At 39.3% G+C, this 72,089-nt stretch overlaps 2 protein-coding genes and 1 non-coding gene across 3 annotated transcripts; 1 reads left to right on the top strand and 2 right to left on the bottom strand.

The window, feature by feature from the left end:
• Nucleotides 1-14,762: 14,762 nt before the first annotated feature.
• On the bottom strand, nucleotides 14,763-15,610 carry LOC132352114 (eukaryotic translation initiation factor 4E). Its single transcript, XM_059902435.1, has one exon. The coding sequence runs from the start codon at nucleotides 15,606-15,608 to the stop codon at nucleotides 14,955-14,957; it is 654 nt and encodes a 217-aa protein (XP_059758418.1). The 5' UTR covers nucleotides 15,609-15,610; the 3' UTR covers nucleotides 14,763-14,954.
• Nucleotides 15,611-16,000: 390 nt separating this feature from the next.
• On the bottom strand, nucleotides 16,001-16,107 carry LOC132355146 (U6 spliceosomal RNA). Its single transcript, XR_009499544.1, has one exon. It is a non-coding gene; the product is annotated as a U6 spliceosomal RNA (small nuclear RNA).
• A 6,298-nt stretch (nucleotides 16,108-22,405) lies between these two features.
• On the top strand, nucleotides 22,406-67,892 carry FCRL5 (Fc receptor like 5). The gene is made up of 16 exons (XM_059902445.1): nucleotides 22,406-22,436; nucleotides 29,664-29,684; nucleotides 30,937-31,191; nucleotides 32,341-32,595; nucleotides 32,885-33,169; nucleotides 34,626-34,904; nucleotides 37,579-37,857; nucleotides 42,836-43,114; nucleotides 46,441-46,719; nucleotides 62,568-62,846; nucleotides 63,286-63,402; nucleotides 64,079-64,106; nucleotides 65,228-65,310; nucleotides 65,513-65,581; nucleotides 67,693-67,724; nucleotides 67,803-67,892. The coding sequence occupies exons 1-16, from the start codon at nucleotides 22,406-22,408 to the stop codon at nucleotides 67,890-67,892; spliced, it is 2,661 nt and encodes an 886-aa protein (XP_059758428.1).
• Nucleotides 67,893-72,089: the final 4,197 nt, after the last annotated feature.

Here is a 72,089-nt window from a genome sequence, read left to right as displayed (position 1 = left end):
CACATGACCCACTCACATACACTCTGACTATATCTCCCAAGAGGGCCTGGAGGACACCCCTTTCCACACATAGCAGTGAAAAATACATTAGTGATAAAAGTCCAAGCATCTTTGTGAAGCATAATAGAAATAGGCAAAGGAGAAGATACCACTTCTGAAATAAGCTCCCTGATAATGATGGAGTTCAGTGTAGCAGAGTCCAAGGAAGGCGTGTCTACTATAATAGGAAGCAAGGTCAGAATGGTAATTAGAATACTATGGCTGAAAAGGACTTTGAATCATGGTACCAAAATAGATGAGCAAGCTATATATGTACAACTTAAAACAAACTGGACGCCTGAAAGGGATTTAATATAGGGTATTAAGGGACAGGCTGGAGAATGAGGCTCTAGGCTGAGCCTCCAAGAGCAACTCCCAGAATAAAACTGCCAATTTGGCCTGGCATGAGAGCGGGCACTGCAAGATCCACAGGGTCTCAGCTGCTACTGGCAAAGTTCCAAAACCGAGAAGCTGCTATAACTTCCATTCAACACGAAAGCCTCTCCTTCTGCAGCTCAGAAAAATCAAAACATCCAGCTCTATCATGCAGCTTCCAGAAGAGCTCACAGCTGCAATTTCATTACACCAAAGTCCACTTCTAAGTCTGGCAGGTGATCTGTTTAGTGAAGGAGAGGCTACATGCAGAAACCCTAGCTTCACCCTTCTAGTCTCTATTGAATAAAAGTCACATAGAAAGCATTGGTATTAGGAAAGCCATTCATCATGACCTGCCATGACAGTTCTTTTAGAATGGTGTGTGTGTGTGTGTGTACTTTTAGTGTAACTAGTAAAAGTCACAGGCTGGAGAATGTATCAGAATGAATATGGGCTTTTAAATCCAAAAGATTTCAGTTCAAGCCTTCAATGTGCCACTTATAAATTCTTTGATAAGTTACTTAAATTTTCTGGGTTCAATTTCTTTCTATGCAAAATGAAGATACTATGTACCTTGTACAGCCATTGTGAGCACATTCCTACTCAAGGCTTTTGTCCTTGCTGTTCCCTCTGTAATGATTTCCTCCTGATAACCACAATTTGTTTCCTCTCAACCTTACTCAAATGTTATAATCCCCACAAAGTCTTCCTTATCACCCATTTAAGATAGCCACATCTCCTAACCCCCATTAATTCCTCTTCTTCTTATGCTACTTCATATTTCTCCAAAGCACTTTTACCATCTGACATTCTAAGAGTTTTTCTTATTTGTTTATTATCTGATTACCCAAAGTATAATTTATGCTCTATGCAAACAGGGACTTTGTTTTGTTTACTAATGTATCCCCAGGGCCTCTTTCAGAGCCCAATACACAATACATGGTAAGCACTTAATTAACATTTGTGAATTATTAGAATTATATAAAGCAATGAATATAAGTGCTTGATAATGTGCCTTTTGCATATAAGTATTCAAAACATATTAATTATCAATATTAGTATTTAGTGGGCTTCCCTGGTGGCGCAGTGGTTGAGAATCTGCCTGCCAAGGCAGGAGACACGGGTTTGAGCCCTGGTCTGGGAAGATCCCACATGCCGCAGAGCAACTAAGCCCATGCATCACAACAACTGAGCCTGCACTCTAGAGCCTGTGAGCCACAACTACTGAGCCCATGCACACGACGACTGAAGCCCTCACGCCCTAGAGCCCATGAGCCGCAACTACTGAGCCCACATGCTGCAACTACTGAGACCACATGCCGCAACTACTGAAGCCCACAGGCTGCAACTACTGAAGCCCACAGTCTAGAGCCTGTGCTCCGCAACAAGAGAAGCCACCGCAATGAGAAGCCCATGCACCACAACGAAGAGTAGACCTGCTCACCACAACTAGAGTTGTGGCACGCAGCAACGAAGACCCAACGCAGCCAAAAACAAAAAACAGTTCTAACTGATGATCCCAGAAGTCTTAGGAGCTTTCCAAACAAAGCATCACTTGCCCTCAGGATGAAGGGCAAGGCTGTGCTCCACCCAGCCATTCAGGAACCTAGGCTGCTTACATCTCATGGTACTGTCATCTTCTGGGCTTCCAATTTCTTTGCAAAAAGAGAGAGAGTGTGGAAGGTCACCAGAGAGACTTTAGGGGCCAGCCCTGAGAGTGGCATGCGCTCATTCCTCCCATAGTCCATTGACCAGAACTTAGCCACAGTTTCCTTGCCTAACTTAGGGGTGGGAAAAGCAATCCAGCTGTGGCCTGGGAAACAGAAGACACAGATCTGGTGAACATCACAGCCAGTCACTGCCCGACTCAACCAAGGGAAATTTTTCTGGAAGAGATAGTACACAGTGATTAAGAGAGTATTAATATGTGGGAGCCAACCAGATCTGAGTTCAGATCCAGGTCACAGTTCATAACTATGTAACCTTAGTTAAGTCACTCAAATAACTCCTTAGAGATTAAAAATGGGAATAACTGTAGAATCTAGTTCATAAACTTGCTGTGAGGATTAAATGTGTGGAGTCTTAAGCATAGTGCCTAGACACAGTAAACATTTAATAAATGTTAGCTGTCAGGAGGAGGAAGAAGGAAGAATAGAAAGAAGAAGAGGAAAAGGAAACTGAGTTGGAAAACTAGACACAGAAAGGATGGGCTAGGGAATGAAGAAAAGGACTTAAGCAGACATAGAAAATGTGCACAGGCATAAAACAGAAAAATGTGTTCAGGAACTTACAAGGAGTTTAGTACATTTGCAAAATAAAACTCTGTTTACTGGAAAATTGTGTCAATCTGGAAAGGGAGAGATCCCAGTAGCCTTGGTGCCATAAAGAGCTTTATCTTGTAACTGCAGGGAACCACAGATGTTTTAGTCAAACCATGTGTCTCAGATTTGTCCTCCAGAGAGATGTTTCTAGTGGCTGTGTCAAAGACAACTTCGTGGTGGGAGAACCTGGTGACAGGGAGAGTGGTTAGGTACTGTTACTGTCATCAAGGTTAGATGAGCAGGGTAGAGCCACAGATGTAGTAGAGGGGAGGGGCACACACCTTGTTTTGTAGGAAACTCAGTAAAAGCAGTGATTGATTGGAGGTGAAGGAAGGCATCTAGGACAAGTCCCAGGAATTTGGCTTAGGCATCCAAGGGAATGACGATGCCATAGATGAAGACAGACTGAAGTATCGTTCAAAAACTCCTTGGCAGAAATGCATACCCCGAAGGAGGCCTATTCTCTAGGCCAAGGAGTCAGCTGACTTCCCACATCTGGGTGACCAGCTGCTCTCACTCGAGCTCCATGACATGCACTGAGATTCATAGTCCAGTGAAGCAGCAGCCAACATAGAACTTCCCCTTCTGTTTCACTCCTATTTCTTCCAGCTGGATAAATTCTGGCGTCGGGATATGTCAAAATGGAGTGAGTTATAAGATGCCAATGGAGGTTAGCAAGAACATAGAAAAACATAGAGATGAGGTCAAAATCAGCGTTTCTAGGTTTGGAATCCCCCCATAATTTCTCAGAGATAGCAGTCATCCTGGGAGCATTCTAGGTCCCCAAGACTTAAAATGGTCCCATGAAAATGAATGGATTCTCTCTCAGCTACACAATAAAATCTATAGACTTCAGCTTAGGTTCAGATCTTGTATGACTTGGGCCCATCCTATACTAGCCAACCATTAAATGCCTAACCTTCCCTACTCCCTGTATTTTTTCTTATGTTTTTGCTCTCACATTCCTTCCAGCTGAATTGTCCTCCCTCCAATAAGCTCCTAACATCTATCTCTATTTTTGGTGTTCTAAATCAGGGGATAGCAAACTACACCTTGTGGGCCAAATATAGCCCACTGCCTGTTTTTGTCAATAAAGTTTTATTGGAACATGGGCACACCCAAAAAAAAAAAAAAACTCCTTGGCATAAGTGCAGTCTCACCCAACTCCTCTCAGTGTTGCATTTTACGTGCCAGGATTTTATTTACCAAAAAAACTTGAAGAAAATTTGAGATTCACATTCAGCTTTCTCTCCTCCTGGCCAATCACTTTGTGGCCTAGACTTTTTTTTTTTTTTTAAAGAATTTGAAATTCCTTGCCTTCACTCTTGAGTCATTAAATTGTTTACCTAGATAATCTCTACAATACTTCAATCTTATGTATTTGGTGATTCTGCTGTGCACACCATCAGCCTTCTGTTCTCATTAGCTCCATCCCAGTTTCTTGCTTATTATATTTAATAAAATCTCTAAAGCTAAGCTTGACATTGAGATAAGATGTAAAAACAGCCCCCACACAAACATCAGTTCAAGAGTCTCAGAAAGAGGAACCCCAAGATAAATATATCATTTATGTTTATGCAAAAAATGTGTTGTGTCTTCGGACTTCCCAGAGGCATGGAAAAATAACACCTCAGAAATTTACATAGCTGGAGGGGTAAGGGGAAAGCCTCAAGCCAGTTGGCTTCTATTATTTTCTGGCTAAAAAAATGAGAATTTTCATTACGAAAAGAAGTCAGCTCATTTGCATAGGGCATCCTTCCCTAAGAGCACAAGTAGCCCCAGTTCTCCCCAGGAAGTTATTCAGGACCACCAAGAAGAGAGCAGAGCTAGATGCAAGATGTTACATAACTTTTGTGGCCCAGTGAAAAGTGAAAATGCAAGACCCTTTGTTCAAAAACCAAGAGAAAAAAAGTGATGCTAAAGGTACTAAAATATAAAGCTTTTTTTTTTTTCTTTTTTCCATGGTCTCTGCCTCTTCTTGTCATGATGCTTTTTATTTGCTATTTAAGGTCATTATAAGAAAAGAAAAAACAAAATTTTAAATTATTAGCATGAATTTTATGTTTCACCTTTATATTTTGCAATACCAGCTTTAACTGCAAATGTGAGAGTATTTCACTCATATGTAGAACCACAGAAATTAGACAATTTGTATTTCATAGTCCACTCACGCATATGTATTTTGTTCTTTTGAGAACAGTGGAAATTCTGCAAAAAAAAAACTCTCAACTTTTAAAATTTCATTTCTTAATATGAGCACATTACGCCAACACTTTCTATCTTTAGATTACTGACAAGTAAGGAAAGACTGAAATATAGAGATTGTCTTATCTTTCCTTTTCCTTTTACGTTATTTTCAGCTTACTTGATTAGCTAATATAGGGAAGTACCTTATATTAGGGTTCCTTGGTTGTTGAAGTTTCTTAGAACACGATTGCCTTCTTACTATGGTTAAAGCAAGTTCTGGTTCAAATGGAAAGCATGGCTTCTCGGGGCTGTTAGTCATTGATGTAATATGTTTACTTTGTACTCCCTTTGAGTCTTGCTGACTCACACATATTGTGGATCCAACAGGAATTCTGTGTTCCTGGGGTATTTGAATGCTATTTGCATTTGGGCAGCAAGGAAAGTGGACACACCTATAACAAGTATCTTCTCTGCTCATGTGCTGACTCCATTGTTCCATCAGACTTCATTTACAATACACAATTTAAAGATAAAAATTATTAGAAATTTCAAGACAGCAACAGCAGAGTATTAGGTCAGGCTCAGGGCCTTTATAAATGTAGGGTCCTGTGTGACTGTACAGGTCATATGTTCATGAAAGCAGATGTAGTTGTGATGCTTCCAGCAAGTCATAAGTGGCTAGTCACAGGTCTTCTCCAATGGACCTTCCAGAATCAAACAGGCCCAAAACAATTTCTCTCTTTTTCTAAATGCTTTCTAACTAAATATTTGAACCCGTCATTGGAAATTGTGATTATGCTAGTGCTGGGATTAGAAGGCAATTGGATCTGAAAGCCCCGGGCTGAGGGCAGCCTTGGAGAATGTTACCTAACACAAGTTCATGAGCCCAACACACACTGAGGCCAAACAAACTGAAACGTCAGAGTTTGGAGCACTGAAATGTTTATTGCAGGGCCACGCAAGGAGACGGGTGGCTCATGCCCCACCCCAAAACCCGAACTCCCCAAAGGACTTCAGCAAAGCATTTTTAAAGGCCAAGTTGGGGGATGGGGGTGGTAAAAGCGTATGTGATCAGCTCGTGCACAATTCTCTGATTGGTTGATGTTGAAGTAACAGGGCGGTCTGTGTGCTATGTGTGCATGATCACCAAGTAGTTAATTTCTTCCCTTTGGTGGTGGTTTTTAGCATCTGAAAACTCAGGAAATATGCATGAGATACTATTATCTGGGTACTTCGGAGAGGAGTTAAAGCCGAGGATATGGGGGAGGGGTCTGTCATGGGAAAGCCCCATAGGGTCCTGCTCGGTTACATGAATGGAAAAAAGGGCTGAGTTCAGGGTGGCAGGCTAATAAGCTTCATAACTGCCATTTATGCAGCATCTACTATGTTCTTGTGACATATACTTTGCAAACATTTAATGCTGACAGCAACTAGAAGGCAAGTATAATTAATACCTGCTTTATAAATGAGAAAACTGGGACTCAAAATCTTGAATTGTTTGCCCAAAGTCCCCCAGAGGGTAACTGACAGAGCTAAGATTCAGTTTCATGTCTATCCAATTCGAATACGAATGTTCTTCCCATACAACAAGCTTCCTCCCTGGCCAAAGATCAGAGTCTGAAAACACAAGGCAGTTGGTGTATTGGGATGGCCAAGTTGGAAAAAAACCACAGAAAGGAGAAGGGTCTTTGTGTAGAGATTCACCTTGGCAGGTCCAGCATGTATCTTAAGATGGGGAGAGATTTGCTTGACAAACCCAATGATGGGTGCCTGTTTCGATTACTTTTTCTAAATGTAACCAGGTAGATAAATTAATAAGAAATAAAAATCAATATGAAGTAATGAACAGAGGGTATTCAGAAGTTGAATTAGGTGGAGGAATGGACATAGATTGGAGAACTAGCAAAAAGTTGGAAAGCTGGGGAGCTTTTGTTCTTTGCTACCTGTTCAAGGTAGCAAAGCCACAGCACACAAAAAGAATGTCCAGCATTCAAAGACAGAGGTCAAGAGCAGCCTAATCTGACCTAATATCCCTTCTGGACATGGTCAGGAAAATGGTAGCAAGTATGCAAAGTGACCCACAGGCATGGGTATCTCACCTCAGAACCCTAGAAAGTTTAACGGGGGATATCAGACATTTTCTTTCTTTATTATCTCTGGCTGTTGCTCTTGTTTATCAAACTCAGGTTGATGTAGTGCCCTCAAGGAAACTGTGAAATATTCAAGGAGATTCTTAACAAACCTTGTTATCCTAGCCAAGAAGATTCAAATAACAAAGCATACATTCACAAAGTACTGATGAATGCTAAAACACGGATGAGCCTTGGAAGCATACTAAGTGAAAGAAGCCAGACACAAAAGACCACATATTGTATGAATCAATTTCTATGCTCAGAATAGGCAAATCTATAGAGAAAGAAAGTAAATTAGTAATCTGTTGCCTGGGGCTGTGGGTGGGAATGGAGAGTACAAATGGGTGCCAAGTTTATATTTGGGGCAGTGGAAATTTTAAAAAAATTAGATTGCAGTGATAAAACAAATGAATTTTATGTTTGAAAATTATACTTCAATAGAGTTATTAAATATATATGCATTCACCCAGTGATTATTAATAAGCATTAATTACAAATAAAGGCAATTTGGTAAAAAGGCTGTAGTGTAGAAAGCGAATAAAAGTTTGAAAGAACAGCAGATTTTGGTTTCATGTAGGTCTGGGTTTTGAATAGGCTGGCACCAACATAATAAGATGGGTGGTGTTGTCTCCTTTATAAAGGTGAAGAAACTTGGGATCAAGTTTGATAATTTGCTCGAGGTCATCCCTCTGGTAAGTTGCAGAGCTCTGAGTCTCTCTGGTAACAGAGCCTGTGCTCCTTTACCTCTCTGTCATGACAGAACGTTGCCGGTTAGATTTTCCTTCAGGAAAATGACCTGATGGTAATATTTAAATTCTCCCTTTGTCCAGATTTGTTTATGCTGCCAACACTCCCTCTTCATCTCTGTCAATCCTCTCTCATCACTGTATCTGACACTTTTCCTCCAGCTGCTTATAGCCAGAGCACCTGAGAGGTTCCAACCCTTTTCCATATTGATTGACAGAGCCCTTGAACTGAAAGGTTTATCCAGTGATCATGAGATTACTGTGGTTAATTCCTCACGTCCTACTTTAAATATGTCTCTCCCTTTGTCCTCCAGAAGCCTTTGGTTCTAATCTGTACTGTTATAGATAGTACAGTGCTTACTTATAAACTTCAGAATACCAAGTTTCCATTTCCTGCCATCAGGAACCCAGAATAGGTCCTTAATATTGCCTTTGAGATAACCATTTAACCATGGAAACTGTTACTGCTACAGATGGTTTTAGGACAATGCTTTACCTAGATTCCTATTCAAATGTTAATGACTGTTGAATCTCTTTATTGAATTGGTTATGCTCATTCTCAGACAGAGCTGGGTTCCAGACCTGACTCTACTACTTACTGTCTGTGAGTCTACTTACTGTCTGTGAGTCTTTGGGCTTACAAGGTACTTGAAATTAAGGTACTTAATTTCTTTGAGCTTCAGTTTTCCTCATCTGTAAAATGAGGACAATAATACCCACCTGATAGAACATTGCCCGTGTTATTTCACTGTTTAACTGTTTTAGTGTTGATGCAACGATTAAATAAAGTAATATATACATAGTACCTGATGTGACATTGTATTACAGTAAGCATCCCATATATGGTAAACTATCAGGATAAACATCACTTTCAGTTCAGAATAAAAGCATATCTACCACATTTTACTTTCTGAGACAAACCACAAATGACTAAAAGAGTGAAAAACAAAACTCCATCTTCAATGAAACTTTTTGGGGGAGGGGGAGTTTTAACAAAACATTTTTTCCAAGCATATTTTTCGTTGGTATTTAAACTCATGTGTATTTCAAGGAAAAAAATCCATTTCTTTCTGATTCATTTATACTTAACTCATCAGGATGTTACTAGAGAAGGGTTATTGGGTGTCCAGGTCACTCCCTTCCACCCTCCTTAAACTTCTGTTACTTCTCTTCTTTCTTTTTTTCATCTTGAATTTGTTGATTAATGTGGTAAGATTTAAGGTCATTATGTTATTGTGTTGCTATCCACAAATATAATATAACTCTCCATTTATCAATAAATTTTACAATTTTCTTAAAGTATTACCAAATCAGGTCCAGCTGCTCACCACTCAAAAATCAATACTCAAGAGAGGCAAATGTTGGTAGAAAGGAAAGTTGCTTTTAATCAGAATGCCGGGCGTCTGGGGAGATGGTGGACTCAGTGTTCCCCAAAAACCGCCTCCCAAGATTCTGCTCAGCCATGAAAGTTTTAAAGGGAAAAGGGGAAGTTATCTCAGTTAATCATTGAGATAGAGGGTCAGAGTCGTTGCCATCCCCCACTGCATGCAGGTTTTTGTGCAGGCTTGTCAAATTCTTGTGATCTTTCTTTTGATACTGTCTTGTTCACACAGTTTGTTTACGAGATTACTGAAGGGGAAGCTAAGGAAGAGATCTGGTCATCTGTTAATTACTTATTCTTCATTTCTACTTCTTTGACCCACAGAAAGAACCAACAGCTTAAGCAAGGTATTGTGTGATCAAAAGATTTGAAAGTTGTGCTAGGGCTAGAGATGAGTACAGCGTAGGGGTGCCTGGTTTAAGTTTAGTGACAAGACAAAAGGGACTTCCTGCAAAGAGCTCTTTCCTGCCAAAGGCTGCTTACAAAAAGACCTGTACATTGTTTTCCTTTTTTCTTTTCATTCCCTTATTTCTACCACCCCAAACCCCCTGCCTCTTTCAGATTCCACACCTAAGAGAGGTCACGTGATATTTGTCTTTCCCTGTCTGACTTATATCACTTTGTATAATGCCCTTGAGGTCTACACATGTTGTCACAAATGGCAAGATTTCGTCTTTTTTTGTGGCTGAATAATATTCCACCATGCGTATGTACCACAAGTTCTTTAGCTATTTATCCATCAATGGACACTTAGGTTGTTTTCATATCTTGGCTATTGTAAATAATACTGCAGTGAACATACAGGTGCATATATTTTTGAGGTAGTGTTTCTATTTCCTTCAAATAAATGCCCAGAAGTGGAATTGCTGAATCATATGGTAGTTCTACCCTTTTCTCCACATCCTCACCAACATGTTTTTTCTTGTCTTTTTGATAATACCTATCCTGATAGGTATGAGGTGATATCTCATTGTGGTTTTGATTTACATTTCCCTGATGATCAGTGATGTTCAGCACTTTTTCAGATACCTATTGGCTGTTTGTGTGTCTTCTTTGGAAAAATGTCTATTCTGATCTTCTGCCCATTTTTAAATTGGATTTTTTTTTTTTTTTTTGCTGTTAAGTTGTATGAATTCTTTATATATTTTGGATATTAGCTCCTTATCAGATATATGACTTGAAAATATTGTCTCCCACTCTGTAGATTACCTTCCCATTTTGTTGATGGTTTCCTTTGCTGCACAGAACAGAAACTTTTTATTATGATGAAGTCCCACTTCAAAACCATACTGTTTTAATTACTATAGCTCCACAATATAATTTGAAATCAGGGAGTGTAATGCCTCTAGCTTTGTTCTTCTTTCTCAAGGTTGCTTTGGCTATTCAGGGTTTTTGGTGGTTCCATACAAATTTTGGGAGTATTTGTTCAATTTCTATGAAAATGCCATTGGAATTTTGATGGGGATTGCATTGAATCTATAGATTACTTTGGGTGGTATGAACATTTTAAAAATACTGGCAGAACACTCTTTGACATAAATCACAGCAGGATCTTTTTTGACCCACCTCCTACAGTGATGAAAATAAAAACAAAAATAAACAAATGGGATCTAATTAAACTTAAAAGCTTTTGCACAGCAAAGGAAACCATAAACAAAACAAAAAGTCAACCCTCAGAATGGGAGAAAATATTTGCAAACGAATCAACGGACAAAGGATTAATCTCCAAAATATACAAACAGGTCATACAGCTCAATATCAAAAAAACAAACAACACAATCAAAAAATGGGCAGAAGACCTAAATAGACATTTCTCCAAAGAAGGCATACAGATGGTCAAGAGGCACATGAAAAGCTGCTCAACATCACTAAAAATTAGAGAAATGCAAATCAAAACTATAATGAGGTATCACCTCACACTGGTTAGAATGGGCATCATCAGAAACTCTACAAACAACAAATGCTGGAGAGGGTGTGGAGAAAGGGAACTTTCCTACCTTGTTTGGTGGGAATGTAAATTTGTATAGCCACTATGGGCAACAGTATGGAGGTTCCTTAAAAAACTAAAAATAGAACTAACATATGACCCAGCAATCCCACTCCTAAGCATATACCCAGAGAAAACCATAATTTGAAAAGATGCATGCCCCCCAATGTTCATTGCATCACTATTTACAATAGCCAGGACATAGAAGTAACCTAGATGTCCATCAACAGATGAATGGATAAAGAAGATGTGAGATATATATATATATATATATATATATATATATATATATATATATACACACACATATACACAATGGAATATTACTCAGCCGTGAAAAAGAACAAAATAATATCGTTTGCAGCAACATGGATGGACCTAGAGATTGTCATACTGAATGAAGTATGTCAGACACAGAAAGACAAATATCGTACGTATATATATATATAACTAATTCACTTTGCTGTACATGTGAAACTAACACAACATTGTAAATCAACTATACTCCAATACAAATTTAAAATAAAATAAAAATACTGATTCTGCCAGTACATAAATATGGTATATATTTCCATATGTTTGTTTCATTTTCAATCTCCTTCATTAGTACTTGAACTTTTAAATATACAGGTCTTTCACCTAATTGGTTAAAATTATTCCTGAGTATTTTATTTTTGATGCAGTTGTAAATGGGACTGTTTTCTTTATTTCTCTTTCTGATAGTTTAGTTTATTAGGGTATAGAAATGCAGCAGGTTTTTGTATATTGATTTTGTATCCTGAAACTTTACTGAATTCATTTATTATTTCTAACAGTTTTTTGATTAAGTCTTTAGGATTTTCTATACATAATATCATGTCATCTGTAAAGAGTAAAAGATTTATTTCTTCCTTTCCAATTTGGACGCATTTTTATTTCTTTTTATTGACTATTTGCTCTGGCTAGGACTTCCAATACCATATTGAATAATAGTGGAGAGAGTGGGCATCCTTGTCGAGCTCCTGATCATAGAGGAAGGCTTTCAGCTTTTCAGTGTTGAGTATGATGTTAGCTGTGGGCTTGTCATATATGACCTTGATTATGTTGAGGTACTTTTTCCATGCCAACTTTGTTGACAGTTTTTATCATAAATGAATGTTGAATTATTTCAAAAGCTTTTTCTTCATTTATTGAGCTTATTAACCTTCATTTTGTTAATGTGGTATATCACATGACTGATTTGTGGGTGTAGAACTTGGAACTGCTCTATCTCACAAATTTTGGTACATTTCAATTTTTGTTTGTCTCAGAGTTTTTTATTTCTCTTTTGACTTCCCTCTGATCTACTGATTGCTCAGTAGTATGTTGTGGGTTTTGTTGTTGTTGTTTTTAACATCTTTATTGGAGTATAATTGCTTTACAATGGTGTGTTAGTTTCTGCTTTATAACAAAGTGAATCAGCTATACATATACATATATCCCCATATCTCCTCCCTCTTGCGTCTCCCTCCGATCCTCCCTATCCCACCCCTCTAGGTGATCACAAAGCACTGAGCTGATCTCCCTGTGCTATGCTGCTGCTTCCCACTAGCAATCTATTTTACATTTGGTAGTGTACATATGTCCTTGCCACTCTCTCACTTCGTCTCAGCTTACCCTTCCCCCTCCCCTTGTCCTCAAGTCCACTCTCTACATCTGCGTCTTTATTCCTGTCCTGCCCTTAGGTTCTTCAGAACCATTTTTTTTTCTTTTTTTAGATTCCATATATATATGCGTTAGCATACGGTATTTGTTTTTCTCTTTCTGACTTACTTCATTCTGTATGACAGACTCTAACTCCATCCACCTCACTACAAATAACTCAATTTTGTTTCTTTTTATGGCTGAGTAATATTCCATTGTATATATGTGCCACATCTTCTTTATCCATTCATCTGTCAATGGATACTTAGGTTGCTTCCATGTCCTGGCTACTGTAAATAGAGCTGCAATGAACATTGTGGTACATGACTCTTTTTTTTTTTTTTTTACTATTAATTTCCTGTTTATTTTATACAGGATTTTTGTCAAACTTATCAGCTTTAAAATGATTAATTCATAATCACCATCTGAAGACAAAATTTCCTCTCAATTAATGGTTCTCATTCTACCTACAGTTCAACTTACCCTTTTGTCTACAATATAGCCATATTTCATTTTACGGGGTCCGAAATATACAATTATTATAAACAAACTGTTTTCAAATTTGCTTTCAAATGATGCCTATAAAGAGTAGATCAAGTTTTCAAGTTTACATAAATCTATACTACACCAATTCATCATTATAAATACAAGCGTTCATAACCTGTTTATTGTAATTCTATTTAGACAGCAACACTAACAAAATTCTTAATGCATACACCCCCCACCACCTGTAACTCTTTCCCTATGGTGTCATTTGGACACTTGAAAAATAACATCTCAATTCAGCAACCAAGTTTTACAACTGCTATTCCTACCAATCAAATGGTGATGCACCAAGGTCTCAATTCTCATGAGTTTTAACATATTAAGAGTACATTATTTACCTAAGACTGAAGGACTGTGCCTCTTACCTTACTTAAAAAAAAAAAAAAAAAGATAGCCACATCAATTTAATTCCATATATATATGATGCTACCTATTCAATTTATTAAAAATTAAAATAAACATAATAATCAAACTAATGCTCCAAACTTACGCTATTCATGTGGAAGACACTACAAGAAGACACCATAGAGACTGCCTTGCAATAAGAAGTACAAATTCCTTCTATAGAGATAGAGAAATAAAAGGAAGGACAAATCTAGTTGTCTAAAAGACAATTCACTGTACACATTTTATTTACAGTTTTGTACACTGTCTTAATATGAATGGGATGGCTTTTCTACTTGAGCCATTTTTTAACCAAAGCAAAATAACCTAAGTATAACAAAGTGTTAAAATACAGCATAAAGATACAAAAACAGACATACTAATTCTAATTAGGAATGTAATTATGATGTTACATTTTTTATAATCCACAATTATGTTTAGGAAATCACACAAACATAGATCACTGATTTGAATGAAATGCATAAATTTGTAGCAAAGCTTTGTAGTTACAAAAAACAAAAAAATTACCAAAGAATGCACAAAATTAATGTTTATTCCACCTTTGTGTCATATTCCTGGATCCTTCACCAATGTTACATGAGGAGAAAAACAAAAGCAAAACAAATGAAAAACTGAAATCAGAATCACTAATGTTATCAAGTAGGGAAACAAATAAATTAAAATCTAGCAGCCATCAGCAAGAGTACAGCACAGACAATGCTGTAAAAAGAAACAAAGAAAATTGTTAGAAAACTGTATGCATCATACTCTTTCAAACCAGCAAAATATGCTCCTGCATACAATGGAACATAAACAGAATCGTTCTCTTGTAAGGTATAGAAATGCAAATTCTTTTCTTTAATATTGTAGATGGGTCAAATGTGTGTGTAATCGTTAATTCTTTTAAGCTATTACAGAGTGGGCCAGGAACACATTTATGGATTCTGGGGACGATGTGTACTGTAATTCTTTGATTGGGATAGTGGACACTCTAGCCAAAATTAAAAAAAAAAAAAAAAATGAACACAGAAGTACAAGACAAAGGCGAATGAGACTTCTCTTATATCTTAGCAACATTTAGATGGAAATCAAATTTAAATGCAGTCCACTCTGCTTTTGAAGAGGCTTTGGTTCAGCTCCCAAATCTCGATTGCTTGACGCAGTCTCCTATGAGAATACTCAGAAGGTGTCTTCTTAAACAACAAACCTATTTTTAGTGGTGGAGCCGCTCTTAGTAGCTGTGTCTGCATGGGACTGATAACCAATCACTATCTTTGGAGGAAGTCCTAACCTTTCCTTGTATACCCTCCCTATATGTGTAACAGCTTCTCTGTTTTCACATTCAGTAGTCCATATTGCTATTTTATCACCTTTAGCTCTAACATTAACCACAGCTCCACATACATCATCACTGTAGTCATCAAAAGATTCTCCAATAAGGCACAGCAGTGTCTCTAGCCAAAAGCGATCGAGGTCACTTCGTCTCTGCTGTTTGTTCAATGTAATTAGCCATCGTCCTCCTCGTTTGTTTTTCTCATCTTCCCACATAGGCTCAATACCATCCTTAAAAAGTGAGTAGTCACAGCCAGGCATTAAATTACTAGACAACTGGATATGGTTGTACAGAGCCCAAAAGTCTTCAACAGTATCAAACTTAGAGATCAGCCGAAGGTTTGCTTGCCAAGTTTTGCTTTTATCATTTTTAAAAAACCAGAGTGCCCATCTGTTCTGTAAAGGATGTTTAATATAGTGTTCTGGGTTAGCAACCTCCTGATTAGATTCTGTTTTCTCTTCTTCTGTAGGTGGGGGATTAGGAGTAGGGGTGGTTTCCGGTTCCACAGTCGCCATCTTAGATCACATGACTCTTTTTGAATTCTGGTTCTCTCAGGGTATATGCACAGTAGTGGGAGTGCTGGGTCATATGGTAGTTCTATTTTTAGTTTTCTAAGGAACCACCATACTGTTCTCCATAATGGTGGTATCAATTTACATTCCCACCAACAGTGGAAGAGGGTTACCTTTTCTCCACACCCTCTCCAGCATTTATTGTTTGTAGATGTTTTGATGATGGCCATTCTGACTGGTGTGAGGTGATACCTCATTGTAGTTTTGATTTGCATTTCTCTAATGATTAGTGATTTTGAGCATCCCTTCATGTGTTTGTTGGCAATCTGTATATCTTCTTTGGAGAAATGTCTATTTAGGTCTTCTGCCCATTTTTGGATTGGTTTCTTTGTTTTAAAAATATGGAATGCTTCACAAATTTGCATGTCATCCTTGCACAGGGGCCATGCTAATCTTCTCTGTATCATTCCAATTTTAGTATATGTGCTGCCAAAGCAAGCACAGTAGTATGTTGTTTAATCTCCACATATGTGAATTTTTGTTGTCTTCATGTAATTAATTTCTAGTTTTAATATTGTGTTCAGAAAGACACTTGATATGATTTTAATTATCATAAATTTATTAAAACTTGTTTTGTAGCCTAACATATGATCTATCCTGGAAAATATTCCATGAGCCCTAGAGAAGAATGTGCATTCTGTTATTTTTGGGTGTGACATTCTGTATATATCTGTTAAGTCCATCTGGCTAACACGTCCTTTAAGGCAGATGTTTCCTTATTAATTTTCTTTCTGGTTGATCTATTCATTTATGTAAGTGGGGCATTAAAATCCCCTACAACTATTACTGTCTATTCCTCCCTTTAGGTCTGTTAAAATTTGCTTTATATATTTAGATGCTCCTACGTTGGATGCACAAATATTTATAAATGTTATATTCTCTTGTTGGATTTACCCTTTTATCATTATGTAATGCCCATCTTTGTCTCTTACTACAGTCTTTGTTTTAAAGCCTATTTTTTCTGATATAAGTATAGCTACTCCAGCTTTCTTTTGGTTCCGTTTGCGTAGACTGTCTTATTTCATCCTTTCACTTTGAGTCTGTGTGTGTCCTTACATCTAAAATGACTCTCTTGTAGACAGTATATATATGGGTCTTGCTTTCTTATCAGTCAGTCACTCTGTGTATTTCGGTTGGAGCACTTAGTCCATTTACATTTACAGTAACTATTGATAGGTATGTACATATTGCCACTTTGTTAATTCTTTTCTAGTTGTTTTTGTAGTTCTTCTGTGTTCCTTTTTTTTTCTTCTCTTGCATTCTTCTTTTTTTAATAGACTTTCCAAATTTTATATTATTTTTATTCATTAAGTGAATATTTTAGCTACAAAATATTTAAATATACAAGCAAGTGAAATTATATGTTCAACAAAATTAAATTACAATCATTGATGTGTTTCCAAACATGTTTGTTCTTTTAAGTTTATCACAACAAATTTACAAGGGTTAGTTTTTCATCCTAAACAATCTTCATAATTTTTTAGAAATTTAAATATCTTTCAGATAAATTTTAAAATCACCTTTGGTGTCTCTGTAAGAGTGTACCAGTTTAAATTATAATTATTTTTAATTGAAGCATAGTTGACTTACAATATTATATTGGTTTCTGGTATACAACATACTTATTCAATATTTTTATAGATTATACTCCATTTCCAGTTATTACAAAATAGTGGCTACATTTCCTATGCTGTAGAATATAATTATTTATTTTATACATAGCAGTTTGTATCTCTTAATTCCCTACCCCAATCTTGCCCCCCCCCCCACCTTCCCTCTCCTCACTGGTAATCACTACTTTGTTCTCTATAGGTGTGAGTCTTTTTCTGTTTTGTTATATTTGCTTGTTTTGTTTTTAGATTCCACATATAAGTGATGACATACAGTATTTATCTTTCTCTGTTTGACTTATTTCACTAAGCATAGTACCCTCTAGGTTCATCCATGTTGCTGCAATGGCAGAATTTCATTCTTTTTTTTTGGTTGAGTAATATTCCATTATATATATATATATATATATATATATATATATATATATTCAATATATATACTACATCTTCTTTATTCATTCATAGGTTGCTTCCGTATCTTGCCTATTGTAAATAATGCTGCTGTGAACATTGGGGCACATGTATCTTTTTGAATTAGTGTTTTTGGTTTTTTTAGATGTATACCCAGGAGTGGAATTACTGGATCACACGGTAGTTCAATTTTTAGTTTTCTGAGGAACCTCCATACTGTTTTCCACAGTGGCTACACCAATTTACATTTCTACCAACTGTGTACGAGGGTTCCCTTTTCTCCACATCCTCGCCAACATTTGTTATTTGTCTTCTTTTTGATGATAGCCATTCAGACATGTGTGAGGTGATATCTCATTGTGGTTTTGATTTTCATTTTCCTGATGATTAGTGGTGTGCCTGTTGACCATCTGCATTTCCTCTTTGGAAAAATGTGTATTGAATTCTTCTGCACATTTTTAATTCTGTTTTTTGTTTGTTTGTTTGTTTTTGATGTTGAGTTGTATGAGCTTATTGCAAATATTTTCTCCCATTCAGTAGGTTATCTTTTCATTTTGTTGATGGTTTCCTTTGCTTTGCAAAAACTTTTAAATTTAATTAGGTCCCATTTGTTTATTTTTGCTATTGGTTCTTTTCCCTTAGGAGACTGATCCATAAAACTATTGCTACAATTGATGTCAAAGAGTGTTTTGCCTATGTTCTCTCCTAAGAGCTTTTTCACATATTACATTTAGGTCTTTAATCCATTTTGAGTTTAATTTTGTATATGGTGTGAGAAAATGTACTAATTTCATCCTTTTACATGTAGCTCTCCAGTTTCCCAGCACCACTTATTCAAACAAAGAGAACAAATCTTGTTCTCTTCCTTTGTGATTTGATGACTTTTTAAATTTACTGTTATGCTTATATTACTCTCTCTCTCTCTCTCTCTTTTTTGGTATTTACTAAAGGATTGCTTTATGGTTACCAGGAGGCTTTCGTATAATAACATAACATTCTGTTTTAAATTGATAACAACATAAGTTTGATCCCTATATCTCAACATTTTTACTTTCCACCTCACAGTTTATATCTTTATGTCTTGTGTATCCCTTAACTAATGATTGTAATAGTTGTTTTTACTGCTTTTGTCTTTTAATCTTTATACTAGTTTTATAAGTGATTAAACCACTACATTTACTATATATTTACCTTTCCAGTGAAATGTTTTCTTTCATATGTTTTCTTGTTAGAAATTAACCTTTTTTTTTTTCAGTTTAAATAAGTCCTCCTAACACTTCTTGTTAGGCCAGTTTAGTGGTGAAAACTCCTTTAGCTTTTGCTTGTATGGAAAACTCTTTCTCTCTCTTTAAATTCTACCTGATAACTTTTCTGGGTAGAGTATTATTTGTTGGATTTTTTATTCTTTGTTTCAACACTTTGAATATATCATTCCACTCCCTTCTGGTCTGCAAAGTTTCTGCTGAAAAATCTATTGATAGTCTTATGAGTGTTCCTTTGTACATAACAAAATATTTCACTCTTGCTGCTTTCTAATATTCTCTCTCTGTCTTTAATTTTGACATTTTAATTATAATGTGTTTTGGTGTAGGTTTCTTTGGATTCATCTTATTTAAACTCAGAATTTCCTGGATCTGGATGTCTATTTCTTTACTCAGGTTAGGGAAGTTTTTGTCCATTATTTCTTCAAGATTTCTGTTATTTTCTATCTCTCCTCTCCTTCTGGGACACCTATAAGTTGAGTGTGTGTCCATTGGGTTTTGCCTCATAAGCTCGTTAAGCTATCTTCACTTTTAAAAAAAAATTAATCAATTTATTTTTTGCTGCTCTGATTGGGTGAGTTCTACTGCCTTGTCTTAAAGTTGACTGATCCTCTTTTATGCTTCATCTAGTCTGCTGTTGAATCTGTCTAGTGTATTTTTCAGTTCAGTTATTGTATTCTTCAGCAGTGATTTCTATTTGGTACTTTCTCATATTTTCCCTCTTTTTGTTGAAGTTTTCCTGTGTCCATCCATTCTTCTCCCCAGGTCAGTGAGCATCATTATGACCATTACTTTGAACATTTTATCAGGTAAACTACTTATCTCTATTTCATTAAGGTTTTTTTCTTTCTAGGTTTTATCTTGTTCTTTTATTTGGAATATATTCCTCTGTTTCTTTATTTTGCTTGACTCTGTTATGGTTTGTATACAGTAGATGAAATGAAGACCTCTCCCAATATTGAAGAGTGGCCACATGTAGGAGATAAAACTTATTATTCAACCCTGCTCCAGCTCTTTGTCATCTCTCAAATGTTTGTGCTTCTTCAAACAGCCTATTATATTTTAAAATGCTCCCAGTATTTGAGGATGTGCCAAGACCTCTTAGAGTTCCTAAGAGAAGTATCTCAGTACCTAGCTTCAAGATGTTTGGAAGCTCTGTTCTTCTTTCTCAAAATTGTTTTGGCTCTTCAAGGTCTATTGTGTTTCCATACAAATTTTAAAATTATTTGTTGTGGTCTGGGGGAAAAAATGCCATTGGTATTTTGATAAGAATTGCATTGAATCTGTAGATTGCCTTGGGCTAGTATGGTCATTTTAACAATATTAATTCTTTCAATCCAAGAACTTGGTACAGCTTTCCAACCACTTGTGTCATCTTCAATTTGTTTCATTGGTGTTTTATAATTTTCTGTATACGGGCTTTTTACCTCCTTAGGTAGGTTTATTCCTAGGTATTTTATTCTTTTTGATTTGATGGTAAATGGGATTGTTTCCTTGATTTTTCTTCTGATAGTTTGTTGTTAGTATATAGAAATGCAACAGAGTTCTGTATATTAATTTTGTATCCTGCAACTTTACTGAATTCATTAATGAGCTCTAGTAGTTTTCTGGTGGCATCTTTAGGATTTTCTCCCCGTAGTATCATTTCATCTGCAAAAAACTATATGCTTATAAAATAGACAACCTAGAAGAAATGAACAAATTCTTAGAAAGATAAAATCTCCCAAGACTGAACCAAGAAGAAATAGAAAATATGAACAGACCAATTACCAGTAATAAAATTGAATCAGTAATTTAAAATTTCCCAAAAAACGAAAGTCCAGGACCAGATGGCTTCGCAGGTGAATTCTACCAAACATTTAGAGAAGACTTAACACCTATCCTTCTCAAACTATTCCAAAAAATTGCAGAGGAAAGAACACTTCTGAAGTCATTTTATGAGACCAGTATCACACTGATACCAAAACCAGACAATGATATCACAAAAGAAAAATTGCAAGCCAGATGAAATAAAATTTGTATTTTAAGGCAAGAAAAGAAAAAATGACCAGAGAGATTAAAAGAATATCCAATTCACCAATTAGAACATGAAAAGATGCTCAATTGCATAATTCACCAGGGACATGAAAATTAAAACTGCATTAAGATAATCCTAGCACAGTGGCTAAATTTTACAAGATTATAATACCAATATCAGTAAATATTTTACAGCAACAGGAACTCTCACACACTGGTTGATAAGGTAGGAATTAGCACAACCACTTTCCAAAATAATTTAGCAGTACCTTCTAAACTGAGCATTCTAAAATAATTTTAAGAGCCAGGAATTCTACTCACAGGTATATATTCAACGGATATGCGTGCCCACATGCACCGAGAGACCTATACAAGAATATATGTAGCAGAGCTATTTGTATTAGCTTCAAAAGCAAGTAAAAGCTCTTTGTTCCCTTGAGGTCCTCCTGCTGGACTGAGATGGAATAATCTCTATTTACCCTTATATGCTTTTCTTATCTCAGAATGAAGTAGGTAGGATATAACAATGTATGTAAGGTGATATGCATTTGCAGATATGAGATTAAATGTCCCCTTAAGAAGACCAAGGTATGGACCCAGAAAGAAAGGGTGGGGAAAACTATTTAAAAATAAGGAACTGGCATTTCTCATGGCAGCTAATGTCTTAGGGATCTTTGCTGTCAGTATACCAGGATGGAAACTTGAGTTTTAAAAAGTTATAAAAGCAATTCACAAACATAGTAATTTTTAAAAAGTTAAACAGCATAGAAAGACATAAAATAAAATGTCTCCTTCCTATCCATAGTTCTTCAAATATAACCACTATTTTAGATATACTTTCCAGGAAATGAAAAAGGATACTTTGTCAGTTTATATACACATGTACTCTATTTTTTACATCTACCCCAATGTGATAATACTACAAATATCAATCTACTCCTCACTTTTTTCTCTTCACATTAATCAAGGTTGTCTTGCCTTCTTATATGTGCAAGTTTATCTCATTCTTAATGTCTGCATTTTATGTCATTGTTTAGATGTATCAGAATATTCTTAAGCAGTCCCATTATGTTGTTTCAAGTGTTTTGGCTATTATGAATAATGTCACAATAACATTATTTTAGAGCTATCTTCCATACTTCCCTTAAGGTATTTTCCAAGCAATAGAAATGTGGGGTCAAGGATATGAGCTTTTTAAAAACCCTAACATTTATTTTTTCACTTTGATCACTGGGCAGGAAACTTTGATTAGTAGTTGAGGATGGGTACTTCCACTTCCTTTTTTCTAATTTACTAATGCATCCTGCTCTTTGAAAAAGCTGTTTCTCAGATGTCTTCCTTGGGGCTACTGTGACAGTGTACAACTGTAAGATCAAAGCCAAACTTAGTATTCCTGAGAAAACCTCTCTTTTGGTCTCAGCCCTGGGCAGGCCAAGTCTTCATGCTGCTGTGGGTGTCACTGCTGGTCCTGGGTAAGTAGAACAGCTCAACGTGGGCCCTGGGTGGGGTTGGGACAGCATCTCTCTATCGTGGACCTGACCTTTTCTTGGGGCTCAGCCCCTGCTCAGAGATTCTTTTCTGCCTGGGGAGATTATATTCTCTGGCTTCACTGTATAGCTCAGAGATTTCTCCCTTGAGGCTGAAAGCGTGGTCAGAGCTTCAACTTTACAAAGAAGGAAACCACAGTGACCACAACACTTAAGGGTTTATTCATTTTTTTCTACAACAAATATTACTTGATAAAGTCCAGAAAATGTATTACGTTTGCTTGTTCATATTGTCTCATTCAGAGAAGACCCTAGTTTTCTCTCTGCAGAGGAGGAGTGTTTATCCCTTGTATGACAATGCCAGACCATGATGCTAGACATGGGAGGGAAAGTATTCTAATACAAAAGATGTCTCCTTCTTTTGCACACAAATGCAAACCACAGCTGTGATTGTCAGATAAAGAACACAGGGAGGGGGATACAAAGACCGAGACTCACAGGGGGAAGTGGGCAAGGCAAGGGAAAAACCTAAGATGCATGACATTCTTTCTTTTTCCCTCCAGGTTTATTGAAGTATAATTGACAAATAAAAATTGTATATATTTAAGATGTACGAGATGTTTTGATATACATGTATTATGCAGTAATAACCACAATCAGCTAGTTAACATTTCTCTCACTTTACATAATTACCATGTGTATGTGTGTGTGTGTGTGTGTGTGTGTGTGTGTGGTAAGAACACTCAGGATGAACTCTCAGCAAATTTCAACAATTCATTATTAGTCACCATACTCTATATTAGATCTCCAGTACTGCTTTGTCTTACAACTGAAAGTTCATTTCCTCTGACCAACATCTCCCCAGTTCCCCTATATCCTACTCACTGCCTGGCAAACACCATTTTATTCTCTGCTTTTGTGATTTCAACTTTTTCAGATTCTACATGTAAGTGGGATCATGCAGTATTTGTCTTTCTCTGTCTGGCTTATTTCAGTTAGCATAATGTCCTCTAGGTTTATCTATGTTGTCACAATGGCAGGATTTTTTTCTTTTTTTTTAAAGCTGAATAATATTCCGTTGCATATATATATGCAACGGAATATTATTATACACCACATTTTCTTTATCCATTAATCAGTTGACAGACACTTAGATTGTTTCAATATTTTAGCTACTGTGAATAATGCTGCAATGAATATGGGAGTGCAGGATTCTCATCAAGATACTGATTTTATTTCCTTCAGATACATACCCAGAAGTGGGATTGCTAGATCATATGATAGTTTACTTTTAATTTTTTAAGGAACTTCCATACTGTTTCTGTATAATGACTGTGTGAATTTATATTCTTACCAACAGTGTACAGGGTTTCTTCATCAACACTTGTTATCTTTTGTCTATTTGGTAATAGCTATTCTAACTGGTGTGAGGTGTTATCTCCTGGTTTTGATTTGCACTTCCCTTATAACTAATGTTGAGCATCTTTTTATATACTTTTGGACACTTTTATGTCTTCTATTAAGAATATCTATTCATGTCCTTAACTGTTTTTTAATCAGGTTATTTGTATTTTGTTGTTGATTTGTTAGAGTTCCTAAGACATTTTATATATTAACCCCTTATTGGATATATGGTTTGCATATATTTTCTCCCATTTCGTAGGTTACTCTTTATATTGTTGTTTCCTTTGCTGTGCAAAAGCTTTTACTTTTGATGCAATCCCATTTGTTTTAGTTATTCCTTTTTTTGCCTATGCTTTTGGGGTTATATCCAAAACTCATGTTCCAGATCCATGCCAAGAAGCTTTCTCCCTATGTTCTCTTTTAGTAGTTTTACAGTTTCAGGTCATATATTTAAGTCATTAATCTACTTTGAATTGATTTTTGTACATGGTGAGATATAAGGATCCAATTTTTTTTTTCATGTGGATATTCAGTGTTTGCAGAATGATTTACGGAGAGAACTATTCTTTCCCCCTTGTGTGTTTTTGGCACCCCTTTTGAAGATCAGTTGACTGTAAAAGTGTGGACTTATTTCTGGGCTCTCTGTTCTGATCCATTGATCTATATGTCTATTTTTATGCTAGCTTTGATTCCCATAGCTTTGTAATAAAATTTGAAGTCAGGAAGTATAATGCCTCCAGTTTTCTTCTTCTGGTTCAAGATAGTTTTAGCTTTTGGGGGTCTTTGTATATCTATTTCAGTTTTTTTCTTTGTGATAACTATGGGACCTTGTAAAATATAGCAGACAATTTAAGTTAAGAAATGTATTTCAATTACATATTAAAACTCTACACTTTTAGTTCTCCCCCATTTTGTTATAGATATCACAATTTACACATTTTATATTGTATATACATTAACAAATTGTTTTAGCTATAGTTATTTTTAATACTTTTGTCTTTTTAAACTCTTTTCACTAGAGTTAAAAGTGATTTATATACCACTATATAGGATGCTATGGTCTGAATGTTTGTTTTCCCTCAAACTTCATATGTTAAAATTTTGACACCGAAGGTGATAGTATTAGGAGATGGTGGGGCATTTGGGAGATGATTATGTCATGAGGGCAGAACCATCATGAAAGAGATTAGTGCCCTTATAAAAGAGGCCAAAGAGAGCCCTCTTATGCTTTCTTCCATATGAGATTATAGCGAAAAGATAGCTGTCTATGATGAAGTGCACTGTACTGGAGAAGAGTCTGCCGGTGCTTTGATATCAGACTTTCCAGCCTCCAGAGCTTTGAGAAATAAATTACTGTTGTTTATAAGCTACCCAGTATGGCATTTTTGTCATAGCAGACTGAATAGAATAAGACCCGGTATTCAGAGTAGTCTGAATATAACTATACAGATCTTCCTCAATTCATGATGAGGTTATGTCCTGATAGACTCGTTATAAGTAGAAAATACCATAAGTCCAAAATGTATTTAATACTCCCAGCCTACTGAATATCATCGCCTAACCTAAACTGCTTTAAACATGCTCAGAACACTTACATTAGCCTACAGCTGGGCAAAATCATCTAACACAAATACTATTTTATAGTAAAGTATTGAATAGTTCATGTAATTTATTGAATACTGTACTGAAAGTGAAAAACAGAATGACTGTATAGATACAGAATTGTTGTAAGTTTAGCCCTTTGACTGTGTGGCTGACTGGGAGCTCTGGCACACTGCTGCTGCCCAGCATCACAAGAGAGTATCATACCGCATATTGCTGGCCCAGGAAAAGATCAAAGTTCAAAGTTCAAAGTATGGTTTCTACCAAACGCGTATTGCTTTCGCACCATCACAAAGCTGAAAAATCATAAGTCAAACCATATATATACTCACTTTTAACAGTGAATTTTATAATTTCATGTGTTTTCATGTTGTTAGTTAGTGTCCTTTAATTTCAACTTGACGAACTTCCTTTAGCTTTTCTTTACAACAGGTTTTATGGTAGTTAACTTCCCCAGCTTTTTTTTTTATCTTGGGAAGTCTTTATCTCTCCTTCATTTCAAAGGACAGCTTTGCCATGTATTGTATTTTGGGTTGGCAGGGTTTTTTCTTTCAGTATTTTAATTATCCCACTCTCTCCTGATCTGCAATTTTTCTACTGATAAATCCACTGTAAGTTTATTAGGGTTCCCTTGTGTGTGATGAGTTGCTTTTCTCCTGCTGATTTAAAAATTTTCTCTTTGTCTTTGACTTTTGAGAGTTTGATTATAATATGTCTTGGACCTTTTGATGTCTAGCTTATTTGGGATCCTTTGGGAATCATGGATCTAGATGTTCAATTCCCTCCCCAGATTTGGGAAGTTTTTAATTATTTCTTTAAACAATCTTTCTGCTCTTATTCTCTGCTCCTTCTGGGACTTGAATAATGCATATATTGATTGGTTTAATGTTATCCCATAAACCACCTAAGTCGTCTTCACTCTTTTTTTGGTCTTCTTTCTTTTTGTTCCTCTAACTGGATAATATGAAATGGCTTGTCTTTGAATTTACTGATTCTTTCTCCTGCATGATCACTTCTGCTATTGAAGGTGTCTATTGAATTTTTCAGCTTAGTCATTGTATTCTTTAGCTCCAAGATTTCTGTTTGGTTCTTTTTTATGTTTTCTATTTCTTTGTTAAAGTTCTCATTTTGTTTATGTATTGTTTGCAGATTCATTTACTTGTCTGCTTTTTCTTATAGTTCATTGAGCTTCTTTAAGACTATTATTTTGAAATGTTAGCCAAGCAGTTCACGGATCGTTAGGGTGAGTTACTGGAGCTTTATTAGCTTCCTTTGATGTTTTCATATTTGCCTGACAAATATGATCTGTGTAGCTCTGCACTGGTGTCTGTGAATTTAGAAAAGCAGACACTCTTTCTGGTATTTACTTGTTTGAACAGCTAAATACTCTTGCTTCTTCCATGAACTTATAGGGCTGCCTCCAGGATCATGGTTGAGCTTGGCTGGAGCTGGATCTCATGATTATTGCTGGGTTTACATTTGGGTCTGCAGTTGGCAAGCCTGTTACCAAGGGCATGGATGGGTGTGGTTTCTGCTAGGTCCCTGAGCGTTCTCTCATTGGGTTGCTTGGCTGGTCCCTGGACAGTCAGGACTGCCCTGAACTTCAGTAGAGTGGCACTGGAGTTTGGTCACAGGATAGCTTTAAGGACCACAGTCAAGTTCAAGACATGAAGTTCTGTTACCAGGGGTGCTTACAGGTGTGGCTTTCACTGGGTCCCTGGGTAGAACCCTGGGCAGGCAAGACTGCTTTGGACTACAGTAGAGTGGGACTGGATCTGGGTCACAGAACTGCTTCAGCAATAGAACTCAGGTCTGAGGCTGGTGGGCTTGCTACCAAGGGCATGGCTGAGCATGGATTCCTCAGCAGAAAAGGCTGGTGGCAGGACCATGGACAAGTGGAGCTAGAGTTGACTTTACAGGAGAATAAGGCAGCTTTTAGTCTGTAGCTGGGATCATAGTCAGTGAGTCTTCTACCAGTACATGTGCTTGTCTTCTCAAAGTGGCGCTCCTTGGTCTTGGGCTCCAATGGGGTTTCACAATCTCTAGATCTCAAAGCTCTCAGTTTTTGTTTGTAGATGGCTGCTAAAACTTCGTTTCTGTAGAGGGTGGAGACAAAGACTAGAGACCTCCTCTTCTACCATCTTGCTCATGTCACTCCCAACATGTGACATTCTCTTTGTGCCTGTGGGTGTGTATAAGTCTGTCAATTCACACATATCAACTGGTTGGTTTTTTACCAAAGTTGAAAATATTAGAATAAAACATATTTATTCATTTGTTCAACAAATTATTTAGTAACATTAATACACAGCACTATGCTAGGTGCTAAGAATGATGATGGGAAGACATGGGAAGCATCATTTCTGTGCTTAGGAAGCTCATGATATAGAAGGTCCTTCAACAAGGCCAATGTACAAGAAATATCTATGTAACAAGATCTCAGTTAAACAATTGTCCAAGCAAATTTACCAATGATGGTAAAAGTGGTTAACAAACTATATGCCAAGTAACTGGTAATGACTTCATGAAACAGATAGACAGTAGGAGCTGGAGGGGGCAGGGATGAGGTACAGCACAATGTGAGAAAAAAGGACCCCATAGTTGGAAGCTGCTTGGAATACTCCAGAAATAGGAAGCACATCCTAGTGTGGCACCAAAACAAAGGAGCAGGATAGGGTAATGGCCAGGAGCATGTGCTTTGGGGTCAAACAGGATGGGTTCAAATAAATGGGTTAAAAACTCCATTCTACCCTTAACAGCTACTTAAACAGTTTCTGGTCTGTAAAATGGGGATAATCATAGAACTTTCCTCATAGGAATAGTTAAGAAGATTACATGAAATAATGTATGTGAATATCTACCACATAGAATACACTCAGAAAAATATTAGCTACTTATAAAACAATACAAATCCATGATTCCAAGATATTTAGAAAATGGCGAATAATCCATTGCTCTGATTATAACACTTAGGTTTGGATTACTTCTCATCAGCCCCATGTGGACAGGGATAATATCCCTTTTGCTCACTGCTGGATTTCTATTGCCTTGTCCAGTTCCTAGATACAGTTGGCATTCCACACATTTCTGTTGAATGAATGAATCAAATCTGTCCCTCATCTGGAATGTGTAATCAGTTTACAAACTAGTCAATTTTGCCTCTTCTGCCTCTCCAATACTCCTTTCTCAAACCTGTATCTTCCCAAGTAGAGATACTTACTAACTTAGTACTTTAATTAATTCATTATTCAATAAATGTTTATGAAATGTCTCTTATAAACCAGGCACTGTTATAAATTCTGTGTGATATATGGTGAACATGAGAAGTCCCTGCTTTCACATAGCTTCTGTTCTAGAGAAGGAAAAGTAAGCAAACAAGCAAATAAGATAATTTCAGATAAACATTCTGAAGAAAATTAAATATCATCATCTCTTGCTCTGCCTTCCCTCCAGTCCTTCTGTTTTACATCTGCCAGAGTGCTCCAATAAGTTACAACTTTTAATCTTGTCACTTTCCTACTTGAAACATTTCCATGGCTCCCTGTTACTTTTATGATGAAACCATAGCTACATACCATCCATAACTTAGGCCCTGCCTATCTGTCTAATCTGATTTCCCCTAAACTCTCTACCTTCCAGAACCACTCCCCCGTTCAACTTCTGAACACCAGTGCTATTTCTTCACATCTGTGCCCTTTCTGTCTTAATTACACCCCCCATCAGCTCTTGCCAAACACAATCACCTTTGCCTGGCTGACTCCTATGTTCTCATTCAGTCTTCTCAAGCATCACCTCCTTCAGGTATCTTTTATGGTCCACCCACCCTCTTTGCCACACACTGACTCACACACACAGACCCTACATACTGGGATGGGTGACCCTTCTGCCTTCAAGATGCCCCATGTGTATTTCTATTACTGCACATATACCCTGCATTATAATTATATTATTTTGCTTCAGGTTTCTGTTTATCCCACCAATCAACTTCTTTTATCAGATACCATTTTTTATTCATCTTTTTTATTCACGCTTTAGTCCAAGTACAATGACCAGTATAAATAGACATTTGACAAATGACTATTACATTAAAAAATAAATTTTAATGAAAGAAATAATAAATGAATGAAAAAAAAAAACAAGCATTCCCTTCGAAAAGCCAAAGATTCCTTGCTCTGTGCTCATCTCTGTCTCTTTATATTTTTACAGCTCCTGTCAGTGGACAGTTTGGTGAGTTCTCCTTTCTTATGTACTTCAGTGTCCCTGGATAAGAGTGTCTCCCTAATAAATATGAAATATTTGTGATGATTGCCTGAGGATCTCTAATATCTCCTGTTTCTCTTGCTGAGGTCGGCAAAGATGTGAAAGTGTCACCTGGTCTATTGGCATTGCCCAAGAGCCAGGATAGCCACGTGGTCATCCTCTGGCCCTCCCTGGAAGAAGCAGCAAATGTACAAGCAACTCCTGGCCTTCACTAGGTCCTGCACTTACTCCTATTGCAAATGGACCCCAGATAACAAGGCAGGACATCTTAACTCCATATCAAATGTGCAGGACTTGGGATAAGATGTTCTCCAATCAGCAAGCCTGCAAAACTTCTCTGAAAACATCACACTGTGGAGATACCAGTGGGAATGTTGCATTCTCTAAAGTTTTAGGAGTAAGATCCTCCAGGAAATGTGTGGGGAGCATAAGAACATCCAACAAATGGGCCCTTAAAAGGAAGAAATGCACAAAAAGAGGAGATTGAGGGAGAAGACAAATTGTCTTTATCCCACATTTTTTTTAAGTTCTGACACTTAATTGCCAATCTTTTGGGTCAGAGAGTATTTTGGATATTTGAGGACTCATAAATAGCAAGAACTCACTACCACCTCTCTCCTGTCCAAAATCAGCTGCCCAGTGTTTCATCCTTAATTAGATCACCTCTGGATTCTAGCTAACGACCTGTCCATTCCTTGCTCTACCACAATTAGCTATGATGGGATTTTTCTGGGCATTTCCTGGGCATAATCTATAAGATGAAGGTGTTAGACAAGTTAATCTCTCCAGCTTTTTCCAGTGCCAAAATCTTAATATGATATATTCTTTTTTGGAATGTGCAAAACTGTGATTTTAACAACTCCCTGGGAAGTTCTTATGAGTTTATGAACATGATGAAGTGGCAGGGGCAGGGGATGACATTTCCCAGGATCCAATTCCATAACAGACTAACCTACCATTTATTTCCCATTGACATTTGGCAGTGAACCTTGCCTGATATCACCCTCTTGAAATCATTTTGCTCATTGTCATCCCCTCAGCAATCACTTTCTGCTGGGTGAGTGCTTTGGTTGAAACACAGACTTGAGCAATCAGTGACTTTCCCAGGGGGATTTCTTAGGGATTCCCAAAAGCCAGGACCTCCAGTCTGAGCCTCACAAACCACTGTGATGGGGACTGCAGGCCACTCCACCTCAGATTCTTTCTCTTTCATCCACAGCAACTGAACCAAAGTCTGTAATTTTCCTCCATCCTCCATGGACCACTGTCTTCCAAGGAGAGAATGTGACACTGACTTGCAAAACAATTCACTTCGATGCATCAGAGAAAATAAAATGGTACCATCAGTATCCTCTGGTAGAAATACAAAGTGAAACCTCAGGAAACACCCATGAGGTCCATGAATCTGGAGATTACAGATGCCAGGCCCAGGGCTCACTCCTGAGTAATCGTGTGAGCTTGCTCTTTTCTCCAGGTGGGAAAGAAATGAAAGAAAAAAGTTTAGAAATAATAAAGTTACCCAGAACTCAGCTATATTTACTAATTCAAAAGCTATAGAAATAGGACCCAGGAATTTATATATTTTACAAACTGCTCAGGTAAAAGGAAATTTGAGAAGCAGTTTATCTGAATGGTTTCTGAAACCATGTATAGTTTGAGGCTTATAAAATTTATTTGGAATAATAATCTACATGAGGATTTGTTAATATTTGACAGATAGATAGATAGATAGATAGATAGATAGATAGATAGACAGATAGACAGAAATTTCCATTTCTGTCCTAAAGCCACCTGTTTTGAGGTGAAGCAGTATCTTTCTAGTTATAATGCTCTTTAATTTAGTGAACAAGGAAGCAGTATAGTAACAAAGAGCTAAGAGCTTCTTTGACCTGACAATTCCCCTCTTAAGAATTTACCTACTGAAATAATCATAGATATATACAACCAAAATTGAAGAACATTAAATGGTCAAGAAAAGAAAACTCATTAAATAAATTACCTTACTGCCATTGTAGGAAAACTTTGTGGTCATTGAAAACCAGATTAGGGAATGATATTGATGACATAGGAAAGTGTTCATAGCAAAGTAAGTGAAAAGCAAGTTATCAAGTAGATAAATATTTTAATTTCATAAAAAGAAAAGAAATACACACAGACTCTCATATACATGTACATAGAAAAAAGAACTGGAAAAAATCTGGGTGGTGAGATAATAAGGTTAATTTACATTTCCGTTTACAAAATTTTCTCAAACATATGTGTTCCTTTTAAAATCAGAAAAAAAGAGGGATTTCCCAGGTGGTTCAGTGGTTAGGACTCTGCACTTCCATTTCAGGGGCACGGGTTTGATCCCTGGCTGGGGAACTAAGATCCCACAAGCCGCACATCATGGCCAAAAAATAAAATATAAAATAGATAGATAGATAGATAGGTAGATAGATGATAGATAGATAGATAGATTATGATAGATAGATAGATAGATAGATAGAACCAGAAAAAAAGAAATGATAATTATTTTAAGAATCCTTTTTCCTAGTCCCTTTCTTATAAAATCTATTGGAATAATAATGAAAAGAAGGGAGAAACAACCAGATGAAACAAACTGCCCTTGTGTTTCCTACAGCCAACCTGATCCTGCAGGCTCCACTTGATGTGTTTGAAAAAGAATCTGTGATTCTGAGATGCCGAGCAAAGGCAAACACAGTACTGAATACTATAAAGCTGTACAAGAATAGAAAAGTCCTGGAAGTCTTTGAAAAATCCTCTGACTTCCATATTCATCAGGCAAGTCTGAAGGACAATGGCAAATATCACTGTGTTGGAGTTAAGGAAGATGATCGGTTGGTTTTTTCAAACTCGGTCAAAATCGAAGTCCAAGGTAAAGCCTTCATTATTTTGTGAAATAGGATAGTCAAAAGGAGGACCCCTGAGATTGTAGAGGATAAAGAGGGTGGACTGTAATACCATTGAACCTCAGGGCACAATCCTACAAGGAACAGAGAAAGTACTACTGTGCTTTGGGCTGAAGGATATTAGGAATCAAAGGTGGCATCTCTTCTGCCTGCTTTTGTATGTTCTGCTTGCTGGTGCTGAGGATGAACTGTGTTTTTCTCCAGAGCAGTTCCAAGCCTCACTGCTCCAGGGCCTGTTGTGATTCTTCTCTCTAGAGCTGTTTCCAAGTCCTGTGCTGAGAGCCAGCTCCACCCAGCCCACCGAAGGAGGAGCAGTGACTCTGACCTGTGAGACCCAGCTCTCTCCACAGAGGCCAGATGTCCAGCTCCAGTTTCACTTCTTCAGAGACAGACAGTCCCTGGGATCAGGCTGGATAAGCTCCCCAGAATTCCGGATCCCCACCATATGGAGAGAAGACTCAGGGTCTTACTGGTGCCAGGCACAGAGCATGACTCCCTCTGTCCAGAAACAGAGCCAGAGATTACACATACAGGTGAAAAGTGAGTGTTAGTGAGGTGAGACTTGCTAAGACTGGGGCTGGGAAGAGCCGGGCAGAGTGGCACAGCAGTTGTTTACTTTTTTCTTTCAATCCCATGAGAAACAACTCTTTCTTTTTCTTCTGAAGTTTCTCTTCCTTGACACCACTTTTTTTCCCTGGTAGGCCTATAGGCGTAAGCCATGGGCTATGGCAGAGCCCTCCGACTGGGCTGGATGGACTCTGCTTAGCCAGATGAACAGATTCCTAGAATGCTAGATCCCTGGAGCAGAGCACTTAAGAATAAAAAAACAAAGGACAAGAGCTTGGGGACTAAATGGTTTCAACTTGCTGTCTTTAGGGATGGTGTTTTACCCACGATTACTTTTCCCTAAGTCTCTGAAACTGTGTAGGTCCTCAAGCATGACTGCTAACCAATTGTCAAATGCCTCTTCTGATTAAATTTGACCTGTCTCATAGGAGACGTGTTTGAGCATTAGGAAAGATGCAGATCTGGGATGCATGCTTTCCTGAGTGAGGAAGGGGTGAAAGTGGTAGCATTCTCCATAAATTCACTCCCATTCCTAAGCAAAAAAGAAGGTTCTATGTTTCTTCTAAACTGTCCAGATTTTATTAATCTTTGTTCTCCAGTCACAGGCAACAGATTTTTCTTAGGTCCCTAGTTTGGACTGGAAAATTGAGAGGAAGTGGAGAGGGTGTTACCCAACAGTTACAACATAGTAATTTCTAGTATAGGATCTCCCCCAGCATAATTGATGGAACCCCAATCTCAAACCCTACTCCCTCTCTGTTCCCAGGTATCTTCCCTTGTTCTTCAAACCCCCAGGATGACTCAAAAAGGCACTGCCCTAAGCCAACATCCTAGTGTAAAACCACAGCCACCTGGAGTATAGAACACTTTCATCACAGATTTTCCCAGTTTTAGGAGGACTGTTATGGGTCCACCTCCTCTGACCATCTAACTGACTGGCAGAGGTGTTAAGAAGTGCTTATTCCAGGGCAAGCTTGCTGTATATGCCAATGATTGATTTCCACCTAGCCATTGCAGTTGTTACAGCTTCAGAACAAGCACCTCTGATGGCAGGTCTTCCCCTCCCCTTCACCATCCACCACTTCCCCCCAAGCAACACCACTGTTGGGCACCGGGTGTAATTTCCAGAATGATTAGTCCATGTTCTAACAGGTAGGGCATGAGGGGAGGGTGGGCAGGGTTGCCTCTTTTTCTTGTGCCAGATGCTCCACCAGTTCATTAGGGAGTTGAAGTTCTCCCAAACCATGGATGGACCACAGTCTCTCCACCACTTTCTCCCTCGTCCCAAGGAACAAGCTCAATTCTATTCCAGGCCAACTTCCCATCGGGTCAGCAGACTTAGCCCTTCCCATTCTGAGACTCTTCTTCTATGGCTTATTCTGTGACACCCCAATACCAAGAATCCCACATGTCATTTTTATTCATTTAGATGTTGTTCCTGACGTCCGTATATACCCTCGCCCAAAGTTGGTGTTTGAAGGGCAGGAGCTGGTGCTCATCTGCTCAGTAAATGGAGTTCCAGGGCCCATCACAATTTCTTGGTACAGAAAATTCAAAAAGCCGAGGACAGAAGGAAAGCTTCACACTTACTCAAAATCAGAATTCAAGATCCCTGTGGTGAAAAACAGTCATGATGGAGAGTATTACTGTGTTGCCAGCAATAGTCGCTCCTCCTTCCGCAGTGACCCAGTGACCATCAATGTGAAAGGTGTGTCTGCCAGATATTATCTGAGGGATGGCTTTTCAAACTTCTTGAAGACCACAAGGTGGTTGGGTGGGAGTGAATGTTGATAGTTGCCAATAATTTACTACTCTGAATAATCTACCAGAAGTTAGAGACTAACAGGAGTGGGATTTAAGGATAGAAGGAGTTGTGGGAGCTTTTGGAAACTCCTAGAAATGGAGGTCAGAGAAAGTACTCAGTGGCTGGCACATGTCTGGATTCTTCATATTTACAAATTACTTTTTAGCTTAAATGCAGTGGCTCCTGGGATAAAGCCAGAACAAACAGAATTTTAGAACTGGAACAATCTGGGGCCATGTCTCTTCATAAGCCTCCTTGATTTAAGGATGTGCAGGGATTCCCTCCCTCCCACTACCTCGTTGTCTCTTTCAGTTCCAAATGACACATCCTTTCACCACCCTCAGGGCTCCTAGGGCACAGGATGTTGGGAAGAATGAGATAGAGTTCCAGATCTTCCCTGTGAAACCAAGGGAGCCTCTCTTTCAATTCTGTATCAGTTTTATCATGAAACTGAAATCCTGAGGACCCCAGACCCCTATAGTAGAGGAACATCCCTCAATCTCTCTGCCCACAGAACATTCTGGGAGTGACTCCCATGCTCAGACAATGGCCTGGGGACCCAGGCAGTGAGGAGAGGCCACTCTCCATCAGAAGTAAGTCTGACCACCAGAAGTCACAGGGTCAGGTTGTTTGTTACCCCACAGTCTAAAGACTGCAGCTACAGAAATTCACAGGCTTTTGGTTCACATGGCATCATGGCAGGTTCATTGCCTCTGCTTGGCAGATCTGGGCTCCTTCCTGTGACTACACTCTCAGGAATTCCTTACAGTGAATCATCAACAGTAAAATACACAGTCTGACCAAAACTCTCCTAACATAGCTGTGAAAACTTTTCAGGGTCCAGATTCTGTCAGAGTTCACCATTATTTGGTTTAGATGATACTCAGTCTTTGATTTTTCTGTCAATCAAAAAAAGAAAATAGTCCAGCGATTCCTGGGTCTAATCTTCCTCTTACTGAATCCCAACAAATCTCTACTCCCTTACCTACTTCCTGCTTCTTCCCCAATTCATCTATATTAGTCTGCTCAGTCTGCCATAACATAATACCACAGACTGGGTGGTTTAACAACAGAAATTTATTTTCTCAGTTCTGGAGGTTAAAAGTCCAAGATCAGGTGCCAGTAAGATTGGTATTTAATCAGGGTTCTCTTTCTGGCTTGTAGTAGGCCACCTTCTCCGTGTCCTCACATGACCTTTCCTCTGTGCCCTGGGAGAGAGAGAGGCCTCTCTCTTCCTCTTCTATAAGGACACCAGTCCCATCTGATTAGGGCCCCACCCTTATGACCTCATTTGACATTTATTTCCTAAAAGGCCTTATCTCCAAATACAGTCATATTGGAGATTAGGGCTTCAACATATGTATTTAGGAGGGACACAGTTCAGTCAATAACACCATTCTAATATCCCCATTGGCTCCCAGGTCTTTGAACAACTGTCTCTATCTTGTGGGCCTCATTCTTCGACAAGTTCAGATACCATCACACCCCTTAATATGTCTTCAGCATCTCCCTCTCTCCCCTCCTTTGGTCCCTGGCATCTACAGAATTCACTGTTTTTCTCTTTTCTTTCTTTATCCTTCAAATCCCCAGATGCTTGAGTTTCCAATCAATCTTAATAGTTCTAAAATCATTTCTCTATCCCAGAGTTGTGGAGATATCTGTTGTTCCAATCAGCAATTAATTATTGGCAATAACCAATGTGCAAATCCATGTAGGATACAGACAGGTAGCAACATCACAGTTACTCCAATCATGTAACTATGGTTACTACACCATACTAGACCACCCCAAACTACACCACCTACTTTACCAGTATCTGATGCCATCTTACCCTGAAAGCTATTAAGGTAGTTGTGGTAGTGAGAGGAAAATAGCTTCTGTAGAGCCCTGTGCTGTTCCCTTCATTGGTGGCAAACTCCAGTTCCACTTTCAAGGAGATGATATGATTCAGCATTAGACCATGACTAAGGAGACAGACTCAGGTCCTATCTGGCCCTGAAAACAGCCTGCTGAGGGACCACAGGTGGATCTCCTAACCTTTTCCTGACTCAGTTTTCTCACCTGTAAATAGAGAGGGTCAGGTTGGATGCAGGGAGAGTGTAGGAACAGAGGAGAGGGTCCTGGAAGAGTATGTGAATCTGGAACAGAAATGGGCTAAGGGCAGAGGCCTGAGGCCAATCCCAGCAAAGGGAGAAGTGTAGAGCAGGGACAGATAACAAGACTCAGAGAGGCTTGGCAGGTGAGGGAACAGATCTTCCACGGTCATATGGCAAAGGAATGGGACAAGGTAAATCTGTCAGTCTGGTGGAAGCAAGATAAGGGACTTCTTCCCCAAGAACATCATTTCCTCTGGAAAACAGGAATGAGGTCACCTAACAAAGGGAGACAGGAGAGGAGAAGGGCCAGGTCTGATGGGAAAGGAGAAGACCAGCATAGAGAACAGGAGAGAGCTGGGGAGAAAAGCCTAGGAGGCACTGGGCTGCCCTGAGGGCCAGTGGACTTAAGACTCACTAGCCACTGATTGAAAGCACCAGGAAGTGGCAGATGCACCTGTTGACTAAGTGTTTCTTTCCCTCAGTCCCCGTGTCTCAACCTGTCCTCACCCTCAACCCTCCTGGGACCCGGACTCTTGTGGGAGATGAGGTGAGCTTTGACTGTGAAGCTCAGAGAGGTTCTCTGCCCATCTGGTATCAGTTTTTTCGTGAAGGTGTGCTGCTCATGAAGATAGAAACTACTTTATGGAGAACAACGTCCTATAGATTCTCTCTGACTGCAGAGCATTCTGGGAACTACTACTGCACAGCTGACAATGGCCTTGGCCCCCAGAGCAGTGAGACCCTGAGACTCTCTGTCACCGGTAAGCCCTGGATTCCTGCCAGTGACCCATCCCTGACCCAGATCCTCTCGCACCAACCCCTTCAGAGGTCTCCCTGGATCTTCCAGTTTCCTACCCCAATCAACCTCATGCCCGTCTTGGCTCCCTTCTCATAGAACCAGCTATCTGTGGGCCTTAATCCTCATCTACCCTGGCTCAGCCAGACCCCTATGATAGCTCAGCACCTTTCCCAGCTTTTAGCAAATGAATTTGTTTTCTCAAATTATCTTCTCAGGCCCTGTATGTTCAGTCTCCAAGCCAATTTCTCTTAACTCCATGCACAGAAGCATCTCATATTTCCTCAATAACACCTACATATTAATTTAGCTACAAGCACAGTCATATGGGCATATAGTGGGCAAGACCTTACTTTCTCCAAAGGGTTCTCAAGAAGTTCAAGCTCTTCCAGTAGGTTTAAAGAGGGCTGAAGGTGAAAGGAAGGGAGGAAATGTCTTCCTGGAAACCAGCTCATTTGTTTACTGGGGTTTCCGTGATCCTTTGACTTAACCCAGTAAAATAAATGTCATTTCATTGTATTATGTTTTTAAAATTTTTGTTGCAGTATGACATACATTTATAAAGGTATACAAACCATAGGTGTACAGCTCATGGTTGCCCATGGAACCATGAAAAAGTGTCATTTTAGGAGCAAAATTGCTTCTGTTTACACTTGGAATCTTTGTTTAGTAGAGAGTAAAAGTTCAGTTTTCTTTTCAGAGAAGAGAAATATAAATAGAAAACTCCTGAATCTGGTGTATCAGATCATTTTAGATCAGAAGAAAAAAAACCCCATGTCTCCAGTGGGTGAGGGTTTGTTAAGGATATCCAGGGAGTAAAAAAACAAAAAAAACAAAAAACAAAAAACAGGAAAGACATTATATTCAGACTCATGGAATAAGAACTGAGAGGTCTCTCAGAATTCAACTTATTTCTCAAAAACAGATTATGCTGATGTTTGATGAGCTAGAAGCTTTCATTATTCTCTACTCCTAGGCCCATCAGCTATTTCCTTTCTATGTCCTTCTGCCCCATTGTTCTTACTGCTCCTAAGTGCTTTCCACCCTCATTCTTATGACTCTATCTTATAACTTATCTTTACTCAAAACTTCTGTTAATTTCAGCATTGACTGCCTTGGACCTCTGGGTATGACGTCCTGCTCTGTATTTCAGCGTCTGTCCCAATTGCCAAAGCGGTGCTTCCAACTAGTCAAGCAGCCTAGCTCTAAGACACCTCATAGGCCACTGGCAAGTCTATACATAGAATGTTCTTAAACCAACTGCTCACCTCTAATTCAACAAATGATGGTCAAGAGAGCAGGGTCACTTGGGACAACATGACATGTAATGAACTACGTTTAAGAAAATACTTTTTCTAGGAATGATATGCACAGAAAGACCTCTGAGGTTTCCTAGAAAGAGCCAGTGTACATGAAAAACATCTTGCTCGGGTTGTCTGATGTCAGCGTGGGTCAGAAAATCTGAATTCTAGCCCTGGGTATGAAAATAGCTAGCTCATAATTTGGGCAAAACTTTTAAATTTTCTTTGTCTTGCTTTTCACCTTCTATTGAAAGTTAGATAAGACAGTAATTCGTGTCCCTTAAAGCCCCAGAAATCTGTGATTTGAGTTGGAATAGGAACCCAGAGGCCATGAATCCATGAAGCTCTGGAAGAAACAAAGTGAGGGAGAGGCTGAGCGACACTCGTCAAAGCCCCAGACAAGACAACCAGGGAAACCTGTGGGTGCCCCAGAGCTGGGCTCGTTTAGCTGGCAAAGCAAGGGAGAGCATCAGTTTGACAGAGTCTCATCATCTCTCACAGCGGGAAGTTAGGGGAGGCACTTTTAGGGCTTTGGGAGCAGGAACTGGTCAGAGTGTGATTGTAACTGCAAGTGTGGTCTGGTCAGAATTTGTAAATTAGGCAAGTTTCTGTTATAGTCTGTGGTCTTAGGAACCCATGAGTCCATTTGGAGTTCTTATTACTATGGTCCTATCTTGGAACATATGGATCTGAAAGACCTCTTGCTCCTCGATAGCTCTTGTTTCAGATCATAGAACTGAAACATGGCCAGAGGAAGACATTACCCCAATATAAATTGTTGAGTAAAGAGATTATTTTAAAAATGTAAATGATCTGAGACCCAGACTCCAAAGCCTGAAGCCAATCTACCTGGGAAAGCCCCAAGCCCTGAGACATTCTCTTTCTCATTATGATGCTGTATTTTCTTCTCAAATTTAGCAATATCTGAAACCCCTTTATTTCCCGTCTCGTGTCTGTCTTCCTCAATGCCAGAGTATAAGCTTCATGAGAATGGAACCTTATCAGTTTTGGTCTGCACCTCATCCCTGTGCCTACTTGGTGTCTGGCATAGAGTAGGTCCTCAGTCAGCATTTGTAATTTCATGAACAAAAAGGTCTTTGAGATGAGATGAGGAAAAAAAGAGCAGGGAGAGAACATTGATCTTTGCAACTGTTTATATCAACTGAACAGAAGTAAATTAGCCTTAAATTAGCAAACAAGTTGAGAAGCTTCACTGTGAGCCATGCAGACTTTCTGGCAGAATAATCTGGGGTTTTTTTTTTTCTCTCAAGGGAATATACTGCAAAGAGGAGACACAGAAATTTCGTGGGAATGTGAGCTAATAAGATATACCAATTTTGAATCTATCAACAGCCCTGGGTCATTAAAACACTACCCGCCCCTCATACACACACACAGCTTTCTCAAGCAAATACAAAACTCGGAATATAACTTTATTCATTGAAGTAAAAGCCATAAAGAAAACAAGTCCAATATGAGAATCTTATATGTATAGCTGATTCACTTTGTTATAAAGCAGAAACTAACACACAATTGTAAAGCAATTATACTCCAATAAAGATGTTAAAAAAAAAGAGATGATAAGATAACAGAAAAGAAAAAATATATATACATATATATAACAGAGCTCAGGAGAAAAACCAAACCTATGTTAGAAACAAAATCCAAATTTGAAGCAGTAAGAAGAGAATGCATACTTCCGAAATCTGTTAATGGAATGGAGAGTTGGTTTGAGAAAAATAATACAGAACGCAAAGTAGAAAGACACAGAAAAGGCAAAAAGAAAAAGAAAGTAAAGTATGGCGATCAGACAACGAAGACCACAAGTGTGGATAATTAAGTGTCTAAAGAGAGAAACAAAACTCAAAGACATAATAAAAAGTTTCCTGAAGTAAAGAAAACTTGAATATGTAGATCAAAAGACATATCCTGATGAGGTTATTGACTTTCAAGGCTAAAAATATACGTGTGTGTGTGTGTGTGTGTGTGTGCACGTGCCCACCTGTGTGTGTGTGTGATCATGGCAAAAAAAAAGCAGTCATCTCAGAAAGAAAAAATATGCAGTTGGTCTTAGTCTTTACACAGAAGTCAATACTAAAAGAGAGAGGAATGGTATTCAGACTTGGACTTTCAGAGGAGAAATGAGAACTGAGAATTTTATATCAAATCAGAAAAACATTTTCAAACATGCAAGAATTCAGGGAACTTAGTACCCATTAACGCTTCTTGAAAAATTACTTGATGACAAACTCTAGCCAGCCAAGGTATGAATCAATATAAAAGACTCAAAATGAGGAAACTATGATATGAAAAGTGAATACTGAATCTATTCAGATCGGTAGTTCTCAGCCTTGGCTGCATATTAGAATCACCTAGGAATTTTGAAAAGAGACTTTTTACTAAGCTCTCTCCAGACCAATTAAATTCAGAATCTCTCAGATGGGGTCTCAGAATCCACATTTTTTAACACAACCTCAGTTGAAAATATTGTACAGATATGGTTGAAAACCACTGATTCAGACATAATAACAAAGGCTAAGCAATATGAGAGTTATGGTTACAGAATAGAAAGCAACTATTCTAAATGCTGAAAAAGTAAAAAATATATGTAACAAAGGAAAATCATTCAGAGGGAGAAGAGGAAATTAAAAAACCAACTTTCTTATGATTATTATTATTTCATAATGGAGGATAAAAATTGACTTAATAATTTAGAAAAATTAATGACAGATTTCAAAGTTTTCATTTTGTAAATAATTTCTGGATACTTTATAGAGAACAACTCGTCATTAATGAATTACAGCTCACTAACAGTCCATAAAAAATCAAATAATAAACTGTAAGGTCCCATAGGATAGAATAAGTCAATTCTTCAGATGGAACAACTGTAGAGTTTAAAACTAGGAAAAGAGAAATGATAAGAAAAATAAGCCTGTGCATTTATATGACTATAATTGATCAGAGGGTGGGGAAAGGAAACTCTTACATACCATTAGTGCAAGTGTAAATTGGTTGAAACTTTTTGAAGAAAAATTTAACATTATATATCATTATTTGAAATGCCCATATCCCAATCCCAGAAATCCCACTTCGAAGAATTTATCCTAAGAAATGCATTGACAAAATACAATGATATATATACAGAATTGTGTAATGCAGCCTTATTCAAAATTAGAAAACAATAACAACCTAAAGTTCCATAATGGGGAATTGCTTAAGTATATTACAGTAAATTCATACCATGGAATGCTTTGCTGTTGTTAAAAATAATCAAGCAATATTTACCCTAAATTATCAAATTTTAAATTTAGAGGAGTTGCATTTTATGCATGTAAATTATACCTCAATAAAGCTGATTTTTTAAGTGACTGAGATAGATCTCTAGGTAATAACATAGAATGATGCTCATGATATTTTGCTAAGGGGAAAAATCAGGTTGTAGACCAGTATGTATATTGTGATCCCATGCATGTATGTGGGGTTTTTATGCATTTGTTTATGTGTTGATAAGAATAAGAGTTCTTACACGTAGAAAAGATCTCGAAAGTGTCACCAAATAATCAACAGAGGTAACCTCTGAAAAATAAAAATAGAGGAAATGGGAAAAGATCCTGGTATCAACTAACTCATTTTTGCTTTCAGTTCCAGTATCTCACCCTGTCCTCACCCTCAGGGCTCCCGGGGCCCAGGCTGTGGTGGGGGACGTGATGGAGCTTCACTGTGAGGCCTGGAGAGGCTCTCCCCCGATCCTGTACCAGTTTTATCATGAGGATGTCAGCCTGGTGAGCAGCTCAAGCCCCTCTGGAAGGGGAGCTTCCTTCAACCTCCTTCTGACGGCAGAGCATTCTGGGAACTACTTCTGTGAGGCCAACAATGGCCAGGGGGCCCAGCGCAGTAACACAGTGTCACTCAGTGTCAGAGGTAAGTGGACCCAACTACAGCACAGCCAGGGACAGACCATCTCCCCCACCTTCCCCTGTAGCCGAGATTGGAGGTACCCCAGGGTCATTTACATCATTGCTACACAGCCTCCAACTGAGAGTTCTGTATTCTACATTTTCAGGAACTTTCACCTTCCCTTTGCTTGCTTTGCCTCTCCTGGTAGCAGTAGTGCAAGACATTGTGACCAAAAGTTTCCTAACATAGGAATAAAGGCTTTTAAAACACAAATTTCATCCTGGCCAACAATGATCAGCAAGAAAGGAAATTGTAAAGTTCAGCATGTCTCACCTCAGAAGAGATTTAGTTGGGGTTTCCTTTGTCAGTCAATCAATAAAAAGGCCAACTCATCTTTTCACTGGCTCATGAATTTCTCTCTAGATTCTCCTGCCCCTGTCCCAGAACATCTCAGATCTCCAGCCAGAACTCCTGCTAAAAGACCTTTCAACATCATTCTCCTGACAACTTACCTCTCATTCAGCTATAGCACTCTCTCTCCTACCTGGTCTGTCATGGGCTAACCTAGTCATGCCCACTTTCAGTGCAGGCTTGGCACCTCACTCATAGTCTTCCTCTCTACCCTACACTCTGCCATCATTCCATAACTCGTCCACATGGATGACCCACTCAACACCATGTCTTGTCATTCTTTCTGCCACCCACTGCCCGGTACATACACTACTCCAATCACCTGACCACAACCTCCTATCCCTCTACTTGTTTCTTCAAATCCTCCAATCACTAGGGGCAAGACAGGAATAAAGACGCAGATGTAGAGAAAGGACTTGAGGACACAGGGATTGGGCAGGGTAAGCTGGGACAAAGTGAGAGAGTGGCATGGACATATATACACTACCAAATGTAAAATAGATAGCTAGTGGGAAGAAGCCACATAACACAGGGAGATCAGCTCGGTACTTTGTGACCACCTAGAGGGGTGGGATAGGGAGGGAGAGAGGGAGACGCAAGAGGGAGGAGATATGGGGATATATGTATATGCACAGCTGATTCACTTTGTTATAAAGCAGAAACTAACACACCATTGTAAAGCAATTATACTCCAATAAAGATGTTTAAAAAAATTTTTTTAATACAGGAATTAAAAAAAATAAAATCCTCCAATCATTATTGTTCTCAGACCTCAACAGAACCCCCAGTTCATTAACACCTTTACTTCCTCCCAGACAATCACACCCTCGACTCCCACCACCATTTGCATTTTTGTCTCTGTATCCATCCAGTAACTCATCCCTCCTCTTCCTAAGGTATAGAAGACTGCTTCCTATGAAAGGTGAAAATCTCCATCTCACCTCTAGAGTCCATCCTTTCTTGCATTCTCAGACACTTTGAACAACTTTCTCTCCTGCTTTATAGGATCCTTCCCATTGACATTTAACATGCTATGTCTGTCCCATGTCTAAGAAAAAACCCTAACTTGGTCCCACTTACATCTCCAGCCACTGCTCTATTATGGCTAAACTTCTGAGAAAGAGTCAGTTGCACAGATTGTCTCCATTTCCTCCTTACCCACTAGGATTTAACACTTGGTTTCTTCTGACCTCTATACAAAAAATGATTCTCACAAAGGTCACCAATGACCTCCATGGCTTTAAATCCAGTAGCCATTTTCCAATCCTCACCTTACTTGATCTCTCAGAAATAGTACATACTGTTTGTATTTTCTTTCTTCTTGAAACCCTCCCTTCCTTGGCTTCAATGACTTCACCTTCCTGGATCTCCTTTCTCTGCCACTCCTTCTCAGTTCCCTTTACTAGCTCCTCCTTCTATAGACAAACTATAAAAGCATTGGTGTGTCCCAGAGCTTTGTCCTGCATGTACCCTCTTCTCTTATATATGTTCTTTCTCTGAATGATCCTGGGGGTGTCATCTATAAATGATTCTTAAACTTTTATCTCCAAAAGAGACCTCCTACCTGAGCACCTGCTTATGCCATATCTCTTAAAGGCTCATGAACTTGAACATCTCTAAAACTGAACTCATGGAAATCCCCCCAGATCTGGTTCTCCTCCAAGTGTCCCTAGCTCTGTGAAAGACACATCCATTCATCCAGATATACAAGGCAAAAACCCAGGAGGCTCCCTTGCCATTTCTCTCCCTTGGTCTCCATAGCCAGTTAATCATTGACTCCTATTGATTTTATTTCCAAAATATTCCTTGGATCTTTTCTTTCTATCTTTACTGCCACTGTCATAGTCAAACCTACCACCATTTCAATTACTGCAGTGCCACCACTCCACCCCTAATAACCTCTCCATTCCATTTCTGTCCCATTACAATCCATTTTGCACACTGAGATCAAAATTGTCTTTAAAAAAGACAGGTTTGATCATCTCATGCCCCTGTATAGAGACACTTACAGGTTTCCCATTGCTCTGTGAAGAAGGATCAAAATCCGTACCATGGCTTGTGAAGCTCTGCCTAGCTCTCCAGCCTCCTATTTCACGGCACTCTTCAAACCCTTCTCTTAGTGCTGCTGTCACCTCGTTTCAACAGCTCAAAAGCTCCCACCTTCTTCTCAGCTCAGGGCCTTTGCACACACTGTTTGCCTGCCTGTGCAGTCTTCATTCCCTTCCTCACTTGGTTAATTCAGATGTCACTTTGTGAGGCAGCATTACCTGACTAACCCATACTAGATCAGGTCCCATTATTATACATTTCATAGCACCCTATTCTTTACTTTGTATCAATTATCAATGTTTTAATTATGTATTTGTATTTCTATTTAATTACTCTATCCTGTCATCTAGATTGCAGGCTTCATGAGAGCAGGGACTGTGTCTTTCTCACTATTGAATCTCCAGCATATTGTGTAGTTCCTGAGACTTTTAAACTGCTCAATTAATTTTTGATGAATGAATAAATATGAAAATGAGCCAATAACTTGATCAATATTTATTCTCTTTGGGGTCTTATTTTTGATGCGGCCAAGGCTCAGTTACATCCCTGGCTATGTAAGCAGCAGTCTCCCCTGTTTCTCATTTTCTATTGAACTGATTTCTCCTTTTCTCCAATTGTCTTTTGACTTCTCAGATACTTGGGTTTCAATTTAATCTCTGTTTTCAGATTCTCCAAACAATTTTGAGATTGTATATCGAAGTATTCCAGACTATATATAACACTACACAAATGGTTTGTTTCTTCAGATCTGAAGAAATTATAGCTGAGCTCTGAGTGATGTCACAAGGTCATTAAAAACAGAAAAACATTTTCCTGTTTGAAATGTCTTTTCTATGGAGGAACATATTTAAACAGCATGAACTAATGGTTAACTATCTTTCTTCCTTCAGTTCCAGTGTCTCATCCTGTCCTCACCCTCAGGGCTTCCAGGGCCCAGGCTGTGGTGGGGGACATGGTAGAGCTTCACTGTGAGGCCCAGAGAGGCTCTCCCCCGATCCTGTACCAGTTTTATCATGAGGATGTCGCCGTGGGGAGCAGCTCAGCTCCCTTGGGAGGAGGAGCATCCTTCAACCTCTCTCTGACCACGAAACATTCTGGAAACTACTCCTGTAAGGCTGACAATGGCCTGGGGGTCCAGCATAGTGAGGTGATGTTACTCAGTGTCATAGGTGAGTTGGTCCTGCCCGCAGGCAGCACAACCAGGGACTGACCGTCTTCTCTCCCCGGCAGCAGAAATGGAGCTCCAGCATTCGTGTTTGCTGGTGTGACCACCCCCCCCCCCCCAGCATATTTCCTGCACATAGAATCTCCAGTTGAAAGTCTGGGATCCTTCCTGTGGCTGCGGTTTCAGAAACCTGGACCCTCTCAGCAGCACAGTTCAAGAAGTCTTCTTGAATGTGATCAAAACTCCTCACTAAAAATGCAAAGAAGGTTTTTAGAACATTGACTATATTTTGATCTGCAATTATGATTAAAAAAAAAAGGGAAAATAACGAATTCTAAGTATAGGTTTCATTGCCCCAAAAAAGGTTGGGCCATTCTTTGTCCTGGTTTTTCTCTCTTTGACTTCCAACAAACTTCTACTCTTGAGCTTCTTTCACTACCAGGGATATAAACATGCCTCACATTTCCATATTAAAAATTCTATATTAATATTAGCTAGGTACATAGCCTTTAAGGATATACAATCACAACCAATCCAAGTTAGTTTACAAAGTGATTCTTAAAGTAGTGGGGACACAGAGGTGAAAGCAGGATGACATGGAATGAAAATGGTCACCCATTAATCAAATTCTTTCATTCTCTAAGCTGTCTGACATCTTGCCATTAGGTATAAAAACCAAAGGAAAACTGCTTCTTGTCATCTCTGAATCTGCTTTGTGATGATCCCCTACAGGTCAAACTTATGGTAGAGCAAAAGTATGCTAAGGGCTGTTGAGATGGATGTTCTAGTCTTGGTTCTGAAGACACTAGCTCTATGAACTTGGCCAAGCATATTTCCCTATATTGACCTCAATTTCCTCATTCATAAAGTGAGAAAATTGAACTAGATGAATACCAGGGTCATCCTCAACCCTAGAATTCTATTATTTTGGTGCACAGGGAACATGGCATATGTCAGACTCAAAGGTTCCTGGAAGGAGACATGCTAAAGGAGAAGCTGGGAGTCCCTGCTCCTAGGATACAACCCAGAGAAACACGAGACCATGAAATAGCATGCAAATGCTTTCTGAAGTACATAAAGCAAAATACAGGCTGATACTCTTAGTCTCCCTTGGCTGGGTCCCTGAGTATCATAAGGAATACAGACAAAATCACATGAGCAGGTTGATTTAGGCATTACCAGTCCAGGAGCCAGCATCCCATCAAGGTGGTTGGGCAGCCATCTCTTTGGCATCTAGCAGGCAACTTGATTGCAGATTTGATTTTTTCCATTCAACCAGTCCATTCTTCTTCCCCCAGTAGCAGGCAGCACCTGCCTCAGCCAATTTTCCTCTAAGGTTCACAGGGACTCTTACCGCATGGTTTACACACTCACCATTTAGATCCACCACACAGGCATGTACTTCTGACCAAGTGCCACTCCCTCCCTCTTCACAACACAGTGGACCAGCACATCATACCCCTCACACTCTGTATTCGTGATTTTTATACACATCCTCATTCCTTTGTTTCTATGATCCCTGGTGCAAATGCCTATTATTTATGCTGGTGCTATCACACCTAAAGGACTTCTTGCTAGATGATTGTGTCTGAGTCCTAGAACTAGGACACAGATCATGGAGAACTGCAAGAAAAAGGAATACTTATTATCACTGTCACTACCATCATCATCATCACCACCATCAATACTTACTGAGTCCTTGTATGTGCCAGGCCCTGTGCTTAGTACTTGACATGCAATATCTCATTTAATCTTTAAGATAAACCACTGAGGTTAAAAATGAGATCATTTTTATCCTCAGTTTGCAGGAGAGGAAACTGAAACATAGAGAGGTGAAGTAACTAGCTTAGAGACACAGCTAGCAATGGTAGAGCCAGGTTGAAAAATGAGTCTATCCAACTCAATGTAAATATACATTATAATATCTCTCATCCTTTGTGGCCAGGTTTAACACAACTTTTTAATAATTTATTATTCTGGAAGAATACATAAACTTACACGATAAAAAATCAAATGGAGCAAAAGGGTACTTTCAGGTATATTTTTCTAGAAATATTAAAATATATTATAAACAAAGGCATAGAATTTTTTACAAGTACAATCATATTACACATATAGTTATGCAACTTGCATTTTTTACTTGATATATCTTGGATATCTTTCGTGTTTTATTAGCAAGTCAACTAGGTTGTCTCCAGTTTTTAGCTATTATAAAAATTCTACAATAGAAATCTTTGTGCAAATATATTTGCAAATACTTTTTTAAATAGAAGTTTAGTTACAATAGTATAGTTACAATGTGTAGAGCAAAGTGATTCAGTTTTATATACGTACATATATATATATATTCATTATCAGATTCTTTTCCATTGTAGGTTATTACAAGATATTGAGTATAGTTCCCTGTGCTATACAGTAGGCCCTTGCTGGTTATCTATTTTATATATAGTAGGGTATACATGTAAATCCCAAACTCCAAATTTATCTCACCCCACCTGCTAGCCCCCTTGGTAACCATAAGTTTGTTTTCTATGTCTGTGAGTCTATTTCTGTTTTTTTGTTTGTTTGTTTTTGGTTTTTTTGTTTGTTTTTTTGTTTGTTTTTTTTAAAGATTTATTTATTTTATTGATTGATTGATTGTCTTCGTTTCTGTGCTAGGGCTTTCTCTAGTTGCGGCAAGTGGGGGCCACTCTTCATCACGGTGCACGGGCCTCTCAGTATCACGGTCTCTCATTGTGGAGCACAGGCTCCAGACTCACAGGCTCAGTAGTTGTGGCTCATGGGCCCAGTTGCTCTGTGGCATGTGGGGTCTTCCCAGACCAGGGCTCGAACCCGTGTCCCCTGAATTAGCAGGCAGATTCTCAACCACTGTGCCACCAGGGAAGCCCTATTTCTGTTTTATAAATAAGTTCATTTGTAACATTTTTTTTTTAGATTCCACATATAAGTGATATCATATGATATTTGCCTTTCTCTGTCTGACTTACTTCACTCAGTATGGCAATCTCTAAGTCCATCCATGTTGCTGCAAATGGCATTATTTCATTCTTTTTTATGGCTGAGTAATAGTCCATTGTATATATATACCACATCTTCTTTATCCATTCATCTAATGATGACATTTAGGTTGCTGCCATGTCTTGGCTATTGTAAATATTGCTGCTATAAACATTGGGGTGCATATATCTTTTTGAACTAGAGTTTGCCCAAGAGTGGAATTGCAGGATCATATGGTAACTCTATTTTTACTTTTTTGAGGAACTTCCATACTATTCTCCATAGTGGCTGCACCAATTAACATTCCCACCAACAGTACAGGAGGGCTCCCTTTTCTCCACAGGTTCTCCAGCAATGTTTCTTGACTTTTTTTTTTTTAACGTCTTTAGTGGAGTATAATTGCTTTACAATGCTGAGTTAGTTTCTGCTTTATAACAAAGTGACTCAGCTATACATATACATATATCCCCCTATCTCCTTCCTCTTGCGTCTCCCTCCAACCCTCCCTATCCCACCCCTCTAGGTGGTCACAAAGCACCGAGCTGATCTCCCTGTGCTATGCAGCTGCATCCCACTAGCTATATGTTTTACATTTGGTAGTACATATAAGTCCATGCCACTCTCTCACTTCGTCCCAGCTTACCCTTCCCCATCCCCGTGTCCTCAAGTGCATTCTCTACTTCTGCATCTTTATTCCTGTCCTGCCCCTAGGTTCTTCATAGCCTTTTATTTTTTTTTAGATTCCATATATATGTGTTAACATACGGTATTTGGTTTTGTTTGGTTTTTTTGTTTGTTTTTTTAAATTTTTGGCTGTGTTGGGTCCTTGCTTCTGTGCGAGGGCTTTCTCCAGTTGCGGCAAGTGTGGGCCACTCTTCATCGCGATGCTCAGGCCTCTCACTACCGCGGCCTTTTTTGTTGCGGAGCACAGGCTCCAGACACGCAGGCTCAGTAATTGTGGCTCACGGGCCCAGTTGCTCCGCGGCATGTGGGATCGTCCCAGACCAGGGCTCAAACCCGTGTGCCCTGCATTGGCAGGCAGATTCTCAACCACTGCACCACCAGGGAAGTCCACGGTATTTGTTTTTTTCTTTCTGACTTACTTCACTCCGTATGACAGACTCTATGTCCATCCACCTCACTACAAATAACTTAATTTCGTTTCTTTTTATGGCTGAGTAATATTCCATTGTATATATGTCCCACATCTTCTTTATCCATTCATCTGTCAATGGATACTTAGGTTGCTTCCATGTCCTGGCTACTGTAAATAGAGCTGCAATGAACATTGTGGTACATGACTCTTTTTGAATTAAGGTTTTCTCAGGGTATACGCCCAGTAGTGGGATGCTGGGTAGTATAGTAGTTCTATTTTTAGACTTTTAAGGAACCTCCATACTGTTATCCATAGTGGCTGTATCAATTTACATTCCCACCAACAGTGGAAGAGGGTTACCTTTCCGCCACACCCTCTCCAGCATTAATTGTTTGTAGAAGTTTTGATGATGGCCATTCTGACTGGTGTGAGGTGATACCTCACTGTAGTTTTGATTTGCATTGCTCTAATGATTAGTGATGTTGAGCATCCTTTCACATCTTTGTTGGCAATCTGTATATCTTCTTTGGAGAAATGCCTATTTAGGACTTCTGCCCATTTTTGGATTGGGTTTTGTTTGGGTTTTTTTGATATTGAGTTGCATGAGCTGCTTGTAAATTTTGGAGATTAATCCTTTGTCAGTTGCTTCATTTGCAAATATTTTCTCCGATTCTGAAGGTAGTCTTTTCATCTTGTTTATGGTTTCCTTTGCTGTGCAAAAGCTTTTAAGTTTCATTAGATCCCATTTGTTTATTTTTTTTTTTATTTCCATTTCTCTAGGAGGTGGGTCAAAAGGATCTTGCTGTGATTTATGTCATAGAGTGTTCTGCCTATGTTGTCCTCTAAGAATTTTATAGTGTCTGTCCTTACATTGAGGTCTTTAATCCATTTTGAGCTTATTTTTGTGTACGCTGTTAGAGAGTGCTCCAATTTCATTCTTTTATATGTAGCTGTCCAGTTTTGCCAGCACCACTTATTGAAGAGGCTGCCTTTTCTCCATTGTATATTCTTGCTTTCTTTATCAAAGATAAGGTGACCATATGTGTGTGGGTTTATCTCTGGGCTTTCTATCCTGTTCCATTGACCTATATTTCTGTTTTTGTGTCAGTACAATACTGTCTTGATTACTGTAGCTTTGTAGTAGAGTCTAAAGTCAGGGAGCCTGATTCCTCCAGCTCCGTTTTCCTTTCTCAAGATTGCTTTGGCTATTCGGGGTCTTTTGTGTTTCCATACAAATTGTGAAATTTTTTGTTCTAGTTCTGTGAAAAATGCCATTGGTAGTTTGATAGGGATTGCATTGAATATGTAGATTGCCTTGGGGAGTATAGTCATTTTCACAATGTTGATTCTTCCAATCCAAGAACGTGGTATATCTCTCCATCTGTTTGTATCATCTTTAATTTCTTTCATCAGTGTCTTATAATTTTATGCATACAGGTCTTTTGTCTCCTTAGGTAGGTTTATTCCTAAGTGTTTTATTCTTTTTGTTGCAATGGTAAATGGTATTGTTTCCTTGATTTCTCTTTCGGATTTTTCATTGTTAGTGTATAAGAATGCAAGAGATTTCTTTTTTATTTTTTTATTCAAACAGAAAGTCACAAAAATTATTATCATCCTCATCAGTTCACTCAGTCCCATGTAATTAATTTTTTTATCTTGATCTTTTGTTACCACTTTTATGAATTCATCAGTTTTCCATTAGAGTTCTGAAAATGCTTATTCACTCAATTCAGCAGTATAGTCAGTTACCAGAAACCTGTACTTGTCAGAGTCTTTTCCATGAATTCCTTGAAGATGAAACCCTTTTATAGGAACATTTTTGCAAAAGCATCAGAGTACACCCAGAACTGTCTGTAAATGACAAAAGACTTAAAAATGACCACGGTTAAAGTTTTGATGAAAGTTCATAATAATACAATTGGCAAGGAAATTTAGTTATTTCTGAGATATACATTTTAAAGTAATAACTAGAATAATGACTTATAACATTATACCAGAACATATAAGATTTTTAGGAATTTCATGTAATGTCATGTAATGTAATTAATTTCATGTATTGTAAAATGAAACATTTATATTAACATATTTCCATACAAATAACCCAAAGAAATTTTAGTATTAGTTTTTTTTTTAAATTTTGAATTTGATTTTATTTATTTTTTTATACAGCAGGTCCTTATTAGTCATCAATTTTATACACATCACTCTATACATGTCAATCCCAATCACTCAATTCGGCACACCACCATCCCCACTCCTCCCACCCCTGCCGCGGCTTTCCCCCCTTGGTGTCCATACGTTTGTTCTCTACATCTGTGTCTCAAATTCTGCCCTGCAAACCAGTTCATCTGTACCATTTTTCTAGGTTCCACATACATGCATTAATATACGATATATCTTTTGCTCTTTCTGACTTACTTCACTCTGTATGACAGTCTCTAGATCCATCCACGTTGCAACAAATGACTCAATTTCGTTCCTTTTTGTGGCTGAGTAATAGTCCATTGTGTATATGTACCACAACTTCTTTATCCATTCATCTGTCAGTGGGCATTTAGGTTGCTTCCATGACCTGGCTATTGTAAATAGTGCTGCAATGAACATTCGGGTGCATGTGTCTTTTTGAATTATGGTTTTCTCTGGGTATATGCACAGTAGTGGGATTGCTGGATCATATGGTAATTCTATTTTTAGTTTTTTAAGGAACCTCCATACTGTTCTCCATAGTGGCTGTATCAATTTACATTCCCACCAACAGTGCAAGAGGGTTCCCTTTTCTCCACACCCTCTCCAGCATTTGTTGTTTGTAGATTTTCTGATGATGCCCATTCTAACAGGTGTGAGGTGATACCTCATTGTAGTTTTGATTTGCATTTCTCTAATAAATAATGATATTGAGCAGCTTTTCATGTGCTTCTTGGCCATCTGTATGCCTTCTTTGGAGAAATGTCTACTTAGGTCTCCTGCCCATTTTTAGATTGGGTTGTTTGTTTCTTTGATATTGAGCTGTATGAGCTGTTTATATATTTTGGAGATTAATCCTTTGTCCATTGATTCATTTGCAAATATTTTCTCCCATTCTGAGGGTTGTCTTTTGGTCTTGTTTATGGTTTCCATTGCTGTGCAAAAGCTTTTAAGTTTCATTAGGTCCCATTTGTTTATTTTTGTTTTTATTTCCATTACTCTAAGAGGTGGATCAAAAAAGATCTTGGTGTGATTTATGTCAAAGAGTGTTCTTCCTATGTTTTCCTCTAAGAGTTTTATAGTGTCTGGTCTTACATTAGGTCTCGAATCCATTTTGTGTATGGTGTTAGGGAGTGCTCTAATTTCATTCTTTTACATGTAGCTGTCCAGTTTCCCCAGCACCACTTATTGAAGAGACTGTCTTTTCTCCATTGTATATCCTTGCCTCCTTTGTCATAGATTAGTTAACCATAGATGCGTGGGTTTGCCTCTGGGCTTTCTATCTTGTTCCATTGATCTATGTTTCCGTTTTTGTGCCAGTACCATATTGTCTTGATTACTGTAGCTTTGTAGTATAGTCTGAAGTCAGGGAGTCTGATTCCGCCAGCTCCTTTTTTTCCCTCAAGACTGCTTTGGCTATTTGGGGCCTTTTGTGTCCCCATACAAATTTTAAGATTTTTTGTTCTAGTTCCATAAAAAATGCCATTGGTAATTTGATAGGGATTGCATTGAATCTGTAGATTGCTTTGGGTAGTATAGTCATTTTCACAATATTGATTCTTCCAATCCAAGAACATGGTATATCTCTCCATCTGTTGGTATCACCTTTAATTTCTTTCATCAGTGTCTTATAGTTTTCTGCATACAGGTCTTTTTTCTCCCTAGGTAGGTTTATACCTAGGTATTTTATTCTTTTTGTTGTAATGGTAAATGGGAGTGTCTCCTTAATTTCTCTTTCAGATGTTTCATCATTAGTGTATAGGAATGCAAGAGATTTCTGTGCATTAATTTTGTATCCTGCAACTTTACCAAATTCATTGATTAGCTCTAGTAGTTTTCTGGTGGCATGTTTAGCATTCTCTATGTATAGTATCATGTCATCTGCAAACAGTGACAGTTTTGCTTCTTTTGCAATCTGAATTCCTTTTATTTCTTTTTCTTCTCTGATTGCCGTGGCTAGGACTTCCAAAACTATGTTGAATAATAGTGGTAAGAGTGGACGTCCTTGTCTTGTTCCTGATCTTAGTGGAAATGTTTTCAGTTTTTCACTATTGAGAATGATGTTTGCTGTGGGTTTGTCATATAAGACCTTTATTATGTTGAGGTACATTCCCTCTGTGTCCACTATCTAGAGAGTTTTTATCATAAATGGGTGTTGAATTTTGTCAAAAGCTTTTTCTGCATCTATTGAGATGATCATATGGTTTTTATTCTTCAATTTGTTAATATGGTGTATCACATTGATTGATTTGCATATATTGAAGAATCCTTGCATCCCTGGGATAAATCCCACTTGATCATGGTGTGTGATCCTTTTAATGTGTTGTTGGATTCTGTTTGCTAGTATTTTGTTAAGGATTTTTGCATCTATATTCATCAGTGATATTGCTCTGTATTTTTCTTTTTTTGTAGTATCTTTGTCTGGTTTTGGTATCAGGGTGATGGTGGCCTCATAGAATGAGTTTGGGAGTGTTCCTTCCTCTGCAATTTTTTGGAAGAATTTGAGAAGAATGGGTGTTAGCTCTTCTCTAAATGTTTGATAGAATTCCCCTGTGAAGCCTTCTGGTCCTGGACTTTTGTTTGTTGGAAGATCTTTAATCACAGTTTCAGTTTCATTACTTGTGACTGGTTTGTTCATATTTTCTATTTCTTCCTGTTTCAGTCTTGGAAGGTTATACCTTTCTCACAATTTGTCCATTTCTTCCAGGTTGTCCATTTTATTGGCATAGAGTTGCTTGTAGTAGTCTCTTAGGATGCTTTGTATTTCTGAGGTGTCTGTTGTAACTTCTCCTTTTTCATTTCTAATTTTATTGATTTGAGTCTTCTCCCTCTTTTTCTTGGTGAGTCTGGCTAATGGTTTATCAATTTTGTTTATGTTCTCAAAGAACAAGCTTTTAGTTTTATTGATCTTTGCTATTGTTTTCTTTGTTTCTATTTCATTTATTTCTGCTCTGATATTTATTATTTCTTTCCTTCTGCTAACTTTGGGTTTTGTTTGTTCTTCTTTCTCTAGTTCCTTTAGGTGTAAGGATAGATTGTTTATTTGAGATTTTTCTTGTTTCTTGAGGTAAGCTTGTATCGTTATAAACTTCCCTCTTAGAACTGCTTTTGCTGCATTCCATAGGTTTTGGATCATCGTGTATTCATTGCCATTTGTCTCTAGGTATTTTTTGATTTCCTCTTGGATTTCTTCAGTGATCTCTTGGTTATTTAGTAATGTATTGTTTAGCCTCCATGTGTTTCTGTTTTTTACATTTTTTTCCCTGTAATTCATTTCTAATCTCATAGTGTTGTGGTCAGAAAAGATGCCTGATATGATTTCAATTCTCCTAAATTTACTGAGGCTTGATTTGTGACCCAAGATGTGATCTATCCTGGAGAATGTTCCATGCGCACTTGAGAAGAAAGTGTAATCTGCTGTTTGGGGATGGAATGTCCTATAAATATCAATTAAATCTATCTGGTCCATTGTGTCCTTTAAAGCTTCTGTTTCCTTATTTATTTTCATTTTGGATGATCTGCCCATTGGTGTAAGTGGGGTGTTAAAGTCCCCCACTATTATTGTGTTACTGTCAATTTCCTCTTTTACAGCTGTTAACCATTGCCTTATGTATTGAGGTGCCCCTATGTTGGGTGCATATATATTTATAATTGTTGTATCTTTTTCTTGTATTGATCCTTTGATCATTATGTAGTGCCCTTCCTTGTGTCTTGTAACATTCTTTATTTAAAGTGTATTTTATCTGATATGAGTATTGTTACTCCAGCGTTCTTTTGATTTCCATTTGCATGGAATATCTTTTTCTATCCCCTCACTTTCAGTCTGTATGTGTCCCTAGGTCTGAAGTGGGTCTCTTGTAGACAGCATATATATGGGTCTTGTTTTTGTATTCACTCAGTGAGCCTGTGTCTTTTGGTTGGAGCATTTATTCCATTCACATTTAAGGCAATTATTGATATGTATGTTCCTATGACCATTCTCTTAATTGTTTTGGGTTGTTTTTGTAGGTCCTTTTCTTCTCTTGTGTTTCCCACTTAGAGAAGTTCCTTTAGCATTTGTTGTAGAGCTGGTTTGGTGGTGCTGAATTCTCTTAGCTTTTGCTTGTCTGTAAAGCTTTTGATTTCTCCATCAAATCTGAATGAGATCCTTGCTGAATAGAGTAATCTTGGTGGCCGGTTCTTCGCTTTCATCACTTTAAGTATATCATGCCACTCCCTTCTGGCTTGTAGAGTTTCTGCTGAGAAATCAGCTGTTAACCTTATGGGAGTTCCCTTGTATGTTATTTGTCATTTTTCCCTTGCTGCTTTCAATAATTTTTCTTTGTCTTTAATTTTTGCCAATTTGATTACTATGTGTCTCAGCGTGTTTCTCCTTGGGTTTATCCTGTATGGGACTTGCTGCACTTCCTGGACATGGGTGGCTATTTCCTTTCCCATGTTAGGGAAGTTTTCGAGTATAATCTCCTCAAATATTTTCTCTGGTACTTCCTCTCTCTCTTCTCCTTCTGGGACCCCTAGAATGCGAATGTTGTTGCGTTTAATGTTGTCCCAGAGGTCTCTTAGGCTCTCTTCATTTCTTTTCATTCTTTTTTCCTTTATTCTGTTCCACAGCAGTGAATTCCACCATTGTGTCTTCTAGGTCACTTATCCGTTCTTCTGCCTCAGTTATTCTGCTATTGGTTCCTTCTAGTGTAGTTTTCATTTCAGTTATTGTATTGTTCATCTCTGTTTGTTTGTTCTTTAATTCTTCTAGGTCTTTGTTACACATTTCTTGCATCTTCTCCATCTTTGCCTCCATTGTTTTTCCGAGGCCCTGAATCATCTTCACTATCATTATTCTGAATTCTTTTTCTGGAAGGTTGCCTATCTCTGTTTCATTTAGTTGTTTTTCTGGGGTTTTATCTTGTTCCTTCATCTGGTACATAGCCCTCTGCCTTTTCATCTTGTCTATCTTTCTGTGAATGTGGTTTTTGTTCCACAGGCTGCAGGATGGTAGTTCTTCTTGCTTCTGCTGTCTGCCCTCTCAAGAATGCAAGAGATTTCTGTGCATTAATTTTGTATCCTGCTACTTTACCAAATTCATTGATTAGCTCTAGTAGCTTTCTGGTAGCATCTTTAGGATTCTCTGTGTATAGTATCATGTCATCTGCAAACAGTGACAGCTTTACTTCTTCTTTTCCAATTTGGATTCCTTTTATTTCTTTTTCTTCTCTGATTGCTGTGGCTAAAACTTCCAAAACTATGTTGAATAATAGTGGTGAGAGAGAACCACCTTCTCTTGTTCCTGATCTTAGTGGAAATGGTTTCAGTTTTTCACCATTGAGAATGATGTTGGCTGTGGGTTTATCATATATGGCCTTTATTATGTTGAGGTAAGTTCCCTCTATGCCTATTTCTGGAGGGTTTTTATCATAAATGGGTGTTGAGTTTTGTCAAAAGCTTTTTCTGCATCTATTGAGATGATCATATGGTTTTTCTCCTTCAATTTGTTAATATGGTGTATCACATTGATTGATTTGCGTACATTGAGGAATCCTTGCATTCCTGGGATAAAACCCACTTGAGCATGTTGTATGATCCTTTTATTGTGCAGTTAGATTCTGTTTGCTAATATTTTGTTGAGGATTTTTGTATCTATGTTCATCAGTGATATTGGCCTGTACTTTTCTTTCTTTGTGACATCTTTGTCTGGTTTTGGTATCAGGGTGATGGTGGCCTCATAGAATGAGTTAGGGAGTGTTCCTCCCTCTGCTATATTGTGGAAGAGTTTGAGAAGGATAGGTGTTAGCTCTTCTCTAAATGTTTGATAGAATTTGCCTGTGAAGCCATCTGGTCCTGGGCTTTTGTTTTTTGGAAGATTTTTAATCACAGTCTCAATTTCAGTGCTCATGTTTGGTCTGTTTATATTTTCTATTTCTTCCTGGTTCAGTCTTGGAAGGTTGTGCTTTTCTAAGAATGTGTCCATTTCTTTGAGGCTGTCCATTTTTCTGGCATATAGTTGCTTGTAGTAATCTCTCATGATCCTTTGTATTTCTGCAGTGTCAGTTGTTACTTCTCCTTTTTCATTTCTAATTCTATTGATTTGAGTCTTCTCCCTTTTTTTCTTGATGAGTCTGGCTAATGGTTTATCAATTTTGTTTGTCTCCTCAAAGAACCAGCTTTTAGTTTTATTGATCTTTGCTATTGTTTCCTTCATTTCTTTTTCATTTATTTCTAATCTGATATTTATGATTTCTTTCCCTCTGCTAACTTTGCGGTTTTTTTGTTCTTCTTTCTCTAAATTGCTTTAGGTGTAAGGTTAGGTTGTTTATTTGAGATGTTTCTGGTTTCTTGAGGTAGGATTGTACTGCTGTAAACTTCTGTCTTAGAACTGCTTTTGCTTCATCCCATAGGTTTTGGGTCTTCGTGTTTTCATTGTCATTTGTTTCTAGGTATTTTTTTATTTCCTCTTGGATTTCTTCAGTGATCTTTGGTTATTTAGTAGAGTATTGTTTATCCTCCATGTGTTTGTATTTTTTCCAGATTTTTACCTGTAATTAATATCTAGTCTCTTAGCGTTGTGGTTGGAAAAGTTACTTGATACAATTTCAATTACCTTAAATTTACCAAAGCTTGATTTGTGACCCAAGATATGATCTATCATGGAGAGTATTCCATGAGCACTTGAGAAGAAAGTGTGTTCTGTTGTGTTTGGATGGAATGTCCTATAAATATCAATTAAGTCCATCTTGTTTAATGTATCATTTAAAGCTTGTGTTCCCTTATTTATTTTCATTTTGAATGATCTGTCCATTGGTGAAAGTAGGATGTTAAAGTCCCCTACTATGATTGTGTTACTGTCAATTTCCCCTTTTATGGCTGTTAGCATTTGCCTTATGTATTGAGGTGCTGCTATGTTGGGTGCATAAATATTTACAATTGTCATGTCTTCTTCTTGGATTGATCCCTTGATCATTATGAGTGTCTTTCTTTGTCTCTTGTAATAGTCTTTATTTGAAAGTCTATTTTGTCTGATATCAGAATTGCTAACCAGCTTTCTTTTGATTTCCATTTGCATGGAATATCTTTCTCCATCCCCTCACTTTTGAACTGTATGTGTCCCTAGGTCTGAAGTGGGTCTCTTGTAGACAGCATATATGTGGGTCTTGTTTTTGTAACCATTCAGCCAGTCTATGTATTTTGGTGGGAGCATTTAATCCATTTACATTTAAAGTAGTTATCCATATGTATGTTCCTATTACCATTTTCTTAATTATTTTGGGTTTGTTTTTGTAGGTCTTTTCCTTGTCTTCTGTTTCCTGTCTAGAGAAATTCCTTTAGCATTTGTTGTAAAGCTGGTTTTGTGGTGCTGAATTCACTTAGCTTTTGCTTGTCTGTAAAGGTTTTAATTTCTCTGTCGAATCTGAATGAGATCCTTGCTGGGTAGAGTAATCTTGGTTGTAGGTTTTTCCCTTTCAACACTTTAAATATGTCCTGCCCCTCCCTTCTGCCTTGCAGAGTTTCTGCTGAAAGATCAGCTGTTAACTTTATGGGGATGTCCTTGTATGTTATTTGTTGCTTCTCCCTTGCTGCCTTTAATATTTTTTCTCTGTATTTAATTTTTGATAGTTTGATTAATATGTGTCTTGGCATGTTTCTCCTTGGATTTATCCTGTATGGGACTCTCTGCCCTTCCTGCACTTGATTGACTATTTCCTTTCCCATATTAGGGAAGTTTTCAACTATAATCTCTTCAAATATTTTCTCAGTCCCTTTTTTTTTCTCTTCTTCTTCTGGGACCCCTATAATTTGAATGTTGTTGCGTTTAATGTTGGCCCAGATGTCTCTGAGACTGTCCTCAATTCTTTTCATTCTTTTTTCTTTATTCTGCTCTGTGGTAGTTATTTCCACTATTTTATCTTCCAGGTTACTTATCCGTTCTTCTGCCTCAGTTATTCTGCTATTGATTCCTTCAAGAGAATTTTTAATTTCATTTATTTTGTTGGTCATCATTGTTTGTTTGTTCTTTAGTTCTTCTAGGTCCTTCTTAAATGTTTCTTGTATTTTCTCCATTCTATTTCCAAAATTTTGGATCATCTTTACTATCATTACTCTGAATTCTTTTTCAGGTAGACTGCCTATTTCCTCTTCATTTGTTTGGTCTGGTCATTTTTACCTTGCTCCTTCATCTGCTTTTTGTTTCTCTGTCTTCTCATTTTGCTTAACTTACTGTGTTTGGGGTCTCCTTTTCTCAGGCTGCAGGTTCATAGTTCCCGTTGCTTTTGGTGTCTGCCCCCAGTGGCTAAGTTTGGTTCAGTGGGTTGTGTAGGCTTCCTGGTGGAGGGGACTGGTGCCTGTGTTTTGGTCAGTGAGGCTGAATCTTGTCTTTCTGGGGGGCAAGACTGCATCTGGTGGTTTGTTTTGGGGTGTCTGTGAACTTATTATGATTTTAGGCAGCCTCTCTGCTAATGGGTGGGGTTGTTTTCCTGTCTTGTGAGTTGTTTGGCATAGGGTGTCCAGCACTGTAGCTTGCTGGTCATTGAGTGGAGCTGGGTCTTAGCGTTGAGATGGTGCTCTCTGGTAGAACATTTGCCATTTGTTATTACGTGGAGCCGAGAAGTCTCTGGCGGACCGATGTCGTAAACTTTGCCCTCCCACCTCAGAGGCACAGGCCTGACACCCGGATGGAACACCAAAACCCTGTCAGCCATACTTTTGGGAAGTCTGAGGTCTTCTGCCAGCATTCAGTTGGTGTTCTGTAAGAGTTGTTCCACATGTAGTTGTTTTTCTGATGTATTTGTGGGGAGGAAGGTGATCTCCATGTCTTACTCCTCCGCCATCTTGAATGTCTCAGTCCTGTTGACTTTTTTTTTATTCAAAATATAAAATTTATTCAAAAGCAATAAAATAACAGTTTCTATGAAGTATGAACTGTATATAATAAGTAAACACAGCACAGTACCAAACTTGTTGACTTTTTAATGATGGCCATTCTGACTGGTGTGAGGTGATACCTCACTGTAGTTTTGATTTGCATTTCTCTAATAATTAGCCATATTGAGCATCTTTTTCACGTGTCTGTTGGCCATTTTTTACATAACTTATGTTAGTAGCCCTAAAGGAAATAGTCTTAGAAGTAGATTTGCTGGGTGAAAGTTTATGTGCATTTTAAATTAGATATATATTTCCAAATCACCATTCAAGGAAGTGTCTCAAATTTGCATTCCCACCGAGAGCATATCAGGGTGCCTCTTAATCCACAACCCCATCAGTATTATCTGCCTTTTTAAGCTTTGCCAGTCTGATGGGTGTTTTTATTTGTATATACTTAATTAGTAACAAAGATGTTATCTTTATATATTTATTGGCTATTTGAAGTTTTTAGTGATTCATACACTTTTCACACTTTTCTGTTGGATATTTTTGTGCATTGAAAGCTATTTGTAGATTCAGGTCATTAACTTTGCTTGTCATATGTGTTTCAATATATTTTCCTTGATTGAGATATGACTTTTATTATTTGTTTATATTATTTTTTGTTCCTTTCTGAGTATGTTAGAAGTAGGAATTTCTATTGACTTTTTGTTTTCCCTCAGTTCCAGTGTCTCACCCTATCCTCACCCTCAGGACCCCCAGGGCCCAGGCTGTGGTGGGGGATGTGGTGGAGCTTCATTGTGAGGCCCAGAGAGGCTCTCCCCCGATCCTGTACCAGTTTTATCACAAGAATGTCACCCTGGAGAGCAGCATATCCCACTCTGGACAAGGAGTGTCCCTCAACCTCTCACTGACTGCAAATCATTCTGGAACCTACTCCTGTGAGGCCAACAATGGCCTGGGTCCCCAGTGCAGTGAGGCAGTGACACTTTCCATCACAGGTACGTTTCCTATTCTCAGGCCACAGACGTGGCCAAAAGATTTCCTCCTAGGATACTCTGATAATCCTTGTGATGCCTGACCAGGACAGTGTTTCTCAGGGACAGGTACACAAAGCTAGATGTTCTCCAAACTGTTATTTTCATTAAGTGTTTCTGAAGGCTTGTCATTTGGGTGGGAAAGGGGGCTAAAGAAGACCACTGAATTTAATACTCTTCAGCTAGCATCATCCATCCTGACCCTCAACCCTTGCATCAGCCACAGACATGAGCTTCCCCACCAAGAGAAGTGCCATCCCCTGTGCCACACCTGCACCTGATTAGCCTCAGGAGTCCTGGTCCCCTCAGTTCATCCTCTCTCCCAGGCATCAGCTCCAGGGATCAGGGCAGTTCAAGACCACAAGCCTCTCCCTCTGGCTCATGCCTGGGGTCTCCCCCTCAGGGCTGACAGGGAGCAGAAGTGGCCCTGTTGCCACCGGTGTCACCGGGGGGCTGCTCAGCGTGATGGGTCTTGCTGCCGTGGCACTGTTGTTCTACTGCTGGCTCCCGAGGAAAGCAGGTGAGTAACTCCCTGGTTAACCTTTGCTTGAGTCCCTGTCCTTCCCATCTCCATTCCCTCAGGCTCATGCTGCCTCTGGAACCACCCCCCAAGCTCTCAACACCTCCTTTCTGCACAATTCCACAGCTCCTACATTCCCCTCTAGTTCCTCCAGAATTTGTCTTCATCAAATGCAAAGTTTCCAGAACAGCCCTATTGGGTGTAAGATGTCTTCACAAGATGCAGTTTATCTGACATGACAAATTACAGTGCATTTCCCTCTCTACCCTTGCAAGACCCCCAAGGAACGGAAGAGGAGAAGAAAAACTCTGAGAAATAGTAGTGAGAACAGAAACCAAATGGAATTTGATAACTTACTGATTTTGTAAATGTATGGTACTTTCATAGCCGATCAAGTCTATTTTCCCACATTCAGCTATTGACCATTGTTCTTCACAAACTCCACGTTAAAAGATTATGGATTGTGGGCTACCCTTTTGTATTATAACTATACCCCTCTGGAATCCAGGATCAGTAGTTTTTGCCCAATCTGCCACCTCCCTTGGACATAGCAAAGGAGGGTTCACATCTTAGAGACAGTGACTCCTGGAAGGTTCTAGGTGAGCCTCCTATGAGCTGTGCTCCTTGTGAAGTCTTCCTTCTCCTGGACTCAATGTCTCTCTGCTTTCCTTTGCAGGAGGAAAGCCTACATTTGACTCCTCCAGGTAAGACCTGCCTATATTGCCGTATGGTTAATGAAATGCCCACCAAGTATGAAAATGGAATTGAATCTGGTTACTGCTGCGAGCATGGTCACTGCTTCATGTCACTGAGATGGGTTGTGCCAATTTCATGTTGCCACCTCCCTTGGGATATCTCAATTCCCAGGACCTTCTCACCCATCAGCTTAGCTAAATAGGCCTTTTTCTTGCAGCAAGTGTTAATTGCTTTTTATTTATTAACTTACATCCTTGGTCCAATGTTGCCTTGGTTGTTTGAGTGACACTATGACCACTGAATCCATCCGTTTCCTAAGATGGTCTTAGCTTAATCAGCCTGGAAAGCTCTGGTCATGGCCAACCCAACCTAACCAACACCTGTTGTGATGACAGCCAAGAAGATGGAGTCACGCAACTTGGCCACCCCGAGAGACCTCTCTGCTAACAGGAGGTGGTGCCTGTGAAGAAGGGGCTGCCATCTTGGATTCCAAAGACTGACTTTAGGAGTCACACCACAGCTCACAAACTATCCCTGGGCAAGCTTATGGTAGCAGCATCCAAACCATCCTGAGTTCCTCTGAGCCTTTTTGTTTGTTTGTTTTTTTGGCCGTGCTGCAAAGTTGCAGGATCTTAGTTCCCCCACAAGGGACTGAACCCAAGCCCTTCTTAGTGAAAGCACCAAGTTCTAACTTCTGGACCACCAAGGTATTCCCATTTGAGCCTTTCTAATTATGGATTTCACTCAGATACTGATCTCTCTGGGAGTGTAGACCTTGGAGCCAGGTTTGAATGGCTCCTGGCTCTTTCCCTTTCTAGTTACATAGTCTTGAGTAAGTCATTTTACCTCTCAGAACCTCCATTTTTTCCATCTAAAAAATAGAGATAATAATAGCATCAACTTAATATTGTTATAGGCACTAGCACAGTGACATACTAGGTGGCAGTAAAGTCTGGATTAATATTATGATTTATAATATAATAGTCCATAACAATAGACCATTTGTTATATGCTCATCTATGTTTCCAGGCTTGGCAACTATCCTGTGGTAAAGACTCACTAACAGGGAATGATCCTTATAGCTACTTCATCAGGATTTCTGGGAAACATCAATGCTTCTACCTTACAGGAACCCATCAGCTTCAGACCCCCAAGAGCCCACCTACTACAATGTACCAAGCTGGATAGAACTGCAACCAGTGTACAGCAATGGTGAGGACTGAGGACCCTCCATTTGGGCAGGGACCCCAGGGTTGGTCCAGGAAGTGGTGGGACAAGAAATGAGGAAGGGATGGTACAGAGGCCCGGAGGGCCCTGCTCCCTCCAGAGAACAAACTCTATCTGGGAGAGGAGGAAGTAGCAAGACAAGGGGCAAGAACCTTAGCGTCCTCTCAAACTTCAACTTCTCTCCAAGTAAATCCTAACGGAGGAGATGTGGTGTACTCGGAAGTCCGGAGCGTGAAGGCGGAGAACAAACAGGCAGGTAAGACCCAAGGACCCTTGATTTGGGCGGTCTATTGCTATGTGTGGCTCAGTCTCCACCCCTTCAGTGGGTCTGGGCCAACCAGACACAGAACTGCCCCTCAGGCTGGGTCACTGAGCTTCTTACTTTGTGCCCACCTACCCTGCTGCGATTAACCAAGCTCACCGTGCAGAGCTGCTTTCTCCATTCTCCACAGATGGCCTCAGCATCACTTGAGTAACAAAGCCATCACCCTGGGCAGTCAGCCCCTCAGAGCTTCAGTGTCCCATCTGTGAAATGAGACAGGACTGTCTATCATTCCCTTCCGACCTGTACCTGTTTTCTACTGCTGCTGTGGCAAATGACCATGAGGGCTTAAACAATACGAGTTTATTATCTTACTGTGCTGTAGGTCAGAAGTCTAAAACACAGGTTACACTGGGCTAAAATCAGTGTCAGCAGAGGTCCTTTCTGGAAGCTCCAGGGGAGAATGTATTCCCGTGCCTTTTCCAGCTTCTAAAGGACACCCTTTTCCTTTCTGGGGCTCATGTCCCATCCCTCCATCTTCAAAGCCAGCAAGTGGCACCTCTCTAACCATTTCTTCCATAGTCAGTGCTCCCTTTGACCACAACTAGAAAAAGTTCTCAGATTTTAAAGTTCTCCTTAAAATTCCACCTGGATAATCTAAAATAATCTCGCCATTTGAAGGTCCTTAATCTTAATCACATCTGCAAAATCCCTTTCTCCATCTTAGGTCACATATTCACAGGTTCCAGGTATCAGGACATGGACATCTTTGTGGGAGACATTATTCTGCCTATCACACTCTCTCATAGGGTTATTGTAAGGATCAAACGAGGAAGTAGATGGGGAGATGCTATTACAGCAGCAGAGTTTAAGCAGCTTTTATGACGAGTATATGCTTGTTGTCTGTCTGTGTCATTAGTCCTCACTCATGGTAGATGGTCAGCTGTGAAGAATCCCAGCCTGGTTTCCTCCTCTCAGAGCAGGAAAGGGAAAGCCTTTGGGGCTATTCTAACTTTGTTCTGTAAAAAGTGTCATGTGATTTTTAGCCATTCTGCTTCCTTCTCTGGTTTTTTTATTCTTCTTGTATAAAATCAAATGAACTCCATTTTGTTCCATTCTTGGTTCAGGGGCCCACCTCTAAAATGTATGAATTCATTCACACTTACAACCCCCTTTGATGTGAGTGTTGTTATTACCCCATTTCACAGATGAGAAAACAGAGGCAGAGAGATCTTAAATGACCAGCCTGAAGTCACAGAGCTAACAAATCACAGAAGAGTCTGTCTCTAGAGTCCAAGCCTTAGGCCAAGCTCTGCTTCTCAGGGCAGTTCCAGGGAGCCTTGAGGCTCATTCCAAGCCAAAAAGAGAAAGCCTTGCTTAATGAATGCCATATTTCATTCCAGCTTTAAGACAATATAATAATAATAACAACTTCTATTATCATATCAACATGTGTTGAGCAGTTCCTATGTGCCTGGTACAGTTCTGAGTAGAGTACTGTAAATAAATACATTGAAAAAAAATATATATATATATGCCATAAATATATACACACACACATATATTTAAAGTTTGTTTGTTTATAACCCTCAGAAGTGTACCTGCACATTGGAACTGCTCAGCACATAACAGATGTTAGAAATCAAACACACACACACATAACCCTACAGGTAGGTATTATTATTCCCAACATACAGATGAGACACCAAGGCAGGAGACATTGAGTGACTTGCCCAAGGTCACAGAGGTGTCACGGCTGACCTGGGGCTCAGTCTGAGGTAGTCTGGATCAGAAGTCTGCTCTAAACCACTGCACTGCCTCTGCTCCAGGCCAGACTGCTTCTCCATAATATACACTATGAATCTATGATCAAAGCATGAACAAGATAAAAAGTACATTTCTTTCTTTTGAGAGTCCCTGGGGAGCTCAGCATGAGGAACAAAGAGTGGAGTGATGTTGAGGAGAGAGTTGCTCGAAGCTGTGAGGTTGAGGTTCTTAGGAAAGGTTCAGTGCAGCCCCATGGAGATGGCTGTGGCTGGGCTGGTGGCACAGATGCAAGGAGAGAGTTCTGAGTTCACAGCTGAATGCTTCCCTTCTTTCCACAGCAGCCTCTGACCCAGAGCTTCTCAAGAACACGGTGAGTCCCGTGACCTGTGTACTCTCCCACTTCGGGCCTGCTGGCCTCTGGCCCTCACCTATGTGCTCCTTCCCCCAGGATTCCTGTGTCATCTACTCCCAGGTGAAGGGGGCTTACGCCGCAGCCCCTAAGCCCCAGCTCTTGGCTGCATCCACTCCTCACAGATGAGTCCACGCAGCTCCCGACTGCTGTCTCAGCCTCTGCACCCAAAGCCACCCTTGGGGGAGAAGGGACATCAAAGTGGGAAGATTTAAACCACCCAAGGCCACACCCAGTAACCTGTGCATCATGTGCCCACACCCTAGTCTGAACAGAACACAGGGCCCCGCAGGACTCCCGCCTATTTCCAAAGTGACAGCCCTGGCCTAGTGGTCTTTTTCTTAATGACATGTTGCTCCCAACCCAGGGCCCATGATGTTGCCTGGCTTCCTTAACGGCTTCAGCTTTGGTCACTATTCCGAGTCCTACTCTCATACACATCCCCACCATTCCTCCATGAGGACTGCACCTAAACTCTGCCACGGATAACCTACTTTCAGTGGGTGCTTTTCTCAGTTGCAGTCAGGCTGGTAAGGCTACAGTGGGCTCTGCCAAATAGGACAGCACACACCCCTGGAGACATGGACACTGGGCTCGTCATGGACCTCCCCATGATGGGACTGCATTCCACACTCCCACTGTCTGTCTGAAACTCTAAGCTCAGAATCTGACACCAGGATAATTTCTCTCCTGCCCAAGTAAGTGGATTTCACACCCTAGGTCCTAGATCCTTCCCATCCTGCCAGAAGTAACCCAGGACAGTCAAGACCAGGAGGACCAGAGATGCAGATAGAATACATATTGAAATATAGGAGGTGCTCTATTACTATTTGATTGATTGAATGAATGAATGAATGAATGAGGAAGATATTATGGGTCATTATGGTGTATTCCTACCCTCAAACTGGCATCTGATCCAGTGTGCTCCCTAGGAAATCCAGGAAGTACCCTTTTCTCTTCCCTGAGTAGGAAATAAACTAAGAGAAAGAGTTTGAGTGAGGAAAGCTGTGTTCAGAAAGCAGGAAGCCTTCTCAAACTTTAAAGTGCTTATATAGGGAGGGTGGGAGGGAGATGCAAGAGGGAGGGGATATGGGGATATATGTATACATATAGCTGATTCACTTTGTTATACAGCAGAAACTAACACAACATTGTAAAGCATTTATACTCCAATAAAGATGTTTTAAAAATAATAAAATAAAATAAAGTGCTTATGGGTAACCTGGAGATCTTGTTAAAATGCAGATTCTTATTCGCTGAGTCTGGGTGGAGGCTAAGATCCTGCGTCTGTAATAAGCTCCCACGTGATGCTAATGCTACTGACCCTAGGAGCATACTGAGCGCCCAGGACCATGAAGAAGTAGCATGGGCTCTGGCTGCCCACTGCCCAGCTCCATGGGGGCCACTCACGTAGATCACGTGCTCCCTGCACCATCCTTCCACTAGAACACCATCAGATCCTGCTGCTAAGAGAACTTCTCAGCAACATGCTGGGTTTCATCAGCCTCCCTGGGTCAGTAAAAAGTAGCTGCCGTCATCTTCGTTTCCCCACTTCAGGCCTCACACTTTCCCATAGAGGAAATGAATACACCGTGAATAAATATACCTCTTAGCTTTCTCCATTCAAAGTTGATCTATCTCGCCTCTGAGCCATGGGATGTTTTGATCCATTTTTATGATGTCCATCACACCTCATCTTGATCTCCACACTCCAGTGGATTGTACAGGGGGAATCATTTCCAAGCCACATTGCCTGGATTAATAAAATCCTTGACGGGGCATTCATGGCCCTTCTCCACGTAGCACCACCTACTTCCCTCTCCAGCTTTTTCCGTGGTCATTGTGCTCCACACCCTACACTCAATCACCGGGTGATCTTCCCCATTTTCTAACATAGCCGCTCTGCACTTCCTCCTCTTAGCCTTTTCCATCATTTGCATATGCTGGAATCCTGCTCATTCATTGAGCCCCAAGTCAAATGTCAGCTGCTACTGGAAATGATCTGTCTTTGGACTCCCATAGCACTTGTATACCGTGAGACATGGCATCACTAATGGTTGATGTTTGGAGGGAACTTAGAGTTTATCTAAGCCACTTCTTTAATTTTGTGGTTGGAAATTGAGAACCAGAGAGGAAGAGCAACTAGCTGAAAATTAAATAATGAGTTAGTGGCAAAGCACATACTAAATTAAACCCAGGACTCCTGGTACCCAGGATGGTGCTCTTTCCTTTACACGGCTCCTCTGATACAGAGACGTGTGCATTTTTGTGTTTCCCCAACAAGACTGAGAGTTCCTTAAAAGGAAAGCCCAAGCAGCCAGCATGGTGCCTGGCATTCAATTGGTGCTCAATGAACTGTTGTTGAATTGGATGTCTATTAAATCCCCCTGATGAATAAACATCACCTCTACAAATTTGTCTGTATCATTATCTGCTCCCTCTTAACCCAGAGAAGTGCAATACATGTCCTTCAATCTTAGAGTTTTTAATAATCCCAATAAAATCATTGCTACGAGGTCCACCTGTCAATTTGAGATGAATGCTGTGTATTGTTCAAAACAAGAACAAGATACTTGCATGAACTGCAGATATCTAAAACACCACATAAAACCCAATCAGTTGTCCCCACAAAACTTGCTCTCCTTACTGTGTTCTCTTTCTTCCTTCCTTCCTTCTCTCCTCCCACTCCTTCCCCTCTTCCTTCTCCCCCCTCCCCCTTCTTCTCCTTCTTCTTCTTCTTTTCTCTCTCTCTCTCTCCCTCCCTCCTTCTCTTTTCCTTCTTCTTCTTCTTTTTCTACTTGAAGATAGCACTCTACCCAGTCACCCAAGACAGAAGATGCATAGCCATCTCTGAGTCTCTACATTGGTCACCCAAGCCAATCCAGTCAACTTTCTTTCCTTTCTTTCTTTCTTTCTTTCTTTCTTTCTTTCTTTCTTTCTTTCTTTCTTTCTTTCAGCTGCACCACACAGCATGCGGGATCCTAGTTCCCCTACCACCAGGGATCAAACACGGGCCCCCTGCAGTGGAAGCTTGTAGTCCTAACCACTGGACCACCAGGGAATTCCCCATCAACTTTATTTTCGAAATATCTCTCAAATCACATCCTCCTTTTAGTTCCCACGGCCACTTCCTTAGTACAGGCCTTCATCACCTACCACCAGGATTATGTAATAGCCTCGAAACTGGTTTCCCAACTTCCAGATTCTCTCTTTGCATAACCATCCCCAACAGATTTGCCAGCTGGACCTCCCAACAGAGTTGCTCATATGACCTTTCTAAAAACCAGCTCTATTTATTCCTCTGTTTGAAATCCTTCAATTATCCAGATTTCAGGCTCTATCATTGGACACAAGGGTCTTCATGATTTAGTTCCAACTTACACTTTCAGCTCCATCTCCCAATATCCCCTTTAACAGACAAGAACACGCACCATGTGCTCCTGCCACGCGAACCTCTTTTCATTTCCTACACGCACCACCTTCTTTCAAGCAGCCATGGCTTTTTTCCTAGTAACTTTCCCCTTTTTGTCCTGTCAAACTCACTCATCTTTCAACACTTAGTTCAAATGTCAATACTCAGTGAGGCCTCATTTCTCTCTACAGGTTTCTATAACCTTTGGCATCTATGTTTCTTGTAGTCCTTACAAAAGTGTGTGTGCGCGTGTGTGTGTGCGTGCACCCATGTGCTTCTCTCCCTGGACTACTTAAAGCCTCTCTAGGGTTGAGTGTTATGGTTAGTTCTATTTTATAACCCTCCCTTCATCCTCGCATCACGCCCAACACACAACACAGGGCCTGGTGAATCACAGATGCTTAATTCATAGTGAATAAATGAATGTGCAACAGTGTTGAATGGACTTTTCCTGTTTCCCTCAGAAAAACACTTAAGCCCCAAAGCTGAGCTCAACAGTTGATAGTAACTCACATGTTCTGAAGAGGAGCTTCTGGACACATCCCACAGGATTGACTCAAAAGTGGCCACACAACCCTTGGGTACTCCCCTGGCTCCTCACACCTCCTCTATCAGCTGAGATCAGAGTTCATTGAAAGGGGTGATGGAGGAGATGGGTGGTCTGGTGAGGGGCACTGGGTGTTTTACTCTCCCTCCCAACTCCAGCCAGGGGAAGGCAGGACTCCTAGATAATGGCTTAAAGAAGGGAAGACAGCCCCTCATCTCACCACTCAAGGGGAACTGTTGAGCCTCAGGTAGAGAGCAGAGCCCAGGGAGAGAGCTTTTAAGAAATCTTAACACAAGAGCCCTGGGGTTTGGGGATGTTAGAGAGCACACTATTCCCCACTCCTCTCGTGGGAAGGGAGTTCCATTAG

The sequence above is a fragment of the Balaenoptera ricei genome, chromosome 1 (genome assembly GCF_028023285.1).
Source record: "Balaenoptera ricei isolate mBalRic1 chromosome 1, mBalRic1.hap2, whole genome shotgun sequence".
Taxonomy (NCBI): Eukaryota; Metazoa; Chordata; class Mammalia; order Artiodactyla; family Balaenopteridae; genus Balaenoptera; species Balaenoptera ricei.
This window is presented reverse-complemented; position numbering and strand designations above follow the sequence as displayed.

What these genes read in the sequence shown, in the direction of transcription:
- LOC132352114 (XM_059902435.1), bottom strand. Translation starts at nt 15,608, where the DNA reads ATGGCGACTGTGGAACCGGAAACCACCCCTACTCCTAATCCCCCACCT.
- FCRL5 (XM_059902445.1), top strand. Translation starts at nt 22,406, where the DNA reads ATGCTGCTGTGGGTGTCACTGCTGGTCCTGG. An exon ending in GGTCAAAATCGAAGTCCAAG is followed by an intron (nt 32,596 to 32,884) that starts GTAAAGCCTTCA and finishes TCTTCTCTCTAG; the next exon opens with AGCTGTTTCCAAGTCCTGTG. An exon ending in CTGGCTCCCGAGGAAAGCAG is followed by an intron (nt 63,403 to 64,078) that starts GTGAGTAACTCC and finishes TTTCCTTTGCAG; the next exon opens with GAGGAAAGCCTACATTTGAC.